The 72,089-nt window shown below is 42.0% G+C and overlaps 1 non-coding gene and 1 pseudogene across 1 annotated transcript; both read left to right on the top strand.

Moving 5' to 3' along the window:
• Positions 1 to 8,528: 8,528 nt before the first annotated feature.
• LOC145399880 (5S ribosomal RNA) lies at positions 8,529 to 8,647 on the top strand (annotated as a pseudogene).
• Positions 8,648 to 33,495: 24,848 nt separating this feature from the next.
• Positions 33,496 to 33,614, top strand: LOC145399945 (5S ribosomal RNA). The gene has a single exon (XR_013897390.1). It is a non-coding gene; the product is annotated as a 5S ribosomal RNA (ribosomal RNA).
• The last annotated feature ends 38,475 nt before the right edge of the window (positions 33,615 to 72,089 follow it).

The raw sequence follows: 72,089 nt of genomic DNA, 5'->3' as shown, positions 1-72,089 counted from the left end.
ACCGTGACCTCCTTTAAGTCCTCCTCCGAAACCTACACCGTGACCTCCTTCTCCTTGGCAGGTCCCCAGCAGAAGGACAGAGCTGACGGCAATTACCAGCAGCTTCTGTGGGAAAATGGAGAGAGATCTGAGACCAGTGAAAATTTAAGGAGTATTATGACATACACACTCCTGAGTACAGCAGTAACAATGACAGTCGGTATGAAACACACCAATTCATCATTTCTGTGGAAGAACAATTATACCCACAATATGGAAACAGTTTTAACTTAGAAGATGCACTCCAATTCAACCGAAACTATTAAATAAGCTACAGTGCATTTTTTGCAAACCTGAGATTTGAAATAGGCTACTCCACCCTTCACCATTCATAACTAATCAAATCCTTCACTCTACAGCTCGAGTTTCAACCTCATTCAAAACCCCATCCATCTATTATCCCACACCCTTGTCTCGCTTCAGCATTGGTCCTGAAACACTCCCTCAGCCATCCACCTGCTATTACACTCGTTTCACAACTTTTATGAAGCTGTTTTTTTTTTTTTTAGTAAACACCATTTTCATATGTGGATATCTTGAGAAATAAGCTGCAAAGAACGAAAAATATCTGCCAGATTAAGACGAATGAGCTTTACAGATGTTTACCATGGTTGATGCTTAAGTTTGGGCAGCTCAGAAGAGAATGTCTATGTTACATGCCCTGCTCCTGATTTTATACGCGCGTTGACTCCTCCCTCTCTCTTCCTCCCCCTCCCGCTTCCCTATTCCCTCTCTCTCTCCTCCCTCTTCCCCCCTGCCCTCTCTCCCCAGTCTATCCAAGCTGACCTGTCCGCCCACCCCCCACCCCATTCTGCAATGACCCAGATTTCTTTCTCTATTTTCAGTCCTTTCATCGACCCGTTTACCTTCGTTCTACAATACTTGACCTTATGTGACCTTTTTTTGTTCTTGTTTTTGCTCTCTCTCTCTCTCTCTCTCTCTCTCTCTCTCTCTCTCTCTCTCTCTCTCTCTCTCCCCGTATGCTTGTATGTGCGTATGTATAAATAGAGAGAGAGAGAGATCTTTTGTACCCTCGAAGATCCAGTTGCATTTTTCCTTTTTTTACTTCTCTCACTTGCTACCTGTCATCCAACTTTTAACTTCTTCCACATCCTCAAAAAAATATTTAAATCTCTTTCCTCTCATTCATTTTCCTGTTTTGTGGAACTATAATAGCTCCCTGTGCCTCTCTCTCTTTTTTCTGCTGTACAACAAAAGCAGCTCTCTCTCTCTCTCTCTCTCTCTCTCTCTCTCTCTCGTGTGTGTGTGTGTGTGTGTGTGTGTGTGTGTGTGTGTGTGTGTGTGTAAATTTTAAAGTCATCTTGGAAGGTTCAAGCGAGGTTGTTGGCCGGATGGCTGAGCTGCGTCAGCGGATGAGTGGAAGTGGCGGGATGGGTTGACAGGTGGGGTGCGTGGAGTGGGTAGGCTGGGCGGGTGTAGAGGAGCAGGAGTGAGGGGGGGGGGGTTGAGAGGGCTGAGTGGTTGAGTGTGGAGGGCGAAGTGGCAGGATAGGGTGGGCCAAGTGGGTGGATTGGCGGGGTGCGTTGGTGAGTGGGAAGAGTGGGGTGGTCGTGTGGATTTGGCCTCTGGGTGGGGTGGATGAGATTAATGAGTTAAAAACTATATAACTGTCGGTCAGAATTTCTAATATTCAAAAGTTTCATTAATATTAGTATTCCTGTTCCGAGATTAAGTACCTAAATTATTAGTATCTGACAATTTCAGATTTTGCCTTATCATCAGCAAATGAGTTACACAGAAATCTCATACATTCTTTTTTTTTTTTTTTTTTTTTTTCCGACTTGGAAGATCGTCTGTTGAACAGCCACTGCTACATTCACCTTGTTCTCTTGACTGGTTTTAATCCACTGTGGGATTAGTTAATTTTTTTAGGAGTTCAGTAAAAGTTTGTACATCACAGATAGAAGACAAAAGCTGTTATATTTTAAAGTCATTATTGCGCTTTTTCGCCCTTGCCCTACAATTACTTAGAAACAGGGATGATGATGATGATGATGATGATGATAATGGTGATGGTGATGATGATTTTAATGAAGAGGTGCAATACTCGCATTTCTCTTAATCTGCGTGCACCTTTGAATTCCAAGCAATTCATAAACAGAGTTGCTAATGTTCTCCTTAACGAGATCTATGGTGAGACTGTTTTCATTTCTTCCTTAATCTTCTTTATTTCTTCCAAGACATTCCTTACTTCGATTAATGTAATCCTGCGAATCGTTGTATGTGCCTGGTAGTTTGTAATAATGAGCTGACACTGCGATCATATGCAAAAAAAAGTTCTCGCTGATCATTTATTTGCTTTCTCTCCGCTAATCTCTCACAGCAAATATTTAGTTTCTTCCTATATTAAGCCTTGGTTTACATGTTTTAATACTCTTGCGGTTCCCTAAAATTCCTTCCAATCTGCTGATGTTAAACTTAGTATGTCGTTATTTCTCTTTTATTGATGGCTGTCGTTAGTTTCATTGCTACTTATCGATCGCTTCTTGTCCTGACAATCATGTTCTTGTTTTTTCTTTCAATTGTTCTTTTGGTTCCTCTTACCTCCTGCTATTAGAGCCGTTTCGTTGACTATTCTCTCCCAGATTTCGGTTGTTTTTCTGTGTTACCTACTTATCAGCTGTAGTCACCCATTCTAAACTTATGAATTAGCTCCGTTGCTAATTTTCTAGAGAAACTCTGAGTCTTTCCATCTGATTGGTTTGTCCATTTTCCTTCGGAACTCTGATATAGCTTGACTCCTCATTCTTTTGAACTTCACTTAATCTGTTCGCCGCAAATACAGTCTTCATTGTAGGCCTGTGTGGTACCCCAGGTAAGACGAAATCCTTGTTATTTAGTTCTTACCAAGTCTATTTCTTAAATTCTTACTAAGAAGGCAATCATCACTCTGAGTTTGTTCTTTTCTTTTTTTATTTACTGACCATTTCCCTCTAGAATTTTGGTGACACATTCTAATTTACCGTACTGTTATCTCATCAACCTTTTTCTTACGTACTGTTGCGCTACATCCTCCCAACACAAACATATACTAGGTTTTGCGTTTTTATTCTTTGGTTTACTGACCTGTTTACTGTGCAGTACATTAGACAAAAACAGTGGTCCTGAACAAACATGCATTTTTTTTTCTTTTTACTGCCGTACCGGAAAATGAAAATAGTTTAGGTATATTTAACTTTATTGTACATGAAAAACTCTTGTCATCCGCGGACGTATATTTCAACGTCCCAGCGGTCGAGAAAATAAAAGTGAAATGATTGTGCACTGCAGTAAAATCTACTCAGCTGTCCCACAGTGGAATGAGGAGAATAATACTGGCACAGAAGGTTTGATTTGGTCTTCCTTATCCGTAAGTACGGCCACGGTGGCCACCAAAGGAACCACCGACGAAGGATCCGCTTCTGAAGGAACCACCATGACCACCGAAGGAACCACCATGGCCGCCGCCAAAGGAACCACCATGGCCACCGAAGGAACCACCACCAAAAGAACCACCACCGAAGGAGCTGTGGCCGAAGGAACCCCCGTTGGAGGACCCGCCACCAAAGCCCCTGCTACCGTAGGAGCTGCCTCCAGAAAACCCTCCTCCTCCTCCGATAAAGCCACCGTGACCCCCAGATGAGAACCCTCCGTGGCCGCCTGAGAATCCTTTACTGCTACCGGAAAATCCTCCATGACCTCTCGAGAAGCCGCCTCCGATGCAAGTCCCCAAAAGGAGGGCAGAGGTAACAGCAATCAGCAAGAGCTTCTGTTGATGGGAAATCAATGACGTAATCACTTAAGGGGAAAAACTGCGAGATCAGGATCACACACACACACACACACACACACATATATATATATATATATATATATATATATATATATATATATATATATATATATATATATATATATAGATAGATAGATAGATAGATAGATAGATAGATAGACAGATATAGATATAGATATATATCTGTTTATTAATCTATCTATCTATCTGTGTCTGTCTATCTACCTATCTCTCTATTTATTTATCTATCTATCTATCTATCTCTGGATATATATATATATATATATATATAAACTACGTGTGTGTGTGTGTGTGTGTGTGTGTGTGTGTGTGTGTGTGTGTGTGTGTGTGTATGTATGTATGAATACGACAAGCATATATTTTCTGAAGAGTGTACTGTTGGAAAGACTGTGATCTTGGTCATATGTCTGTACACTGAACTACTGAAAGTATGAAAAATCCGATTAAACTATGGACTTATCTACACAGTCAGAAAAAGCAAAAATGATCATATTTAATATATTAAGTGCCGTGCCCTCTTTGGCAGTACGATAAAACTGCATTCGCCTCGCATTATACTCTCGATAATTTTCTTTATACCTGATGAAATTTTAGCCATTTTATGCTTCCAGTTTTTCAAGTTTCACCAGTAAAGCCAAGCATGGTGTTGTTACCATGGTTGATGGTAAAGTTGTTGCAGCTGAGGGTAGAGTGTTGTTGTTTCATTCCCGCGTCCCTGGTTATATACCCAGACTAGACCTTCCCTCCCTCACAGCTCCCTCTCCGTCTCCAGCACCTCCCTCTCACCCCTTCTTCTTCCCTTACACCTCCCTTTCCTTCAGTCACACCACTCTTTCCTTCTTACACACCACCCTTTCCTTCACTCACACCACCCTTTCCTTCCCTCAACTTCTCTGTCCCTCCCCAACCGCCCCCCTTCCTTTCTTCCTCCAAACCTCGCCCGCCTCCCGTTCTCATCCCTCCCCCCTCCCCTCCCCTCTCACTCCCTAACCTGTTCACTGACCTTCTCACCTTCGTCTTTTCATCCTCCCGTGTACCCGTCTACCTTCATCCGTCTCAACTTTCCCTTCACCCTCCGCGAATCTCCGCTGTCTCACCCTTATCGCTTCGACCTTGACCATCCCCCCCCCCCAAACACACACTCTCACGCCTATTACCCGGCTCAGCTTCAAACATCGATGATTCGGCAAAATTCACAGCGTTCTCAGTTTTCACATTGCGTTTCCTTGCCTGACTGCATGACAAATTTCTCGGGTGCGTTTGGGTTGTGTGGCATAAATACTGGTTTATTTGTGAACAAATTATTTGGCAAATACGATTTTCTTAAATATGTCTGCTTGCTATGTAGCCTCTTTGTAATATCCCTCAAAAAATAAAATGGCTTGAGGAACATAAATTAAAGTTTATGCCAAAATCGGTAACGAAGAATATAGAGTTACTGAAAGTCGGGTGGTTTGCTTTAAATAAAACTGCTGCATATAATCTAAAAACAAAGGTCAGTTGCAGTGTCTAATGTTCGCTATTTTCTTTACACAGTTTCATATACGTGACATATCTCTTCGGTGTATAGCTTTCTGAATAACATCTTGCTCATTATCAGCTCAGTTAATCACTCTTTCTCTAATTCTCCTTAGTTATCCGCCGTGCTGCTTTCTACTCTGTTACCCAAACATTCTTTTACTACAGATGCAGTTCTGCGTTACTAGCAGTCTCAATCTGGGGAATAGTTAAACAAAACTTGGAAAATTATGAAACATGATAAGAAGTGCGGTTTGGAGCTAGACTGTGTATATTGCCAAAGAAACATAAAAAACAAATTGTACTATGTTGTAAGAGGCCAAAATAGAAAAAAATAATAATATACGTTTTAAAGCAATAACTACAAGCAAAAACTTCGTTCAGCATGTTATTATCATTAGCAATGTGTACCATCCAGTCTTCATGCGGATGGGACGCTTTCCATTCCTGCGGCCCTTCTCTCTAGCATTTGAGTGTATCGTTCAAATTACATGCTATATTCCATCCGCTTCAACTTGATCTAATATTACCAATTCTTCATTCGTAGCTACAGCAAAGAGATGACTAAATAATGAGGTGCATAGGGTGGTGAGAAGTATGACTAAGAATGAGGGTGCTTTTAGTAGATGTTTTTTTTTCTTCATAGGAGAGATTTCACCATCAGAGGGATTAGAGGAATGATTGGTCATCATATACCATTTCGCGTACAGACATCGTTTCTAGGTTCAATATATTCGTTTGGGGAGAGAAAAGAATAAGCTATAAATAGACTTCATCGGTCTGAAGAGGTTAGTGTCTGTAATTCTTTTCGAACAATAGAATATCGAAACTTTGATTGATTGATTGGTTGGTTGGTTGGCTGAGTAACTTATTGATTGATTTGTTGATTGACTGATTTTGTTGGTTGGATGATTGGTTGGTTGGTTGGCTGATTGATTGATTTTTTTCTACAGTCAAATGGTTGAATTCAGCTTTGGAGTGACCTTTGACGTCTGATGGTTAAGAAGCGTGTTCATATACCGCATACTCATCACTGCACCACGAAACCATAAAAAAAAAAAAAAAAAAAAAAAAAAAAAAAATGGTGAGCAAAGGAATGGGTGGGATGTGTTGGCATGTTGCTGGATGGTAGGACTGGGTAAAGAAGGCATACTCTGTGAAATTAGACTTTTGTAGGAATAGGGCGTTTGTGTAGTGAAGGTGTCGATGTCTTGTAAGAGTGAAGGTGCTGGGAGCATAAGAGGTGGGCGTGGCGGACAAAAAAAATGGGTGGGATGAGCTGGACTTATGGTAGGGGGGAAAGGAGGGATGCGGAGGGGCAATGGGAATATCTATCTATCTATAGCCCGACGCGACGCCCTAATCCCGCAAAGGGTGGCCGCAGACAAAACGCCTCCAAGTCGCTCTGTCACCCACCATTTGACTACCCTCCCCCCAACTCACCCCCCCCTCCCTCATATACCTCTCAACTCCATCCCTCCACCTCATACCCTGTGAAAATAAGTGCTGTGGGATTAATAGGTTAAGTGCTGTGTCAAAGTGTTCCCCAGCAAACACACCGAAATAAATTCTTGTTTCTCACATTTGTTGTTGTTGTTGTGAATATTCGCCCCACACTAACAGTGGTGGGGCACGGGCAAGCAAAGAGCCCGTCAGAGGTGAACACAAAAAAGAAACAGACAAAAAAAAAAAAAAAAAAAAAAAAAGGAGAGGTAGAGTCGGCCATGACAGTGTCCCAGGCAAAGGCGGAAGGCAGGTCAAGGGCAATTGCAGACAGGTGGAGCAGGAGGCGGTAAAATTAAGATAGCAGTCTGGTCGCCATGTAGTGGACCATAGCAGCACCATCGGGATCAGCAGCAGTATTGACATGGATACTTGCTTCTCGAGCAGGATAGAGGGCGTTGGAAATGTAAGCCTTACGGATCTCCTGATAGAGCTGCCGGTAGATGAAAAGCAGAGTGTCGTAGTTATCTATCAGATCCGTGAGTGTACTGAGAAGCTCCTCCAAATAAGTATCCGTGCAGGAAGCAAGGTGGTCGGCGGCAGGAAGTGGTGGTAAGAGTGCCGAGAGGCGCCTGGCGACGCCGGAAGCGTCGGCCTTGCGCCTGCCACTCTCTTCTTCTTCTCCGTAGGTGGTGGGGAGGAAGGGGAGCGAGAGACGTCATCAGATGGTGATGGTTGAGGCATCTCTATAACGTCAGCAGCAGATGGAGAAGGCGAGGAGGGGGGATCTTCTACAGCCAGATGGACGGAAGGGACGGATGAAGAGACCAGCTCCTCCTCGGCTCCTGACGATGGGAGGTTAACCTCGACGACAATGTCCCTGAGTTCAAGTTCCATGGCCTGTGACGGTGCCGGGTCGGTGATCAGAAAGTCCGTGGCACTACCAGTCGCCCTGTTGAGTGGGGCATCCAGCTGCAGCCGTTTCCGCGGTGTTGTCCAGGGTGGTAGTGGCTGCTGCCGCCAGGCCTGACGCTCCCGACGAGGGGGGAACATGAACCGCGGGCAAAGCTTCGAGGGATGGCAAGGCGCGGAAGCCCGTTCTCTTCAAAAATTTGAGGTAGGAGAACAGACAGAACCGCCTTGTCACCCCATTAAAAGCTTCAGCCGTCGCCATACACATCACAACGATAGTATTTATCACGCCAGAACCCCCAGGACCCCCAGGCCGGCGTCTCCGGGCCGTGGGGCGCCGCCGTGCATGGGCAGAGCCCTGCACAGCAACACCCCCCCCCCCAAGTCCAGTGATATCCCTAGCCTCGGGACCCTTGGGAGCCTGAAGGAGACGAAATTCCACTGTCTCCTCCTTGCCTGAAAAGCGCCGGAAATGCCGTGAATTTGGTACAGCGATCCCAGAGCTATGGACGAAAGACAACAGCGCCAGTGTCCTTGCGCTTAATGAATCTGTACCATGCCCTCACGTTGAACCAATTCACGGTTTCCTTGATCTTGTCGGCTCCCGGGGGCTCAGTTCTGCTGCTGGGTGCCTCCCTCAACGGGTCGCAGGCACGAACGAGCAGAAGCGCTGGTGATTTCTCGTAGCTCGGGCATAGTGGTGACTGGCCGGGCCAAGCAATGAACGGAGCTGTTCTCTCATTAGCCCAGGAGGAAATAGTCTTCGGTGAACTTTTCAGGACTTGGGAAATATTACCTATTATATTATTGCTATACCACGTTGAGTACACCGCTTCCCGTCCGATCAGCGAAGTTAAGCAACGTTGGGTCTGGTTAGTACTTGGATGGGTGACCGCCTGGGAACACCAGCTGCTGTTGGCATAACGTTCTCCTTACGTGTCAAGTGGGGTTGGTGGAGGATTAGTGCCCCTCCCTGTAAAACAATTAACTCTAAGCCCTGGCCACCCCGATTGGGATACATGGCGTCTGGCAATGAATGAATGAAAAACAAAATATTGTTGCTACTTCCCGAGAGAGAGACAGACAGACAGAGAGAGAGAGAGAGAGAGACTGCGCCGACATCGTTGTCTCTCTTTGCACTGCGTGTTTGTTTAAGCTTTTTTAAATTCTAATTCTTAGCGACTGAGAAGGGAGGTGGAGGTTACAGAATCTGTCTTCCTCAGATATTATACCTATGGTGGTTTTCTGCTAAATGAACCATCTATAGTTAATGGACAAAATCTTCTTTTTCATCCCCTGTATTAGCCCAGATTAAGAAGAAGCGGTTCGTGGCAAGAAGTTGTTTGATAGGCATAATTCTATTTTAGCTGAAAGACTGCGACTCACACTGAAGGGATAGACACTTTAGCCACTTGTTTTAGGAACACCGGTATGTAAACCAATACTGTACGTGTTACTATGTCGCCATAATTTTGCAGTAATATCACTGTCATGGAGCAGGAGGCCTGACTCTTCTTATATAGGTACATTTATAAAAGGTTGACTTGCTCTTTGTAACGATGTCTGAATGACTTCTGCTGTCTTTCCTACTTAAGTGTCCAGGACTATCAAACCTCCATCAGTGAGGTAGATTATGTATCATAATCTACCTCACTGACAATATAATCAGTTCCATTACAACAGTCTGGATGCTGGTGAGGGATGCCTTCGTGCGTCAGCACCGATATAGCCGGGAGGTGGAGATGCCCGATTATACAAAACGTCCCTTAGCTTCCTCCCTATCCACCCAAAACAAGGATAGTGATTTGCAGAAGAGGGCAACTTCAGCTTGCCATCTGCTGGGTTCTTATCCAAATGAGCCTGGGGTTGCAGCTACTACTACTACTACTACTACTATTACTGCAATCTTTCTTACCTACTATAAGCTATCTTACTACCTGTACCACTGCATCACCTCTAGACCACCACTTCATATTATCAAAATACTACTTCTACGCTCCTGTTCAGCCACTCCAATAATCCTTTGCTCCATTTGGACGAAAAAGTTCCGATTTACGATTCTGGTTATAAAAAAATGTACTTCAGAGCTTCAGTGCTTATACACACCATAATTACACCTTAAATTAGGTTGTGTGATAATACATCCATAGGGTTATTATTTTATTGTACTCGATGCCCATTCTGCCTACAGCGAAAATTTTTTGACGTCTCATCAGTCAAGGAGGCAGAGGAAGGAGGTGCACATAGAAGGTAGACACACACATAAAAATACATATACAAAAATAGGCGTAGAATATTAGCACAAAAAGTACACGTATGAAAATACACTGTGGCAAAATCTGTTTTGCTATGCCACAGTGCAGTGAGGTAGGCAACTAGTGACGTCACCAGCCACCAAGAGTCGTAAGGTGCGCTTCACCCGTAGGTCCTCCCTCCGCGGCCACCGAAGGATCCGCCAAAAGATCCACGGTGGCCACCAAAGGATCCGCCACCGAAGGAACCACCATGGCCGCCGAAGGAACCACCATGGCCGCCGAAGGAACCACCATGGCCGCCAAGGGAACCAGCATGGCCACCAAGGGAACCACCACCATGGCCGCCAAAGGAACCACCATGGCCCCCGAAGGATCCACCACCGATGCCCCTGCTGCCATAGGAACCGCCACCATGGCCTCCTGAGATAAAACTACCTCGGCCTCCGCCTGAAAATCCTCCGTGGCCTCCAAATCCTCCGCCTGAAAATCCTCTGTGGCCTCCAAATCCTCCGCCTGAAATTCCTCCGTGGCCTCCTCCATGACCTCCTCCTATGCTGGTCCCCAGAAGAAGGGCGAAAGTAAGGGCAATCATCAGGAGCTTCTGTTGGAGGAAAGAGAGAGGTGTTCTAGATGAGATGCAAAAGGAAGAAGTTAAGGCCAACTATTGTTTATCAGCGCCTACTGTACCTGAAGATTAACACCTTCAGGCTTCACGGACTCAGCTAAATAAAATCGACTGGTGTTAGCCGGAATTGGACACTAGCATTGTTCCGACCATAAAAGAGTGGTACCAGTAACAACACTCAAACTCCAATGGTTCACTACCTGCGAAATAAAATCTTCTGAGGATAATCTAAAAATGCATAGAAGACACGGCCGCAAGACAATGAACTTTACCAAGCACGAAGAAAAATTGAATCAGTCTATATTAATAACTATCACCAGATTTTTTTTTTTTTTTTTAGTTTATTGACCTCGACAAAACTGTGTTTATACCATTGTCCTAACTCATCACCGCTTCACCCAACCGCTTCAAGTCGCCCACTCCACCCCTGTGCTCTTTCATGCAAACTCTTTCACCATAGTCACCAATTCATCCAATCACTAAACTGCTATATGTTGTTATCCACATTATCTTGTTACCTTATATTTCTTTGCCTTCTCCTGAATTTCCTTTTGACATTTTTTGGAAAGTCTTGGTAGGCCCTGGGTTGTATATCCGTGTCTTCAGTTGCTTACTAAGATTATGACGATGTGTTTTTTTAATGCTATACTCGTAACTACTAACTCCAGATGCAGTTATTCAACCTCGCAAATACCAGGTAGCGAGGGGGCTACTTAAGTCTATATATATAATCCCTTATTTCAAAAATCTGAATTAAGATGAATTTAATTGTTTCAGACAGCAAAAGTTAAAAGGGCCATGAGTCTGTAGAGTTTGTACTCAGATACCTAGTTAAAAACACATAGCATAAAAACAATGAAAGGAATGATAAATGTAAGCAATAGCATCGGCTCTGTTTTCTCTCAACACAATTCACCTTTTATTTTCATCTATGTAACGTTGCCCTGGTTGAAACACTCTGTACGTCGTTATTCATAATTACTTGATTGCTTAACGCCTTCACTGGGAGAGGTCTTGAATAAACCAAATAAAATTGCATGGATGTATTTAAAAGAAAATAAATGATGTGATGATGCATAACGTAATGGTGGTAGTTCCCTCTTCACTGCTGAATGGAGTTGTCTCGTGATAGCTCGAATAATATGGAAAAAATCCTCAAGCTGAAGGGATTATATTTCAGACAACTAACTTAAATCATATCACACCAAAAAAATAAGTGAAGAAGGTCAAGATCTGGCATGGTGTACGCTTTTTATTCTATTTAACTACGGTTTCTCGATATCACATTCTTGGTTGTGAATCTTGTTATATTTCTTTGTATCATTTCTATATTTATTTCAAGAGTAATGTTGATCTTACCATGGTTGATGCGAGAGCGTTGGAAGCGGAGGGCAGAATGTTGATGTTTGATGCCCAGCTCTCTTATTTATACTCTGGCTGACCCTTCCCTCCCCCCTCCTCCTCTCTTCTCTTCTTCTCCTCCCTCTCTCTGCTTCTTCCTCCCCACTTTGCCCCCCCCCACCTCGTCTTCCTCTTCCTCCCTCCTGCTTACCTCTTCCAATGTCATTACTTTCCCCCCTCCAATCCCCACCTACCCACCTCCCTTGCCTTCCCTCACTCCCTCTCTCCTTCTTTCACCCCTCTTCCTCCCCCTTCCTTCCTTTCCTATCCAGTGACTTCTCCTCCTTCCTTCAGTTTCCCGTCCTTCTCACTACCTTCATGCCTCTCTCTCTCTCTCTCTCTCTCTCTCTCTCTCTCTCTCTCTCTCTCTCTTTCTCTCTCTCCAACATTGGCTTAATGGATGCCGACTGAGAGCTTTTGTAAATAGTAAACGCAATTACTGGAAAGCTGTCAAACTAGTGGTTTCCTGCAAGGCTCAGTTTTGGGTCCTGTTTCGTTTCTGTAGTTGCATTAATGAGTGATGGCCGTTTCTTTTGCAAAAACCTGAAACTGACTCTCAATACTCTGTTAGTAGAATGGAAGATATATTGCAATCATCTTCATCATCCTTATTGCAACTCACAAAAATGGCATGAGGCAAGACCCAGTAACAATAAAAGAAAAAATGTAATAGTTGTGACTTCCAAACAAAATATATTTAAAACGATATTGTTAAAAATGTTAGGTTGGGCTTTGGTGTGACTTTTTTTGCCTCTCTTTTATCATATTTTCATTTCTTTTTATTATAGTATTCTTGCTACTGCCAGAGAATTATAACCAGCATAAGGGAGGCCTCTCGTAGCGATGGTTTTTATGGAGACTCTTTCTAAGATCATCAGTATAAGACATTTTCCTAAGCCATAGATAATCTTCCAGTGGAAGCAAGCATGAAAAAAATAATGCGTCCTTGTACTAAAAGGGTAACTGGTGAAAAATGCAAAGTGTTCCTCGTTTCAAGTGCGAAAGAAAAAGTGAACTATGCTATAAATAATGAACGACTCGTGAGATAATCAAGGAAAAGATTTAGGTATTACACCACCCAACATTCTGAAATCGAGGCATTAATTTAAAGATGTAGTTAAGAGAGAAATTACTACAGGTTATAGGCGGAGTAAATTTAGAATTCATCTCTGGAAATTTGCTCTCATTGTACCCAAATTTTTCTGTATTATGTCAGGTTCAGTTTTGTTCATCGTATTTTTTTCCGTGAATACAGAGGAGAGTTTCTAATCATCATCATCATCATCATCATCTTCTTCTTCTTCTTCTTCTTCTTCTTCTTCTTCTTCTCCTCCTCCTCCTCCTCCTCCTCCTCCTCCTCCTCCTCCTCCTCCTCCTCCTTTCGGCCATTCTTCAAGACCGCTACCTGTTGACCTTGTCCCTTTAAACACCTTCAAAATCTGAAGAGAAGATAAATCATGACGTGGGTAATGGAAGGACGGGGCATCAAAATGCCATTCAATATTGGCTTGATCTCTGAACAGCCGTGAACAAAAGTAAGTAAATGAATTTGAAGTATGGTCATTGTATCTTCGAGTCAGATAATATCCTCCATAAGCTGAAACTGAACACGAAATTTTCATTGAGAGGCGGAAAAATTAATCGGAATCATTTTAACATTTTTAGGTGCTCTCGGTTTCTCTTGAGCAAATTAATTCTTCTGACTTTAGCTGAAGTAATTTGCAAAATGAGTAATTCGCTGTTGATGCCGGGTTAAGTAATGTGTAATATTTTTCAGCTGCTCGTGCTCTTAACCTTAGCCCAGCCTATTTCCGTGTGCATGTTTTCGTGGGTGTGCGGCCTTGTTTAGATATGCAGATGAGTGTTTGTTTCTGTGCTTGAGTGTGTATGTGTATATGTATGTGCTTATTTGTGGGTATGTGTGGGGGTCTTTTGTGTGTGTGTGTGTGTGTGTGTGTGTGTGTGTGTGTGTGTTACTGTTTATATCGTTTAGTAATATCTACCTTTACTGATTTAAGTGAATTTGTGCTTATATGTTTCTGTGTGTGTGTTGTGTGTGCGTGTGGCATGTGTGTATGTTTATGTCCGCACATATATCTGTGCTCTTATAATTAATGCTTGCATAGACGCAGCTGCATGTCTAAGTGTGTTTGTTTGCTTGCTTGTGTCTGTGTGATTGTGTATGTACTCTTATGTAGTCTGTGTGTGTGTGTGTGTGTGTGTGTGTGTGTGTGTGTGTGTGTGTGTGTGTGTGTGTGTGTGTGTGTGTGTGTGTGTGTGTGTGTGTGTGTGTGTGTGTGTGTGTGTACTGTATAGTTTATTGATTTGTCTGCACGTGTATGTATGTGCGTGCATGTGTGTGTGTGTCGGAGGGGGGGGGGATGTGTTTATCTACTTATGTTTGAGTAACTACTGTACCAATATGAGGTTCAAAACTGAACACCACCAATAATCTTTCGAAGCCAGACACTTGATAAACAGGAATTCTGATTCAAATCAGCAAACCTTCTTAACATTAGGTGTGTATGAGACAGCTTGTTTGTATCATTATCTTACTGAAGCACCTTTCAAGCTCTTCATAGCTAAATAGAGAGAACAGGAAGTAAAAAATGAAAAAAAAAAATCTTATAATAAAATGCTATTGAGACCTTTTTCTAACTGGCTAACATCCAAAAACCAACCTGACGCACCACCTCACCACAAAACAAGGAAATAAAAAGTGCAATTAAAAAAAACACTTTGCATAGTTATAGATCCTCCTCACCTTCCATTCCTTCTCCGTTTACGGAAGTTGCATTGAGAGGCACTGATCATGTGCACAGCTTTTCAGTTTTTATGGAGTGATAGAATAAATGAAGATAAGAACAGGAGGTGGGAAGAAATTAAAGAAAGTAGAAGAGGTGGGAAGAAAATAGATGAAGAGGGAAAAACACCAGAAATTCGTGGGAGTGGCAAACAGTTCGGTAGAAAAACAGAGGAAAAAAAAAAGCACGAGAGGGCTTTTTGTTGTTGTTGTTGTTGTTAGTTTTAGCTAATGACTGACTATTTTGTTTGGTTTAAATGACCCCCTTATATTGGAACAGATAACAAAGACTTATCTCGAAAACAGAACCTTATCGTCTAGAAATTGAAAAATAAAAAAAAATCTCGTAATAGCAGATGGCAATCACGAACACACACATGGTGATACTGACAAGGAAAGCAAATTGTTCCATTACTATTATTATTATTATTATTATTATTATTATTATTATTATTTTATTAATATTACTATTATTATTATCATTATTATTATTATTATTATTATTATTATTATTATTATTATTATTATTATTATTATTATTATTCGTACATAAAGGTACTGTAGTCATGAACGTGCAATCGTGTTCACTTCAGTACGGTACTACAGATGCTGGTGAGTTGAGGCCTATGTTTAATTTAGCTTCCGCGTAACCAGCTTTTAACATCATTTTTAGATACTGTACTGTATACTCGTAAGTGTTGGTGCGGTTGATGCAGCTCAGTATATTAGCGACGTAAAAAAAATTTGTTGGTGCCACATCGACCTCCTACACACCCTCCCTGTTGTACTTTTATGTGAAGGCGATTGCGCAACAGGGTAAAATAATGAGCTGTGATCAGGGTGGGATTGGCTTTTGTAACTACGTCCATCAGGATTAAAGGATGCAAGTCATAAAAGGCTCCGAGACGAAAAAGGCAACGTGAATATTTACACCTTCAACCAACAAGGAAATATCATTGACGGTACTTGGGCAATGACCAAGACTAGAGACATATAAGCAAGAATGCAAGAAGACAAAGAAGAATACAAGAAGACAAGAATACAAACAAGAATACAAGAAGACAAAAATACAAACAAGAATATAAGAAGACAAGAATACAAATAAGAATACAAGAATACAAACAAGAATACAAGAACATGTGCTCGAATAGGAGTGAGTAGCGTTCTCCTCTCGTAAATGTTAACTGAAATACGTAACTGTTGGAAATGAGAAGAAGACTGCTCCTAGGTTTGCCAGGTGCCCTTACATAAAACAGTTCCAGCCACTGAGACCGTGATTAGTGGGTTATGTATTGTTTTGACTTACCATTTCTGAGATCTCTCCATGCCCCATAACCAACTTCATTTTACCTCGTCTCTCACTCCTTACTCTCCTCTCTCGCTCATAAACGCCTTCAGTATCTCTCTCTCTCTCTCTCTCTCTCTCTCTCTCTCTCTCTCTCTCTCTCTCTCTCTCTCACCACCGCGTCATGCCAAGTAATGCGGGGTAAGTCTAAAGTCTTGTTAGCCTTGTAATTTCGGCATGTCCTTCAGAGATTTTTTTTCCTCTCACTTTTCTTCTTCATCTTTTTCTTAGCTTTGTTTGCGATTTTTTAAATATTAGGTAAGTCAAATCTTTCAATTTTTCGCTCTGTTAATGAGCTTTCACGATTTGTTTTTATTTTTGCTTACATTTCAACAACTCGTTCTTCTCTTTAGTTCACTGGTGCATCTCTCATTTTCTAGGCTTTCTTCTGATTAGTAGTAGTAATAGAAGTAGTAGTAGTAGTAGTAGCAGTAGCAATATCAACTACATCATTATTTTTATCTTTCTTCGTCCAAAAATTCACTTTCCTTTCTTCTCTCATCCAAAAGTTTTCTTCCTTGTCTTTTCATTTACTCTCTAACCAGTTTCCTTCATTTCTACATTATTCAGTTTTTTTTTTTTTTTTTCATTCTTCTGCACAAACTCACTGTGTTAAAGTAGTTTATGCTGTGCTGCCATTTCAGTTTCCATTCCCAATCGCGTTTAATGTTTTCTATTTTTCCCCCGTTTATTTATTTATTTTTTACTTATTCTACATTTCCTTTGCTCTCTCTCTCTCTCTCTCTCTCCATTTATATTTCAGACACACACACACACACACACACACACACACACACACACACACACACACACACACACACACACACACACACACACACACACACACACACACACACAATCACTTAATATTCCTGCCATTCACTTCACAATGCCTGTTTATAAAAGGCAATCTCTCTCTCTCTCTCTCTCTCTCTCTCTCTCTCTCTCTCTCTCTCTCTCCGTTTCATCCCACATTAACTCACAAAACAAGTGTCAGATATCGCACTGGCTCCCACCACCTCGTTTTGCTTTCAGCCATTGTATCTTGTCTTTGCCTTGGCCTGAGAGAGAGAAACAGAGAGAGAGACACAGAGAGAGGGGGGGGGATTGCCTTTTATAAATAGGCACTGTGAAGTGAACGAATGGAATTTTAAGAGATTGTGTGTGTGTGTGTGTGTGTGTGTGTGTGTGTGTGCTGTGGCATTTCTTGACAGGGAGTTATAGTCGGCCACGGTTCCGGATGGTACACCTGATGTCGACGTGTAGCTTATACGTGGTAAAAGCGTGTGTGTGTGTGTGTGTGTGTGTGTGTGTGTGTGTGTGTGTGTGTGTGTGTGTGTGTGTGTGTGTTGTAAAGCAGCTGTAATGTTATCCATGGGTGGTTCAGGGCGGTGGCGAGGGAAGGGGAGAGTCAGTGAGGTTAAGAATTTGGACAAAATAGGATTGCGATATTATATTACATTGTGGTTAAGCCCGTGTGATTTTACCAAAGAGAGATTTCCTTATACTGAAGCGACTAACTCCAGTATTAGATTTTAATAATGTATAGGTCTTATATAACCTTAGTAAAATTAAAGAAGTAGAAGGAGGAGGAGGAGGAGGAGGAAGGTAACGATGATGACGATGATGACGATGATGATGATGAATTATTTGCACAGGTATAACGGTCTCATTAAGTAGACAGTACATCTCAGCAAGAACTTCATATGATAAGGACAATGTAATTAGAAACGCTAGGAAGCTCTGACATTTTATTCTTTCCTTTTTTATTTTTTTATTATTTTTTATAAAGACAGACATACTTCATCAGATTTCCTGTACTGTGATAATTTACCTAGAATTCTGATACAAAAAGTAAACTGGAATTGGAATGATGAGTAGGGCATTCCTAGCTTTGAAAAAATGCATAGATCCTTAGAAAATAATAAGTACAGTTTATGTTGATGTGAAGAATAGAAGAGAAGAGATCGTTTGAGCTTTGACATTAAAAACTGATAAGAAATTCTGAAATGACATGATTTTGTTATATAAGTGAGCAAAAAACTTGCATTAGAAATTTTTAGACAGTATTATCTACAAAGAGAGAGAGAGAGAGAGAGAGAGAGAGAGAGAGTGAGAGAGAGAGACTACTGACAATGATACCTTGAATTAACTCTAGGCAAGGGCATCATCAGAGGTAGATTTTTTTGGGGGGGCCTTAATGAGGTAATAGTTACAGTTAGCCTAAGTAATCCTGGGACGCACTCGTCGACTCACAAACAAACGATCAGTTCCCTGTTGTAATGATGGTCTTAACTCTTTTCTCCCTCAGTGGACGCATTGGGTTATAACTCAGGCTATAGCAAGACGATTTTGTTCAGCTGAGAGAAAATCTGCTCAAAAGATTATAAAAGGATGCGATTCACTATAGAATGCTTGAATCTTCCTCAGCTGGGTAAAATAGTTGGGATTTAGCTTGAATGCGATACCCTAGTGCGGCCATGGCAGTGGAAGAATTAATGACCATAACCTCCACCCCCACCAGCAGCGTAAGGAGCAGCAGCAGCATCTTTGAAGATCACGATTCCTGCGGTACCCGAAGGACCTGCCAGGACGTAGTTGTTCTCTGACGTACCACCCACCAACGGTCCGGCAGCCACAGCAGAACCCTTCACGGCAGCTCCTTTGACAGCTCCATGGGCAGGACCGGCTCCATGGGCTACACCAGCTCCGTATGAATCACCATGGGCTACACCAGCTCCGTATGAATCACCATGGGCTACACCAGCTCCGTATGAATCACCATGGGCTACACCAGCTCCGTATGAGTCACCATGGGCTACACCAGCTCCGTATGAATCACCATGGGCAGCACCGTGAGCTATGGCACCGGCGGGGCTACCGTAGGACCCACCCAGACCAATGGAGGAGACGCCGTGGCCAGCGAGTGAGCCGCCATAGCCGCTGCCTGAGACTCCTACCCCACTTCCAAACAATGATCCGTGGGCGTGGAAGTCGCCGAGGTGGACCCCAGTGCCAAGGCCTCCGATGCCACCCCCGTAGCCTCCGCTGAGTTTGCCGCTGCCGAAACCTATGCCGTGGCCTCCGAGGTGTGCCCCTGCAGCAAAACCCTTCGCGCCAACAGCACCGGCATACGAGACTCCACCGGCGAGTTTCCCTGCCCCTATGCTTTTACCGGCAGCCAGACCAACACTTTCGCCAGCCACGCAGGAGACGAGGACAAGGGATGCCCCGAGGGTGGTCAGGAACAACTGCTGCAGGAGAAAGTCAGTGGTTATTTAGTATATTTTGGAAAAGCAGTAACTACAGGCGTTTTGTTGTCACGTGACTAACCTGGACAACTCCCGCAACCTGAAGATTAATTCGTGGTTGCATGAAATTTGATTAGCTTTAGTTATGATGTAGGACTGAGTCTCCTTGGTTGCTCAAGTCGGTTTGCTAGACATGACGAAAGTGGCCACTCTCACGGCTTAAATATCATGTCTCGGTAAAATGAAACTCGATGAACCCTTTGCTCTGAGACAGGACTGAGTCTCCTTGCCTACTGTTCAAATCGACATCCAGTCTGACAACACATGGGCATCAAATGAACTTTTGGGGTTAACGATCTTCGTCAGGTTAGAATAAACGTGTTATACGAGGGATCTCCTGAGCTGGATACAATCGTCTGACAGTATTATGAATATGAGACGTCATCGTGCTGACACGGTTAATGGAGAGTCCTAACCCCATCCCTACGAGGATGTCTCAAAATGATGACAAGAATGTGATGGCAACCAGAATTGTGCGGACATCATCATACCGAAGGAGTTTTGAAAATAACATATAGTAAGAGTCCACCAGATCAAATGTACCGTAAATGATAGAAAAATTAGACCACAGCCTCATTCTAGCAATATGAATCATTAAGAGGGTTATTTTCCTGACACCCGAAACCTGACAGTCGTTTAAAGCACTGTCTTCATCATCACTATCATTACCACTATCATAACTAAGTTTCTCCTGTATTAATGATACCTACAGCTTTTTTTTCTTTTTTTTTAATCTCATTGGGGACATCAGTCAAGGGGAAAAAAGAACCCCGTGAGTAAAAACAAGGATGAAGCTGACTACAAAAATGTATGAAATAGATACATTGCTTCAGTTACATGTAATGAGTTATATCACAGCACAATCAGAGCATAAAGTAAAAAAACAAAAGAAAAATATCAAACCATGCTTCTTCGTAAGTCGAAAGCCCAAGACTGACTTGCTTTCAAACCCGTTCGCCTCTCTTATTTATATATCTCTCACTCCATTCCTTCAATCACTACCACACTTCATAAAAATTCGCTAGTACTCATTACTTTCGGGGCGACAGTGAAGAAACTCGACGAAGGAGGCCAGTAAAATATCGAAAGCGATCAGCAAGCCCGCAGTGCGAGCATTAAAAAATCTTGGTTATGATGGTATTGCGAAAACTCAAGAAATAGTGAAATAGTACGTGTAGAATGCGATGTGGAGGCTGGCTTGGTGGCGGACATAGGGAAAAGTACTTTGACTTCGTCTGGGAAATAGAAAGTGAGATGGAAAAGATGGTTGTGTGGGTGTATGATGCTTTTAATGAGAAGAGGGAAATCAAGGACGAGGTGGAAGGACAAGTTGAGGGAATATAGGGGTATATGTGATATTCCTGGGAAAGAAACTCAGATCCTTACTTGGAAAACAGGAGAAGGGGTTAATGAGTGTCCAGTGACTGCAAGGAGGAGTAGGAGGCCAAGAACAAAGTAGAAGGATAAAGAAGTGAAAATTAGTCGTAGGAAAAAGGGTCAAGCTTATTCTTAAAAGTCATACCTCACAGGATAAATGCTTGGCTTTAGATAGGTCTGCGTCTGCTGTGTTGTGTCTGACTCTGTATTCGTATTCTTCACACTGTTAGACAGAAATACTGATAATGAGGTATTTGGACAGCCAGGCTTACTTCTTATTGATGGGTTAACTTACTGCCAGGTAAATATATAAAATGAATTGTAATTAGGGGCACATTAACTTCTCGCAGACTTCGTTTTTTTTATCGTATTTATTTATTTTTTCTCCTTTTTCCCTTTTTTTCATTTTGATAAACTTAAGTGAGTCCCCGAGGGGAGACTGTTTTTTCATCCAGGCTATACCTAACCTTATCAAAGCTAGAAATCTCTCATGACTTAATTAAAATGTCTAGATGTAGCAAAAATTAAGATGTATAACATGTTATTGAGTGACTGGGTATTATAATATGAATGAGATACTAATTAAGAGAGTGTATGAGTGAAATGAGAAAGATTCAGAAGTATATTTGGAACGTAGTCAATAGACAAAGTGGGAGAATATTATTTTGAGGGAGGGTGGTGTGTCGTGGGCAAAGGAATCATTGCTCAGTAGAGTCGGAAATTCCTGTGCGTATTTCTAGCTCAGCTTCCCCTCTCAAAATGCTGCGTCAGACAACAGATAGACAGATTCAGGTAATGTCGAATTATACATCATCTTTCCGCTAAGTAACCTCATTGTCAAGATTACATATTCCCTCTTCCTTCTCACAGCGACGACCACCGTAAGTGTGTTTTGCATCGAAGAGAACCCCGTAGTGAAGTGGTCAGTGCAGACCACATCTAACGCCTTCAGGTCAGATGTTTCTCTTACGCCGTACAAGATCGTGTGATGGAAGGAAAAACTGAGATATATATTGAAATCAGCGAATTGCAGGCGTTGACATCTGGACCGTATTATCTGTAGAAGATGTTGGTTATAACTACGACATAATCAGTCTTATGTAATATCGTTTATACCGGGGAAGAAGCGAATTATTTTTACTGGGGAAGAAGCTAAGAAATGTTGATGTAAATAATGTATGTGCTTTAAGCTTGATGAGATTTTCGTCATCTTGGAGCTTACTGTATTTTTCATAGCATGGTAAACAGAATAACACACTAGTACAGCTCTCCATCCTTTCCATAACACTTCTTCGTGACTAACACCATATTTGAGTGTTATGTATCTCGCTGCAGCTGGGAAATGAAGTTGGGGTTGTGGCGGTGCTAGGTCAGGTTAAAGTGGATAGAGTATAGATGTATATTTTCTTGTCGTCGCTCGTCATTCGATCTATTTAACTTGATACAGAATCCATCATTTACCTCGGTATTACATTGTCTTTTTCTAGTTAATGCTTAGTAGTAGTAGTAGTAGTAGTATAATCCATCCATCCATCCATCATCCAATCCTATGTTGCCCCATGAGCAGTGTAGGAGCCCGGGGCTAGGCAAGTTGGTCCTGATATTTAAGATGAGAGTGACAGAATTATTATTTATTATTACAGTTATTATTAATATTATTATTATTATTATTATTATTATTATCATCATCATCATCATCATCATCATCATCATCATCATCATCATCATCATCATCATCATCTCATTCTTGCAATCATCAGGAGAGTTTATAAAGTTTAGGAAGGACCTTTAACAGCGGAGAGAGAAATAGAAAGCATCATCTAGTACATAAAATCTCCGCTATGCTGAATGAAATCGTCTACAGATCACAGGAGTACAAAAAAAAAAAAAAAAAAAGCGGCCGTCAACTAATTCAAGGGACTGACGTCTGATCGTGGCATTAACTTTAGAATCTTTTTATTATTATTATTAGTATTAGTATTATATTTTTAGGAGAACAGGAAACGTTTTGTTTTAATCAGGGTGGTTTACGGGAGCCTGAGAGTGTTAATTCACCATGACCTGCTATCTTATCAGCTTCCTGTGCCCCGTCCTTCAGCCATTCCTTATATCTCTATCTATCGCCAGACGCCTTAGTCCCGTATGGAGTAGCCACAAGAGAATCGCCTCCATGTCACCCTATCCCCCATCATCAGGCTGCCCTCTCTCCAACTCACACCTCTCTCTTATATACCCCTCCACCCCACCTCTTCCAACTCATCCTCGACATCCCCCTCTCCGTACAAATCTAGACCCATTTTACAACCAATTTATCACCCGAGGAATATCTGTTATTTTCGTTTTGTCATGCTACCTATTACACGTGCAGGAAATAATGCAGTAAAGGGTATGAACAAATAAAGGAGGAATATCCAAAGGTCATGCGTTGAGCCTGAATTTAAATAGATAGGTTGACAGATAGATAGACAGATAGATAAATAGATAGATAGATAGAGATGGATAGATAGATAGACACATAGATAGTTTCAGGGGTAAAGCTGACAAAGAATAGTAACAGGCAAGAGGGGAAGAAAAAATAGGAGAGAATGGAAAGACAGGAAAGAGAAACTGGACAGAGAGGAAAAGGGAAGCGAAAGGAACGAGTCGGACAGGAAAGGCTATGGACAGGGGGAGGAAAATTGGAGAGGGACAGGAAGGAAGGTGAGAGAAGAGGGAAAGGTGAGATTAAGATTTTTTTTAGACCTAACCCTTTCAGTAGGATGACACTTTTCTTATCCAGTTAATCATACCGTTAGACGATTTCATTAAGCTTCGGAAAGTCCTCTTTTTTAGAAGTGATTAAAAACGATCTTCACTGAACCAAGTAGTACAATGCATAATACTTACAGATAAATTTAATCAACTTAAGAAAGACCTCTCTTATTAAAGGAGCTTAAGTAGCCATGAATGTGATACGTTGTCCATAAACACCAACTTAATATGATACCCTTTTGGGTCTGAAGTACAGGATGGTCCATATATAACGCTCCTCTTCCACTCCGCCAAGCGAATTCTGGTGTGTTGCTGGGGCAGCTCAGTCAACGTTGCCAGTGTCTGCCCTTCATCGTTTTTTAATTTCCCGCCACCCATTCAGACTGTCAAACCTTCACCAGCTGACTGAGCCGTCCAAGCAACACTTAAGATATCACCATGTGAGTTTCTAGTGAGTGCTATTTCAGGACCACTCTATTCTGAAAGCTCTGGGCTCTCTTATCCCATCCTCCTTCACTTTTTCAGCCTTCTGCCATGACTCCTTAATATAGCCAACTCTTCACACAATTTAGCATGCCTGTTTTTTTTTTAGATCAAGCAGTCCATCCACATGCCAACAAATGGAACTGCATGGCTCCACGCGCTGCAACTAGAGCCTACTGTCAGTATTAATATGCTATGGATATTAAAGTCCAATCTAGTGTAATAGTATTAATGGTGGCAGAGAGTGGGATGTTAGGCCAACAAATCAAAGGTAATGTAATCACCTCGTGTTTTAAGAAAATTCAGATCACTATGCTATTCCTTGTAAAAACTGAGACTCGATCTCTTGGTCTTTATAACAGCAGTTCACCACCTAGTCACCAGGTTTCCAGTCAAAACTGCTGAAATAATAAAAAACAATGACTTCATATCTTACAAAGGATGAAAAGGAATGGAACTGATTTAAGTTGTTTATTGTTGACGTCATCAAGTCACACTACCCCCTCTCAACGACCATACCCGCCGCTGGAGACGCTGCCACCGAACCCGCCGCTGCTGCCGCCGAACCCGCCACTGCTGCCGCCGAACCCGTCACTGCCGCTGAACCCACTGCTGCCGCCGAAGGAGCCATAGGGGGAGACAGACAGTGAGCTGGCTTGGGCTGCCGCACTGGCCTGAGCTGAGGTGCTGGCCTGGGCTGCCTTGATGGCACTGAGGGCTGTGGCGGCGCTGCCGAGGCCTGCTCCACCGCTCAGAAGGCTGCTTAGGTCGCTCAGGCTGCTGCTCTGACTGGATGTGGTGGTAGCACCATATATTCCCAGACTCTGTTGAGCAGCTGCAGCTGCAGCAGCAGCAGCTGCGGCAGCAGCAGCAACAGCTTGTTGAGCAGCAGCCTGTTGAGCTGCTGCCTTCTGAGCAGCAGCCTGCTGAGCAGCGGCTTGTTGGGCAGCAGCTTGCTGAGCAGCAGCCTGTGCAGCAGCTTGAGCAGCAGCTTGCTGAGCAGCAGCTTGAGCAGCCGCTTGCTGAGCGGCAGCTTGTGCAGCAGCTCTCTGAGCAGCAGCTTGTGCAGCAGCTCTCTGAGCAGCAGCTTGAGCTGCTACAGCTTGCGCAGCTGCTTGTGAGGCTGCTGCACTAGATGAGTAATCGGAACTGGAGCCGTAAGATCCGCTGAGGCCCCGGGCAGAGGTGGAGTAGCTACCGGAGGAGGCCACAGTTGCCCAGACGGCCACCAGGAGGACAGAAATGCAGCGCTGGTGGGGATGTACGGTCAGTACGGGTCACAAGGCAGGACTCTATACCACTACTCATTAAGCTGCACTACCCATGATGCCCAATTTACAACACGCTGAACAATACTCTACTCTCAAACAATTGTGAAAGGAACTATTCTTGGTGATGCTGTTCGCATGCAGCTGCTCTTGCCATAACGCCAAGGAAAATTTCATTTCAGGAATGAAGGGGTACTACAAAATGCTCTCAATTGATCACAGATAGTATTATATTGATTATAAGATGAGAACCCTTCTAAAATTTTTAAATAATAACTGAGGCAGTATAGTTCTTAATGAAAAGTCCTCAGTCCTTCATTTATGACAAACAAAATAATGTGATTTTTAAACTATATCCCCCATGGAATTACGTTAGCCACATGTAGTTTTCCTAATACACATCAAAAGTTTCTATACTGTCCTACCAGTACACTGCACTTACTTTACTTACTGGTTATTACACTGTGCTTATTACACTCAACAAATCCGTTATGCTTTCTACTTTAGTGTTTATTCATCAACAGCATGGTTATCACATAATGGTTCGCTGTAGGCCAGACCCCCACCAATAGAGAGGGGCAAGCAATACCCTACTATGATGGCATAGGACAGGTTGACAAGCAGGCTGGCATTAACAAGACACACATCAAAGTTTCCCAGATTAGTCCTGACTAGACACTCAAACATCCGACTGAGACTGCGAGAGGTCTCAATGCCAGTATGACCACCAAATTATATACACCTACTCCCTACTTTAAATTAACTCCATTCAGTTCTCTCACGTTTTCTGTCCTCACAGTACTATAGTATTCTTTCATTCTGATACAAGAGCCTGCCTATATTACACATATCAGTACGACACGCTACTGCTACTGCTACTTTTGTTGTAACTGTTATTACTACTCGATACACTATATAAGTCCAACCGGTCTATTAAATACTAAAGACAACCATCTGCCTCTGAGATACTATTTCTTGAAACCATTTAAAGCCACGGACATGCCTATAGAGTGTTTGCACCCCGTAAACTAACGCATCGAAAACAAATGAATCCCTTAAGTGCGGTGACGTTATTTTATTTTTACTGTTATTATTATTATTGTTATTATTATTATTATTATTATTATTTTTATTATTACTAGGCTATTATTATTATTATCATTATTATTTTATCATTATTATTATGATTATTACTATTATTTTTATTTCCTTAATTATTGTTATTATTGCTGTTTTGATGATGTTACTGAGCTTCGAAGAGCCTCAATAACTGTAAGAGGATTAACGTAGGCTGTAACATCCCACGAGGTCGGAAAGCCTCTCTAAATTGAATAAGACAATCTGGACATCACAAACTTACATAAAAAGCTGTCATCGCATTGAAGAGGGTGATGGAAAATACCACCGCTTAAGTTAACATCATCAACATGTTCCCCCACCAGCCACTTACCACCATGTTGCTGGTTGGTATGCAAATGTCGTGTTCAGTTCGAGGACTGGAGATGACTTGCCTACCCATGTTCCGAGCTCATCTTATATACCTCTCAACTTCCTCCTAGTCTGAAGTTTCCGCTGATGTCTCCCCCAGTCACTCATAATTACCAGGGAATATTAAACTTTTATATTATTCGCCAGCGCACTCTCGGCCTAAGCGTCAGTGGGTCGATCGTATTATGCGCCACCTAAACGAAGATTCCCAATTCCCGGAACACTAAAATCTTCAAAATTACAGGGATTTCGATCTACCTCCCAGTCGTTTTCCTTTAGTCTTCGGTCTTTAGTGCCTCTGAATAATATTTTTGTCGCTGATTGTGTTCCTCTTATGATGGAAACTGCAGTAATACCTTCTCGCTTCGAATATTTCATCGCGCATCGTCATCCGAGGTACGATTGGAAAGTTGACAGGCAATTTTTACGAACGCCTTTGATGCACGGTTGGCTCGAGAGATAAAAGTGTGAAAATTGGCGGTAGACTAGAAAGAGTAATGATGAACGTCTGGAGTCACAAGTGCTGATTTCAGGGCTCATTAATCTTGTTTTGGCCCCTTTGGATAGTTGGAAGGATCCGCTTGGCTATCCGGTTTTTTTTTTTTTTTTTTTTTTTTTTTTCTGCGTTGGTACAGTTGGTCTGTTTTCATCTAATGAAATTATACCACTTCCACAACTTTCATAGTAAGCTATGGTTGCATGGAATTTGGTGAACCTTAGTTCTGAGGAAGGAATGAGTCTCTTTGGTCACTAGTTAAATCGATCCTCAAATCTGAGTACACTTAACATTCAGCCGAGCTGCAGGGGGTTAGGGATTCTTGTTAGGTTAAAGTAGACAGTATGATGTGTTGTCATAATTATGCCACCTTAATTTTTTGTGTCCAACCCTGATCAGTGGTTTAAAAGCCCACTTCCTTACACCCAGCAGTCCTCCTACGTGTCACGCACACTCACTGCCACTTAGATTCGCATCAGATCGCTGCTTACCAGTGACATACAAACTCGCACACACAAACATGGTCAATACAGCACTTCCACATCACATGCACATGGCCATCACTATAGACACTTTTTCTTTATTCGTATTCGGCCAGCTTGAGACCGGGTAAATTTTGGGTAGCACTCTTCCTCCAAACAGAGGACCTAGTTGTGGCCCCCGCAAGGACTAACAAAGATTCATTCTGATGAGAGAACTCGGTATAGTCCTTGATCCCGGCCACGCCCAGCGCTGGAGGGGAAGGATGGCTAAACTCTGCAAATTTTCACCTGCTCATGTTTATGTTGGAGAACACGTCGTAACGCTAGGACATGTTCGTTCTCTCATCCTTATATTTTTGCATCGTCTAACTCGCACACCTACCTTTTCATACCACTTGTAACTGTTGTGAAGGGTAACTCGACAGATATGTGTAATTATTGGCGCGTGGGGCCCAAGTGCAAAGTATCGCCATAGGACGAAATATATTGTTTGGCCTTGGCGGGAGACCTGCTGCCGACACAACCCACTGAAATGGTACTCAGAAAGAAATGCAAAAATATATCTACGTTTTACAAGCACAGTAAAACTATACATTTTTGCCAAGTAACCTTCTCTGAGAGGGAAAGAAAGAAGAAGGGATACCAGTACATACTTAGAAATTATGACAGTAAACACGACGTAAAAATAAACGTTTCACAACCTTGGAGCTAAAGCTAGACCTTGTTGTGACATGGCACTTCACGACTGTATGGTGTGAAAGGCCAAATGATTCCATGTGGTCGGGGTTCAGTAAAGGCCTGCGGCGCCAGTCAGTGACGGGTGATAGTTTGACACTATCTCTTTTTCTTCCAGTCGACCATGATACACTCCATACTGTCCTGCAAGCAATATGTTGCTGATTATTTCTATGTTTTTGTATCCGGAAGGGAAAAAATCATTCTCTAAGCAAATAGTAACTGCAACAGAACTAGTAACATTATTGACAGTATTTGCAATAGCTCGGGTGTTGTTGATTATAAGAGTGGTTATAACTTCAGCATCTTCATGAAATTTACTTAGAATTTGATTAACTTATTTATGAAATTCACCATTATATTACATTGCAGTCTACTGGTATAGCAATAAAATTATGGGTAAAGATCATGCCCAATCGATCCCTAAAGACGGGAAGATTTCCCGTCATATTAAGTACCACCATGAGAATAAGCTGATTTCTACCCTTAAATGCTCTGGACTGCAGTTGCCTACTTTCTGGGTCTCTTTATTCAACAAGGGTAATGTTGACTAGGGGTTTTTCTATCAAAAAAAGGCAGCGGAAGAGGAAGTTAGCTCCCCAAAGTTCTGGACTACGACAGCTTAGCCTTTGGGTCCTACACACACACAGGAATAACGAGATATTGAATTTTTATATTGTTTATTGTCCACAAATAGAAACTTCGTGTATTATTTTCCTCATGAGTGAAAAGTGAATGAAGCAGAGCATGTACACTGACTCTAACCAGGAAAAGCCAAAAGCAATAAAGCAAACATATTCATCTCTCCACAAACAAAGATGGCGACAGCAAGAATCCTGAGTTTTGAAAGATCTCGTTTTATTAGACTGATTAAAAATACGTATGTCTCACTCTCTCTCTCTCTCTCTCTCTCTCTCTCTCGAGAGAGAGAGAGAGAGAGAGAGAGAAAGAGTAATAATCCAAGAATCCTGAGTTTTTAAGTATTTTGTTACATTTGACTGATTACAAAAAAAAGGAAAATAAAAGACCGTATTGAAAGACTTCTCATACATCACTACTTTATTTTTTTATATACATACACAGGTTGAAGTAGTAGTAAAGTTTTCCTGGGCAAAAGAAAAAAAATGGGTTCCGTGTCGGAGGCCGCTAACGAGGCATCTATGAATTAAAGAATGACCAACGGTATTACTTTCCGTAGCCATAGCCGCCATAACCACCGCCACCGAAGCCACCACCGCCAAAGCCACCTCCACCATATCCACCACCGCCAAAGCCACCTCCGCCGAAGCCACCGCCGCCATAGCCACCGCCGCCATAGCCACCGCCACCATGACCGCCGCCACTAGTGACAACTCTGGTGCTGTAAGTGACACGTTTTGGGCCATAGGAGACGCTGACTCCATAGCCACCACCACCACCTCCGTAGCCGCCACCACCACCTCCAAAGCCACCTCCACCATAACCACCGCCTCCGCCGTATCCTCCACCATAACCACCGCCTCCGCCGTATCCTCCACCACCGCCGTATCCTCCACCACCGAAGCCACCTCCACCGAAACCGCCTCCTCCATAGCCGCCGCCAGGAGCGGCGTTGCAGGAGGCCACCAGGACGGCGGCGCTCAGTGCGGTCACCAGCAGTTTCTGTGAGGGACGAGAAGGACGAGACCATTAAACCAAAATATAACAAAATATAAAGCTCACAGTCGGACTCGCGGTGGCACCATCGTAAGACCTTTTTTCTTATTGATATAGTATGCCTTCCACACTGTTATATTGCATTCTATGGTATGTATATATTTTTATTAGCAACATTATTTGCTTTAGTAACGTGCAAAAGGATAATGAGACATGATATGAAAAGCAGAACCCATAGAAAGAGGTGCTTTAAAAAATTGTTTGGTGATAGCAAGAATATAGGAACAACTACTTCATCGGACTGAAAAGGTAAAGTCCTATATATCTCAAAGTGGTCTTTGTGTAGTCTGAAAGGCTAGAGAAATAAAAACTAAGTTTTGCCCTGCGTTTCCCTCCCACCCATTCTGTCCTGTCAAACATATCTTGGACTCCTTTAGCTTGTTGTTGTTGTGACTCCTGGATAATGTGGAAGTGAACCCAGTGGACTGTGGGACACCGATCACATCCAAAGAGATTTTGTTGAAGATATGCTGAAGGATTGTCGGTGCTTTGGAACTGCAATTGCATGAGAAGAATAAGTCTGTTGTGATGTGGGAGGCTAGATTACAGTGAGGGCATAGTGGATTGCTTGTGGGCTGTGTTTTGTGTTCATACAGAAACAAGTGAGTGTTCTTTGGTGTGGGGAGCTGCATGACACTGAGGGCATAGTAGATTGTTTATGTGTTGTAATGTGCAGGTATTGAAGCAAGTGTGTGTGTTGTGGTATAGGGAGGTGCATTACAGCGAGGCAAAATGGATTGTTTGTGATTTTTTTTTTTTTTTTTTTTTTTTTTTTTTGTCAGTAGTGCTGTAGTAACCTAGGAGGGAACTTACCATGTTCTCGAGGACCAGAAGCAAGCTTATCCTGTCGCTGTGAGGGAGTCCCAGGCTTATATACACCACCCAATCCTCCTCGGTCTGCTGTCTCTCGAGGTCAGCCTCATAATTTTCATCCCGCCATGGTGGAAACCGTACATTTTACCAGTCATGAAGGTCAGGCAGCACCGGTAGGAGTCAGTGCTACTGACACATTATGCGTGAACTTGCTGTGTTCCAAAATATAAATAAATATTGTGTGGTAAAAGCGGCTTTCTGTTATACTCGTTGCTTTAATCTTTAATGTCGTTCACTTGGATACGACATTTAATATCTGAATTTTTTCCCATTCCCTATGTATGAGAGAAAGTGAGAGTCAACGAAAGAATGTGGGTTTAAGAGTGACTGTATGAGTGAGAGATTTTGCGAGTGTTTGCTACAGTGTATGCTACTGAAAGTGAATGTGAGATTGAGAGTGTGGTGAAGTTAGTGAGAGAATGTGGTATTTTATGCGTAAGTGTGAGTCGGTGAGACTATGAGTGACTGAGAGCAGAAGCGAGTGAGAGACAGTATGAAAGTGGGTGAAAGTAAGCGAAAGAGCAAGTGAGTACATGAATAATTGAGAAAAAGAAAAATTAGCATCGAAATAAAATCATTTCAGAAAAGTATGAGAAGTTTATTTAAAAAGTAGTTCAAGTGACATCATCCCAGCAACCTTTAAATTCAGCTATGAGACTTTCTTACGATTTTTTCTAATAATTTTTTGTTGGGGTCAGGTAAACGGTCGTATGTGGGTTGGTGCGTGGGTAAGTGAGGAACGACAGGAGGGCAAGGAGGCGGGATCCATTTTTGACTGACTCTCGTGCTTTCTGCTTCTGTTTGCTAGGTAACGCTCATCTTAGTCTGTCCTGTTGTGTATAGGGAGATTGGCAGATATATTCCAATCTTCCAGCACGATGCTGAGGGGAGGAAGAAGCACATAGTAGAAAATTATGCAACACTTCTTACCTCGTTCGCAAGACTGAACAAAAAACAAGTGACCCAGTGTGCCGAAAAACGGATCTCCACTGATGTATTCACACACACACACACACACACACACACACACACACACACACACACACACACACACACACACACACACACACAGATAGATAGGTAGATAGATAGATAGTTAATACACCGGTATATATTGTTGGAGTCAAGATGTCTGCAGTTTTTGGATCAGGCCTCCCTTCACCTTAACCCTAAGTTGTATTTTCATTTACATAAGAGACTCTTCAGCAACTTTTCTTTGTGGCTATATTTACATACTGCTTAATATTCTCTTATATTATATTCAGTGGCAGATATGTGCACCCATCATCCACTCACTTGATTTAGCGCTACCTTCAAGTGGCTGCACTGAGTGACAAGCCAAATGGTTTCCCTTGACTTGGAGGTAACGAGTTTAAGCACACCAGTCGGATGTGGCCAATGAGGGTTTAATTAGAGGAATGGTTGAAGGATATTGCTCGCATAGTGCCACTCAGGGAACCACAGATCAGCCTTGCCTAAAACGATGGATCCAAGTAAACTTACCACTTGACCCTCACGCTTTTAGTGGGGCAAAAAGAACTCTATAATAGCCAAAAATAACTATAATTAGTTGTATTTGTCTAAGAGTGATATACAGTAGTTTGTATACTTTCAATCAAAGGGAATACCAACGCTCCGCAGACAGAAATAAACTGGTTTGGAAAAGGAGCAAGAGAGCCTCTTAGCTAAGTAAAGTCTTGGCCCAGGTGCACAGTAGGTTTCAAAAGTACTTTCACCTTCTCTGCCTGTCTCATCGCTGGAGTCACAGATGCTTAAATAAGACGTAGTGGATAAAGATGCCTGTTATCACCCTCAGATTGACGATAACATGCACTTCACATCTATGGCGTCTGTGAATCCAGCGAGGAAAAAAGGTAAGAGAAGAGAACTTTTTTTTTCTTTTTTTTTTTTTTAGCTGATTGCACACTTCTCCACCTCCAGCCCCCATGACCTGCTTCAAAGCTCAAGCCAGCGCCAGACATGAACTTTGTTTTTAATACCAGCCGCATTGTTTGGTAGCTTTTGTGGTTCGTAATACCTCTCCCTTGGTGATTTATTTTGTATATTGCACCTTAATATCCTTGCATGTGCTTCGACATCTTTCTAATAAATACAAAGTTTCCATCAGTGGCATAAAAAAATTGTTTAACTATAATGGACAAAATAAACCACTTAAGAGGTGGTATTGCTAAACATCCCAAGTGAACGAAAACAATATTATATTGTTTGAACGAGAGAAACCAAATTTTGATGACTAGGATTTAAAAAATAATAAATAAATTAGACCCAAATGTGATGGACTCTTGGCATAGAAAAATTGCTGTTTGATCACTTACCATATTGTTGCTATTTTCGGTGCGTTAGAATTATTGAGTAGTTGATCTATCGACCATACCACGTTGAGTACACCGCTTCCTGTCCGATCAGCGAAGTTAAGCAACGTTGGGTCTGGTTAGTACTTGGATGGGTGACCGCCTGGGAACACCAGATGCTGTTGGCATCCCTACGTGTCAAGTGGGGTTGGTGGAGGATTAGTGCCCCTCCCTGTAAAACAATTAACTCTAAGCCCTTGGCCACCCCGTCTGGGATACATGGCGTCTGGCAATGAATGAATGCTCTATCGACATTGGTTTTATTATGCTTGTGTTATTTCATTTTTTTTTTTCATTGTATTTGGTAAAGTTGTTCCTTTTTTCGGCATGATTAAGCGTTCATATACATTAGCTTACCTGTGTGTGTGTGTGTGTGTGTGTGTGTGTGTGTAAAAAAGCTATGATAATGCTTCAGGTAGCGTTGCACACCGTAAGGCAGGATGACGGAGCATGTAGGAAGTCCTTGTTCCTTGGCCACACCCTGTCTCAGGTCAGAAGGTGATACAGACTCCACTCATTTTTCTTTATGTCATATCCATATAATCTGAAGCTGAAACATTTATCATCTTCAAATAAGATTAACATTGCAGTATAGATAAGATATAATTTTGTTTGGATTAACTGACCCACAATCCTCTCAGTCCATTTACAAGGGAACAATTAATAATAATAATAATAATAATAATAATAATAATAATAATAATGATAATAATAATAATAACTTTAATAAAGATCTTCTGAAGACCAGTCAAGATAGGTTTCGCTAGAGTAACCTGGCCCTCGCAAGGTTATGACTATGTGCACTGGCGAAACTCATATGTCTGGTCGTATGTCTTTATATACAAAGTCTTTTCTCTGCTCTTTGGGACCTAAGCAATATGACTGTGTACTTCAAGACTAATTCTGAAAAAGAGAATATTTTTGCAGACAACTTCTCCACTGAAAAAGCTCCTTTCACGCAACCATAGCAAAGAAATGATACTGATGAAATACCAGCTTCTGTACGTCATTCGTTGTAGTTAGCTTATCGTCCGAGCAAGAGGGCAAACCTTACTTTATGACTACGATAACAAAGTACTTGGATTATTTTATATTTAACCTTCTCATGGCCAGGACAAATGTAGCACAGCATTCCAGTCCCTGTTGTACGGTTTTCTTTGCCTGAGATTGCCACAGAAGACTAGGAGTGTTAATATTGGTAACATTTGACCCTTTCATGGTGGGAACAACTCGTCTACACTACCAGCTAATGACACAAATTTATGCAGCTTAGAGGGAGTCATGGATACTTGAGAGTATTGATTATATCATCTTTAATGGAAAATTGATTAAGAATGAACGAGTGTATGAAAACCTGCCAATTATCTGTTTATAAGAAAGTATAAGAAAAGAGAGCCAAAAATTAATTGGTCACCTTAGTTCGAGATACTTTGACACAATGTGTTTATATTACTGAAAATCTGAGGTAAAGGAAAAGAGATCGAATAAGATTGTTTCTATGTTAACTAGATGTGTATGCAAAAAACTAATAATACCAGGTAACATTTACACTAGACATTAAGAAAAAGGTGAAATTGTGAGTACGTTTAAGTACTTGGGTAGTGTGATGAGTGAGGATGTAAGTTTGGAGGGTGAAGTGCTTAAAAGGGTACAACAAAGAAGAAAGGTTGCTGGTTCCTTGAGAGCAGTCATAAGAAACTGGGAAGTGAGCATCGAAGTGAAAAAGTTACTACATGACAGTATAGTGATACCATCTCTAACGTATGGAAGTGAAGCTTGGACGTTGTTGCAGGGTCACAAGTCAAGAGTGAGAGCAGTGGAAATGAGTTATCTGAGAGGAGCCTGTGGAGTCACATGGAGAGACAGACTGAAAAATGAGGATGTGAAGGAGCCTTGTGGTGTGGATGTGGATGTGATAGGAAGCGTTAGGAGAAACACACTGAGGTGGTTTGGCCATGTGGAGAGGATGGAGAGTGAGATACTGACGAGGAGAGTGTATGTGAGTGAGGTGGAGGGGGAGAGAGGGAGGAGGAAGCCAAGGATGATATGGAGGGATAGAGTGGGGAGGTATATGAGAGAGGGGGTGTGAGTTGTGAGCAGGACAGTGAAATGGCAGGGGGCAGGGCGACGTGGAGGCGGTTTGTCTGTGGCCACCCCGTATAGAATTAAGGACTCTGGCAATAGATAGATAGAAATTGTGCCAACAGACGGGTGCTGCGTACTCTCTAGTAGATGCTCGCAGGTTGCTGATCATAGTTATTCCGATTTGCACGCCAGCCACTTTCTCGTTTAAATGCCGCTTTTAGGCTGCTGTATACCGAATGACAAGCAAATTGGCTTCCGAAAACCTAGAAAACCATTTAATACGTTGGGTGGTAACCATTTCATGTGCCAAAAATTGATGCCTAGTGGTCTAATAGGCTACGGCCCTTCAGTACAATGTGGGCCATCCAGGGGTGGCTGTATTTATAAGGTATGAAGTACCGCTCAGGTTCGAGCAACTGACCACTCTCACCTTAAATGTCAGGACTGAGGCGCTTACCTCTGGGTCCCTACGTTCCTTCTGGGACAATAAAATATTTAGCAATAGCTGTAATATATACGACAGATACATTACATAGGACATTCTCTCTCTCTCTCTCTCTCTCTCTCTCTCTCTCTCTCTCTCTCTCTCTCTCTCTCTCTCTCTCTCTCTCTCTCTCTCTCTCTCTCTCTCTCTCTCTCTCTCTCGAATCAGTATTGATTCTAAAAATCAAAGATGATACCTGTAACCTCTCTTCACCTCTTCGAAATAAGAAAATCCAGTCATATACATTGCATACACTTAATATAATGTTATATAGCACGTTCGTTTTTGTATAATGTGCAGTGTTACCTTAACCATGGTTGTGAAGATTTTACGACCATAATAATTGCAGTACATTTTCCTTCCTACAGTTAAGGCATGTTTCCAGGCTTTTACTTATTACCTCCCCTAACGAAGTTCAAGGAAATGATTTATTCACCCTTGTCTGCCCGTTTATTTGTCTCTTTGTATACAAGATACAGTTTCCCAAAAAGTTGTTAACCGATTTCACTGGGTAGTGAATACACGATTCGGATGCAGTAAGTCAGACTTTACTGACTTTGGTGGAAGGGTGTGTTGTCTGAAACTGTGTAACAGGGCAGACGAGGACCGTACAGTTAAGTGACCTTGTGAGACTGGAAAAGTATTCGTCTACTAGGGAAGAGGAATTACAGCAGAAAATAAACATTTAACGTTGGCAGGGGTATGCGCTTATTGAGTGCTTTCTAGTTTTTTCATTTATCTATTTATTTTCTCTAATTATATTTTCATTTACTTGTTTTTATCTCTTTTACTCATACTTTCGTGCAGATATTGATTGATTCATGTAAGTAGTGAGTTAGTTCTTTTAATTACCTACAAGTTCTGTAGGCCTACACAGAGACTGCTCGTCATGGACATAATGAAAATACATAATGAAAAGTGATGAAGCCGAGGGAATTCTGAAATGCACAAATCAAAAGAAGAAGGAAATGTGGACCGTGGAGGGAGAAATCAGTCTAGCTGAGATGGAGTGGGCAATGTTATTAAAAACATCTACCAGTAATAAGCTTTAATGGTCCTGCGAGGAAATAGTGCAGAATTACTCTATTTCAGAGTACTGTATTAGATATTCTCACGAAATATATAACTGTATCATGTTCACATACACTCTCACCTGCGGCCACCTCTCGTTTGCTGTTACCTGACCTTCATGACTGGTAAGAATACATGGTTTCCACGGAGACAGGATTAAAATATGAACTCGACCTCGGAAGACAAGGGAGCAAGGAGGAGGGATGGTGTGTATATAAGCCTGGGACACCCTCGCTGCTACAGGCTAGTCTTGCACCTGGACCTCCTCGACAGCATGGTAAGTCTTCTGGAACATCTAGTCCTCTGCAGCTTTACGGGCTGGAGAACACCAAGATGTAGTTTTATACAGTAGCAGACAGTGACATAGCTCCACTTTTTAGTTCAGTAATTATGAAATTTTTGCCTATGTCGTTGTTCACTGCTCGCTGTCAAATTTTGTATAATTTTGAAGCGTGTCATTACTTATCGTATGTCCACAACTATAAAATGGAATTTCTGTGAAACTTACACGGACTGAGTTGGATTTTTGTTATACTCTTGTGATTATGACCTCGGTGCATGCAGAAGACACGCCTCCAATTTATGGCCCCGATATGAGTGGCTGCTGGAGCTGCCCAGTTATACAAATGTCCCTCAGTCCCCTCCATATCCCCCAAAAGGATGACTGTGTATCACGGAAGAAGTGCAGCTTCAGTCTGTAGTTCACTGGGCTCCTATACAGATGGTCCAGGAGTTACATACTACAACCATTATGACCACACCATTCTTGACCCCTTGCAGAGGCTGCTGGTGACAGCTCTGAGCGCCGCCGTCCTGGTGGTCTCCTGCAGCGCCGCTCCTGGTGGCGGCTATGGAGGCGGCGGTTTCGGCGGTGGCGGTGGTGGAGGATACGGCGGAGGTGGTGGCTATGGTGGAGGTGGCTTCGGAGGTGGTGGTGGCGGCTATGGAGGTGGTGGCGGGGGCTATGGAGGTGGTGGTTTCGGAGGCGGTGGTGGTGGCGGCCATGGAGTCAGCGTCTCCTACGGCCCACGATATGTCACCTACAGCAGCAGAGTTGTCACTAGTGGCGGCGGTCATGGTGGTGGTGGCTATGGCGGCGGTGGCTATGGCGGTGGTGGCTTCGGCGGTGGTGGATATGGCGGAGGTGGCTTTGGCGGTGGCGGCGGCTATGGCGGCGGCTATGGCAAGTGATTCACGTAAGGTTTTTTCCGGTTGGTCGTTGCATCATTAAGACCTCGGACATGAAACTTTTGTTTTCACTCAAGACCCTTTACTATTCTCTACTGGAACCTGTGTAAATATGAACATATGAACAAATATAGTGCAGTAATTAAATGGGTATCTTTCATTTCACGTATTAACCATAAAAATTTAATTACTTTTTACTGTCAAGAACTCATTTCTCGTTGCAGTTAGCTCATCATTGTACAGTATAATACAAACGTATTAGCTTGAATGAACGTAACTAGCCTACTACTTTATTGTATGGGCATCTTACATCTGCCAAGGATTTTTTTTTTTAAGGAAAGAAGTTCAGCAGATTATTTCACAACACTGAAGCAAAGCTGCGCTGTTGCAAAGTAAGTGGAGGCTAACCTGACAGCGACAGCAGTCAAATGGCTGTTAAACATGGTCACTGTCAAGGTATAAATACCTGTATTAAAGCATTAATCCCTTGAATCGGTATATTACAAGAACTGTTCACTTTTAATGTGTCACCGTGTTCTTTAGACCTGAAGGTTTACTTTCTCTTCTTACTGGGAGAAGAGAATGTGCAGTATGTTGTGGTGAAATACATAAACATTATGGTATCGAAAACTAGCATTAAGGAACCTGACAGTGTGTGAGGTTAAGTGATGACAATCGATGCTTCTCAGTGTGTGAGCTGATTTATCATACCTCGTCAGTAATAATTTATATTCAGATATATATAATCTTTTAAGTTATCACAGCTGAGAAATAGTTTGCAAAAAGGATAAGCTAGCTACCATTCAAATACCTCTGGGCAAAAGAGTGATTAACCGAATGAGCATTACCAGAACACATATGTTTCTTTAGAGATCTGGAAGTAATTATGGATTCAACTGCTGTCATGTGATATTCGGAGACCATTTAAGGACAAAAAAAGAGGGGGGGGGGGCTGTCGTAAAAATGGTAATAGCTTACTATTATATTTATTCACAACGTCATGCGGTGTGATCTTACTCTTTATTAGCAGGGGTACCCGGCGTTGGACGGGTAATACTCTACGATCGTGCATATCGGCATTGCCTGGGACCCTGGATGGCCTCTTCCCCTGTAGGAGAAGACCCCCGGGGTCCCATTTTGCCCGATGAACCAATGTTCCTCCTTGGGCCCATTTCCCCAGGGATATATTTCCCATGGACCTGTTTCTACCCTGGACCTATTTTCCTACAACCCACCCTCTCTTCCCACCCCGCCAATCCGTCCATTCATCCTGCTCATTGTTGCTAATAATGGTAATTATGGTTTCAGAAGTAAAATGCTCTGCGGCAATCAGCTACCATATTTCCATCATGTTAACATGCTTATTAAAACTTCCCACATGGCTGTGGGAGGTCTTCTTGTTTTTATCAATATTGTTATTATTATTATTATTATTATTATTATTATTATTATTATTATTATAATTATTATTATTATTATTATTATTGTTGTTGTTGTTGTTGTTATTATTGTTGTTGTTTTTGTTGTTATTATTATCTATCTATTATCATTTGCCAGACGCCTTTATCCCGTAAGGGTTGGCCACAAACAAATCGCCTCCATGTCCAATTATTTTAAAATTTCGATATTTCAAAGGCTATTTGGCCTAAGGCCTTAAGATTTGGTCAGCTTAGTCGGACTGCTGTCCGCTTTTTTTTTTTTTTTTTTTTTTTTTGGCTAAATATGTGGCAATCCGTCAACCAGATCTCCGGATATTATCCGAGACACAGAAAAGTGAGTCAGTTACGCTATCTCAAGAACTGCTGAAGCTACAAAGCTGAAATTTTACTTCAATATAGCTTTTAGGTGGACAAAGTGCGAAAAGGAGTATGGATCCAATCAGTTGATCATTCTCGGAGATCACCTGGGGTCAAAAACTGGTACTTTTCCGGGTATTCCGGATATCACCTAATTTTCCATGAAGGATTAAAGTTAGAGCCACCAAACTTTGTGGATTTATAGACTGTGTTGACCTAAGGTGACATGCACAAGATCAGTGACCTTGACCTCAAGGTCCCTTTATAGTTCGACTTCTTATAGCCAGTGGCTGTGGGAAGTTTTTCCTTGTCGAAATTGTCCTTATACAGTTTTACGGTGTTCTGGTTTCTAATTAGTTCTAGTCATAATCATCAGGGGCGCCACATTAGGAACTGTACTGAACACATCTACATTCGTAATAACAGTAACACCTGATACAGCAGGTTAGAGAGTCATATATACAGCCCCTCGATTTCCATAGAAGACAGTCAGACAGACAAACTTTTTTTTTTTTTTATACGGATTTTTAGAACTGAATGTAATATTTTTATTGCTGTTATTATTATTACTTTTGTATAAAAATCAACAATAAATACTAGAAACAAGAAGACATGCGTTTATAAAAATAGGGATGATATATATAATTACAGTACCTTCTGGAAATATCTCGTGTTGAGGGGACGGGTTAATGAAGTGGTTTAAGGTACTGACATTTTGGCTCGGTCGTGAAAGTATTAAGCCATGCAATCAAATGACGGAAAAATAGTAATAAAAGACAGCCACACTGAACATGAAAAGCTTATAGTAACTAAAATATTACGCATGATAGACTTAGGTGATGCTATCTGAGGCAACCTCTCTCCTCACGAGAATTCATCAGTTGAGCGCAAAAGAGGGCAATTTAAATACCATCCTATACATAAAGTATAAAATAAAACAGGTTACTGATCTTACACGTCCATCCCCTATCATGACAACCGCCATGAAAAAAAGAGCCAGGAGGAATATTCACAAACGAAACTTGCGGCTTGTGCCCTGGCGTAGACTAAAGATTTTTTTTTTAAGTTCAGTAAATGGGAAGAGTCAATAAAGATCCACTGTCTCTCGTTTTTCCTGCAGTAATCAAATCTTACTTACATAAATTCTTAGTTAGGTAAGTTTGTGTATCCCACCTTACAGTAAGAGAGGAGATCAATTTTACATAAGGCTTTTAGCGAACTAAGGTATATTTTGAAAATGAGAAAGATGTGTAATGTAAAAGAGAGAAAGTCACTGCTATAATAATTTCGCAATTTGTCCTAAAACACGATAATGTTAGATTGTGACGATTATGTAAGCACACTGTTCTATGCAATACATTAATAGTTTTTTAATAATTAAGTTTTTCGAGGTCACTAAGAACAGTGTTTTAAGATTTTTTTTCCACTAGCCACTCACTCTTTTCATGGGCACGTATAATCTTTTTTTTTTTTTACTCCAGCATACCCCCAGATAATTTAATCAGCCGTGAATGAATATAAGAGCTTGACGGTGTTAATACAGGTGCCGGCTTAACCCTTTCATGCTCGAGATTATAGCATCCTGTGTCATCTAACAACAGAGGATTGCATTCACCTGGAAGTAAGTCACAGGAGCCTGAAAGAGTTATGCTTATGTCCCTTAAGACAGTTTGTTATGATTTTTTTTTTCGACTGAAGTATACTTTACATTACTCAGCTGAAGTTCAAAAATATGAAATGCTGATCAGACAAGAGACAGGGCATCTTAAGTCAGGGCTTCTGCAGTTAAGTCTTTCACTACAATAATGATTTATCTAGCTTACTCTACAATACATCGATTATATTACGACCATTATTTCCAGCTTAGGTTTATCTTCGTGAACAGATGGTTTTAAAAAAAATCTTCATTAGCCTCTTCACTACGCTTACGATTTTTCTGTTATTCTGGCTGCTACGACATAATTTTACTCAGGCAAAGAGAGACCCATCGTAGTGAAGGAGATAAAGCCGTCAGAAGAAGAACCCTCCTAAGTCTTTCCTGTCCGTTGTCAATATCTAGTATGGTCGGGGGGTATCATCGTCTGAGTGGTGACATGTGAAAGTGTGTGGCACGTAAGATGACTGCTGAGCCTCAAGAACGGGCTATCAAGTTTAAGTCCAGGGTTGGAGGGAAAAAATCATATAAATAAATAAATAGATAAATAATAACCACTTCTACCTGAGCTATTGTAACCACTGATAACTGTGATCTAAGAGTCACAAAAAGACTTAAGATTAATTCCCCGTCATAACAAAAATGTGGCTCTGCAGGATGAACAAGAAACATGAGGTGATTCACTACTCCCCTTTCCTTGTCTTTTTCCATGTCTTATACTTCATCATTCTTTGGTTATGAATAAAGTCTTGTGCCGTCAGGAGACATAGCAAGGGCCACATGAGACAATGAAAACTTTAACTGCCTCCTCTACCAGTTCCTTAACGGCTATCAGTACCTCTATAACCAGCACTACTAGCACCACGACAACCTACGCCATCACCTTTGTAGACGCCACCAACCACTACCACTGTAATCTGCTGGTATGGACATAGGTGTGGCAGTGGGAGTAGGAAATGAATAAATGATGCAGGACAGACATTGATAACACCTGACTGAACCGTCCATGCAACACACGAGAAGTCAGGCAGAGTGGAAGAGAAGTGAACTTCCCTAAAATTTTGTTGTAAAAATGTTACATACTTAATAGGATGAGTCAAAGGCCAAGTTGTGATTATTTATTATATATTTGTTAGTCTATACACAGATATATGAGGAATTAGCTGGGCGTCTTCAGAAACAGTGAAAATTTAATAACTATAGCCACCACCGCCATAGGCACCACCACCACCACCGCCATAGCCACTACCACCACCGCTGCCAAATCCACCACCGCCATAGCCACCACCACCACCATAGCCACCACCACCACCACTGCCAAATCCACCACCGCCATAGCCACCACCACCACCACTGCCAAATCCACCGCCGCCATAGCCACCACCACCACCACCGCCAAATCCACCACCGCCATAGCCACTACCACCACCACTGCCAAATCCACCACCGACATAGCCACCACCACCGCCACTGCCAAATCCACCACCGCCATAGCCACCACCACCACCACTGCCAAATCCACCACCACCATAGCCCCCTCCACCAATGATAATTCCACTGGCACTAAAGCCGGCTTTACCACTGACAAATCCACCAGTACTATAGGTGCCTGCACCATGGTGAGATCCACCACCACCATAGCCGCCACCACCACTGACTAATCCACCACCACCATAGCCGCCTCCACCATTGTCAGATCCATTATCATCATAGCCGCCGCCGCCGACAGATGTAGTTGTGTAAGAGACAGTGTTTCCACCTCCATATCCACCAGGGTCACCGCCAAAGCCACCGCTACCGTAACCACCGCCACCGTAGCCTTCACCACCACTTTCGAAGTCGTCGCCTCCATATCCGCCAGCGCCGCCGCCACCTTTCACAACGTACGTGACGACGTTGCCACCGCGACCGCCACCATAGTTGCCTCCACCGCCACCATACCCGCCACCGCCGCCGCGACCACCACCATAGCTGCCTCCACCGCCACCATACCCGCCGCCGCCGCTGCGACTACCACCATAGCTGCCTCCCCCGCCACTAAATCCACCACCACCATAGCCGCCGCCACCAGAAGCAGCAGTGGCGGCCACCAAGAGGGCGAGGCTGAGTAAAGTCCCCAGCAGCGTCTGTGGGAAAGAATCAATACAGCTTGTAGCAATACCCTTTTCACTCTAACTTGTCCCTTAACTGCTACTTCTCTCCATCGTTAAGCTGGGCTGAAACAATAAACTGACACTAGAATATGATGCTAGTCACGAAGAAATGTCATGGATGGGACGTAGAGTCATAGCATTGACTCTTGCTGCCGCTGCCACTCATCTACGTGAAAAAAAAAAAAAATGAAGAGAGATGCATATTTGTGCCTGACTAAAGTAAAAAGTATAACACCCAGGAAACACATTATATCCCCTGTTATCTATTACCAGTTATTCAGAAGTGTTATTACTCAGCACTCATTCCATTAACAGATTATTATCCCGTGTTTATACCATCAAGTCATTATATCTCATGCTGCTCTTGCCAATACTCATTCTATTAATAGTTTATCATCATTATTAAAGTGTTCAAGGTGACACGTTTTTCCAGCGTCATTCACTGAGTCCTCGAAGTTTTTTTTTTTTTTTTTTTAGATTTCTAATGCTATAAACAGTTTACACCAAGGTTGAACAAGTCAAAGGGTTTCTGGTAATATCGTAGTTCCTTTGGTGAAGTGGGTGACAAAACATCGACAAACGAATGTTAATTTCATAGAGAGATTTTTAAAGTATGCTGAGATCACCAAGGGACAAGTAGCAAACCATACTTAGTGAGCAAATGAAAGAGACAGAAAACATATGAGGGGTTGGCATCAATAGACCTGCTGAACAGGGATCCTACAGTTAATCAGTGGTTAATAAAGAGGAGAGCTGGAACTGGCCCTTTTTCCTACAGAGGATAATGAATCACACCAAACGCTTTCACCCATACCAACCCCTATCGTGCCACACCACCCCAGCACCCACGCCCGCTGAGCTAAGTGACTGACCATGTTTGTGAGGACCAGAGGGGAGATTAGCCTGTCACAAAGAGGCTGCCAGGCTTTTATACTCCTCCCGTTTTCCTCTCGTTGTTTGGCTGTCACAAGGTCTTCCCCAATACTGCCTCTTGTCCTTGGTGAGTAAGTGTGGAATTATGTGGCGTCAAGAGAGAGAGTGCTATGTTGACTGATGCACGAAGTTACCATACAGTGTGGAATATATACTTTACGCCTGCAGTACATTATAGAGCATCTGTCCCTCCTTCCTGTTCCTCAGCATCCGTTCCTTCTTCCTGTTCCGTTGTTTCCTCCCTTTCGCTTATTATCTGTTTTAAGTTTCCTTTATGCCGCCATTTGGATCTGCTCTATGTTTCCTCTTATTTTAATTTTAATTCATTCTAACAAGAAGGATATAGGTCAACATAATGTTATATCTTGCCATGGCCTAAATTAATGTCTCTAAAGAAGACTTGTTTCACTTATTCGAGGAATTGCTCTTGTTCATTTAAGTCATCTTTCATATTCTTGATCTTTTACTACATGCCTTTTCTTCCTTTAGTCATCTGCTTTCCATATTTGTTACATTATCCTTCATGTTGTATGCATTTCATTCCTACCCTTATTTATGATAAATTTTATATCCATTGCTGTCAGCCCTAACTTTCTTCTTTCTCTTCATTTTACTCTCCTTCTCTGACAAGTGGATTCAGTGCAGATCAAAAGATAACAGTAACCCTAGTTGATATTCCTGTGTTGTACTCGAGTTCAGAGTGCGGGAATAACATTGTTGAATATAAATACGTTTTTTTTTTTTTATCTGACTTAGTATTCAAGTATTATAAGCTTAGAGAAACGACAGGCCTTATGTCTTTAAGGATATGATGACTTATTCGCCTGTTTACTTGAGAGATGAATTGATATCAAGAGAAAGGAAGTCAGGTAACAGTAACTGCGTCGGGAGTTACAGTGAGAAGTGTTACATATTTACCTTCCATCCCTCTATGCAGTCATGTAATCTGGTTATTATACAGTCAGCTACTTTTTGGTCTCCATTAGTCTCAACTTTCCCTTTGCTTTCTTTTTTCTAGAGTGTTTTGCCACCTTTCTTCAAATAATTTGTTTCCCATCCATCGGGTTACCTTCTCTCTGTTTGGTTCTGTTTTTCCCTCTTTTCCTTTATGTTCTTACTTATCATATTTTGCTACTTTCCACCTTAGGCCAGAACACGAAAAACCATTAGCATATCACAATATTGGGGATTGAGAGCAGTGTTTAAGTAAATAAATGTAAATAAATGTAAAAGTGTATGGGATCATCAAGCAGCGCGTGAGTGGTCAAAAGAGCTAAGGAAACTGTATTCCTAGTCCCTCTCCTAAACTTCTAATGCAAGAAAGAAGGAACCAAAGGCCAGGAGCCCGCAACCGTTCCTTCCAAGGAAAAACAAAAACAATACAGAAGAGAGCCGAATTCAAGATCCGTTCATTTTGAGATGCCTGGACACACTGCGTTTGAAAGACTGGAGACCATAGGAAGTAGGAAATACAGACAGAGGGAGACAGTTCCAGACTTGACCTGTTGCATAAATGAAGGACTGGGAGTAACGGTTAACCCTTGCATTAGAGAGTTGGACAGAAAAGGGATGAGAGTTTGTTGCTAGACGGGTGCTACTCACCCGTCGTAGAGGTGAAGGGATGCAAGCAGACAATTCAAAGGAGCAGTGAACAACATACAAAATTCATGAAAAGCTTTATCATTGAGGTTTTGAATGCACAGTCATGAGCAAAAGTTCACCCACACTTCTTTCCCGGCTCTGGGATGAAAGGTGTTACATGAACTAAAATTTGTAGGACAGCATTAAGAAGCACACATCAAAAGCATATGAGAATGAAGAACACTGCCGTTTGGGGAGAAGTGAGAAATATGGAATGCAGAACACAGTGCTAATCGATTTTAGGTGCAGTAAGTTAAGCCAAAGATTAGCATACCAGATGAAATACACATGATTGAGATGCTGCCAAATGTAGGGGAAGTCCAAGTGGCACTACTTTTTAGTTCCTGCGCTTTTATGCACTTACGTACACCCGAGGAAAGTTCCGCGCTATACACTCCCGCACCACTTCGATATAATAAATGTGAGACAAGTGGTATCGAAGCAGTAGTTAACATTCACCTATCTGGTAACTGTTAGAAGGATGGGGAAAGAAGAGGGAGGGGTAGGAACTATCAGCTCCCACAGCCTTCCTCCTCCCTTAACCTCTCCCCTCCCACACAGTGGTACCAGGCATTTGAGTGTCTGGCTACTGCTGCACTAGTGGTTGTCTCACACACAAAGGTCCAAACTGGCAGACAGGAGTATGAGGCGGAACTTACCTCGGTGCACATATATTGGTCTCGGCGTGTGAACAAAGTAACTGTCGCAGTCACCTTGTGTGTGTGTGTGTGTGTGTGTGTGTGTGTGTGTGTGTGTGTGTGTGTGTGTGTGTGTGTGTGTGTGTGTGTGTGTGTGTGTGTGTGTGTGTGTTTGCGCGCGCGCGCACACACACAAGTAGAATCCAGATTGAGTTATTTCATACTCACTATCGGTCATTTACTACAACTTGTGACAAGCAATGATTATATGTTATTATTTACAATTCTTTCTTATTATTATTTATAATTCTTTCTTATTTTATTGTGGTAGATGGGGGCGCTCACCATCCACTCACTCGTTGTAGTGCTGCTCTCGGGTGTCTGCCCTTTCCTCTCCTCCATCCTCATTTCCTTCCATCCTCTTCTGTCTTTGTTTCCTTCATTCTTTCCTCATCCTTCTGCCAATGGGTGACTTTACACTCCCTCTTGTCTTTTTTCCTTCATTATTTCCTCTTCCTTTTGCCTGTGGGTGACTCTACCCTGAGTGACAAGCCAAATGGTTTCCTGTACACCAGGAAACCATTTAAACGCTGGGTGGTAACCATATAACCAAATTTTGGCGCCTGGTGGTTTAGTGGGTAATTAAGGCACTCCAGTCGGATTGACCCAGTGAAGGTTTATGTCCAAGGGATGGTTGGGGTTTATTGCTCACGTAATGCCACTCAGGGATGAGTGAGGCTGGTCACTCAGCTTAAATGTCAGGACCAACTTTCCTAGCCTTGGGCTCCTACGCTTCTCATGGGGCAGTGTAGGATTGAATGATGAATGATGAATGAATGAACTTTCTTATTTTGGTTTTGTATATATATATATATATATATATATATATATATAAAGGGTCAGCCTATGGAAGATATTAACCTTCGAGATTGCGCTATTGTCTGACTGTACTTGTTTTGACAGTATGGTTTTATTGGTCTGTTATGATCACTTTTCTTTTTTAGACGCACCCTGCATTAAAACAGACATCTGACTAAATCTCTCTCTCTCTCTCTCTCTCTCTCTCTCTCTCTCCACACACACACACACACACACACACACACACACAGTATCCTTTCTAAACTCCTGCTGACTTGTTCGCGTGACATGTAGACCTTGAACACTTCCTATCCAACACTTTCCCCTTCTGTCCCTAGGGAGGCAATGACCCTCGATGTCACCCTCCAATGAGTAGATGCTTTAATTAATCAACCTGTAGCATTTTAATCTCATGCCTGACATCCGCACAGCGACTGGTATCCATTGTGTATCTCCATCCTATCATATACATACATCGTCGCCTGATCAGACGCAGATATTCAGCACCTTCATCAACGCCACATATACTGTTGACCTCTTCTGTCTTTGTGCCCTGTGGTGTAGCTTATGTCCCAAAATTTCCTCTGCTGGTAAGCCCACCCTCAAGTACGTAAGGCATTTCCCTTCTTCCAAATCTTTCCCAGTTAATCGTAGCCCCACGTGTGTGTACTGTCACTTCTACATCTCATAACCTTCATGTTTCTCACATTCTTTCTCAGGTACCTCTTCTCACACCTCCTGTAAACACACATATTAGCTGCTGAATATTTCATCTCTTCCATCCCCACATACTTACTGTTGTTAACAACTCGCATACTCCCTAGTCTCCTCTTTTCCATGCGTCACTTATCCACTTCAGTATTCATTTTCTGCCATATTCCTGTCCCCTTGAATAGTTTAATTCAAATTGTACGAGGCCTCTAGTGGAGAAATTATTATCAGAGATCAGTTTTATCCAGCGGCAAGACATCCTTCTGAATCTAATCAATGACGTTCTTATACGAGCGAAACTTGTATAATATTATCCTTCATACAAAAATGATTTAATGAGCCCCTTTTTTCCATTCCCTAATTTGTGCCTTCTTCACTAGACAAACCCTAGACAGACTGAATAGATATGGAGAAATTATTTATCCTTGACGCAAAAGAATTTTCCTGACTTGAAGGGATTATTCAAAGATTGTGGTTTTGATAACTGGTTTTTATTAGCAAATCTAGACACACGTTCACGACAGACCAACCGGACTTCGGTGAACATTTGAATCTAACGACCGTAGCCACCACCGTAACGTCCACCACCACCAAAGCCGCCACCGCCAAAACCACCGCCACCACCTCCTTTCAGAATGATTGTGGTGACTCGGCCCCCACCATAACCTCCTCCACCGCCACCAAAGCCACCGCCACCGCCACCATAGCCTCCACCGCCACCTCCGGAGCCACCGCCACCATATCCTCCATTTCCGCCACCGCCTCTCACAGCGTATGTGACAACGCTGCCACCACCACCGCCAATGCCGCCACCACCGCCACCAAATCCACCACCACCGTAGCCGCCGCCACCACCACTACCAAGTCCACCGCCACCACCACCAAATACACCGCCATAAACAGCAGTTGTAGCCACCATTAGGGCGAGGTCGAGTGTAGTAGCCAGCATCTTCTGTGGAAAGAAATAATAATGTTCAGGAAACGTATGTGCTCTAATAACGTGCATTATATGGAATGAAATAATAATGCTTAGAAAACATATGTGCTCGATTTATGTGCATTATATGGAAAGAAATAATAATGCTCAGGAAACATATTTGCTCTAATTATGTGCATTATAAAGTTGCATTAAATTTGTAAGCTATCCCAACAAAACTCGTTAAATCGTTTTTATCTGGAACTCTTCTTTAAAGCTATTAATAATTTAGATTACTCTTACGAAAACAATTGTTTCCTTAATCTCAGTTCTTCTAGTAATCCATATCATACTAACTCCATCAGTTTGTATCTCATGTTCGATCTCATCTGGGGTTTGTGAGTAGAGACATAGCTTTATACTTGGTGGCAAAGCTGTTTCACCATTATCTTTACCATAACTACTACTGACGTTATGAGCAATGCCATTACCATTACTATCGTAACTACCAGTGTCATCTTTCATTACTATCACTACTTACTATCAGGAACACCACTGTCACCTCCAGTGTTATTAAACTCACCGCTATCATCATATACATCACAATTACCCCCTACCATTTCCAGACAGAATGATGAGAAACTGCTGTGAATGAAGTGTTAAGGCAAATTTGCATATTTCTTCAGTCTCGTCCACTAGGTGCGTCTAAAGTTTTGTTTTTAGAAATTCAGACGAGGATCGCAGAAAAAGGAAGAAAGAAAGAAAGAAAGAGTTGTGAACGTTTGATATAGGGAATATCCCATTTTTCCTTAAGACTGGCGTTATTAACTGAAAAATGTTTGCGTCATGAAACTGAGTAAAAGCTAAAGTAACACGATGGCGGCCCAAAGAAGTTACAACGAGGGAGGAAATGAGAAACACCAGTCATCAGAAATAAGTGAAAATAAATGAAGGTTAACACAGTTTTTTTCTTCAGTGGACATTGACCGGTTAATGATGATGATCATGATGATTAATTAAACTAAATAATTACTCCTGCACAATTCCCGCCTCTCCACACCACCCCAACAAACCCACCCGCTCTGCCAGTGGACTGACCATGTTGGTGAGGACCACAAGAAAAACTATCCTGTAGCAGTGAGGCTGCACCAGACTTATATATCTCACACCTCCTCCTTCCTTCCTTGCTCGGCTATCATGAAGTCCGCATCAATTTTGCCTTAGTCACTGGTGAGCTTAAGACTGTAATCATGCACAGTCACGAAACAATATTGCTGTGAAGTATAGGCTACACTGGATTATAATGCATTTCTGAATATAGCATTCCCCTTTGCATTCAGATTCTAGAGCACCCGTCCTTCCGTCCTGGTACACATCATCTATTCCTCTTCCTTATTTGTTCTTTTTTTTTTCTTTTTTCTTTTTTTTTCTTTTTTTTTTTGTGTGTGTGTGGCCCTGGGCTTACCAAGACATGAATCCTGTGAACTTCAGGCTGAAGCTGCCTTCTTCTTGCAGTCTAGCGTAATTGCCATATTCCTGCAGTCAACCATCCTTCCTCGGATGATTGGCAGCGGGTTGAGGGACGTTTGTATAATTGGACAACATCCCTGCCCAGTTATGTCAGTGCTACAGCAGGAAGATGACCCTCTTCAGTACTTGTTCTTTCTTTGCATCTGCTGTTCACTTAAATATCACATCCTGAGGTCTTCACCATCCTTTTATTTGGTTAATAATGTCTTTGTAATGTTTTTGGTTAACTCTTTGACTCCAAGGAATCTCCTTTTGTTGAATACAGTCGTGTTGGGTTAGCTGGGCTATAAAGAGCAAGTTTTCCTTCCCCAGTTCTCGTTGGTACCAGTTCTTTTTCTTCCAGTTATTCTCTTTATTTAATTTTTTATTTCGCAAGAAGCCTTCAGTCTCTGAGTAGGCACAAGGGGAGCGTTCAGAAAATATCGGTGTACTTATTTCTGGTGCATAAAACATTAAAGAATTATTATTTTTGCAGTACACTTGTATTACGTTTCGATCTATTTACCGCACTTGGTCACCGAACTGTCGGCTTGCTTACAGAAAGAAGATAGTTATGTTGTCCGAAACTTAAAAATGATACCTCCGTTTAACACGAACATAAAGTATTATTGGCCTTGTCATCTTCAATTTCCGAAATTGTTAATAGCTGTTGTTCTGCCGATTCCTGTAAGTAAGGTAGGCAAGGCAAACGAACACCAAATGTGTGTTAGGTGACGTAAGGCTCAAGCTTTGTAAAACTAAACCTAATAACAATACATTACGATAAACCGTGAAGAGTTTGATGCTGTGAAGAGTATGTATGAGGGTACTAAGGCTGCAGTGAGTGTGAATAGTGAACTGAGTTTTTCTATTTGAAGGTTGGGTTGAAACTGGGATGTGTTATATCTCCATGGTTGTTCAGTCTGTATATGGATAGGGTTATAAAAGAGATACAAGGTAGGGCAGTGGATGTTGGAGTGGCCCTAATGAGAGTGTGCAGTGTTGGGAAACTCCCTGTACTGTTGTTTACAGATGATACTGTGTTGTTAAGTGAAGACGAAGGGAAGCTGCAAGGCTTGGTAGATGAGTTTGGGAGAGTGTATAAGAAACGGAATCTAAAGGTGAATGTAGGTAAGAGTAAAGTTATGGTCTTTGAGAGAGGTGAAGTCAGTGAATGTACAGTGAGGTTGGATGATGAGGAAATGGAAAATGTGAGTGCGTTTAAGTACTTTGATAATGTGATGAGTGAGGATGAAAGTTTGGAGGGTGAAGTGCTTGAATAGGTACAACAAGGAAGAAAGGTTCCTGGTTCCTTGAAGGCAGTGATAAGAAACAGGGAAGTGAGCATGGAAGTGAAAAAGTTACTACATGACAATATTGTGATACCAACTCTAACGCATGGTAGTGAAGCTTGGACGTTGTTGGAGGGTCACAAGTCAAGAGTGAGAGCTGTGGAAATTAGTTATTTGAGAGGAGGATGTGGAATCACATGGACAGAGAGACTGACAAATGAGGATGTCAAGGAGCCTTGTGGTGTGGATGTGGATGTGATAGGAAGCGTTAGGAGAAACACACTGGCCATGTGGAGAGGATGGAGAGTGAGATACTGACGAGGAGAGTGTATGTGAGTGAGGTGGAGGGGGAGAGGGGGAGGGGGAGGCCAAGGATGAGATGGAGGGATGGAGTGGAGAGGTATATGAGAGAGGGGGGGGTGACTTGGGAGCAGGGCAGTGAAATGGTGGGGGACAGGGTGACGTGGAGGCGATTTGTTTCTGGCCACCCCGTATAAGGGATTAAGGCGTCTGGCAAGAGATAGATAGATAGATAGATAAACCGTCTTAGACTCCTAGAAGTGACCAACACAGACTTGGGTGGGTAGAAACTCCTAAGGATGTATCTCCAGTTTGCTCTTGCGATGACTAATGTGACCTCAGTGGCGATAAAAACCTTCTTTTATTATGCATAACATTATTTATGTGATTTTCTTCAGCCTTATCTGTTCATGAACACTACTACCCAAGGTACTTTTCAATTATGCATAACCAAAAATGTGATACTAATACGCATGAAATTTATGTATAAACTTCATCCTGTTTGTGGTAATTTTTGGTTATTAATAGAATAGTGCCTAGGCCGTTCCAGATTAATTAGGATACTTAATGTTATTCAAAATGACGAAAAATACTGATAAATTACATGCGATGCTCTCTCCAGTTCTGTTCCTTTTGGGAAACTGCTGAGTCATTTTTAAATTTACCATCTACTTCAATAACAGTTGGCAAGTCCATTGGTCCAACAGATCTTCTGCTGTTCCTTTGAGTAGAGGACATCAATACTACTATAACCCCGAGAAAGAGGAAGGGAGGGAGGGAGGGAGGGAGGGAAGGATTGGAAGACGGGTTGGCAGGTTGACCTCCTAAGAAGTTTGTGGGTGAAGGAAAGGGTGGGGGATGAGAGGGCAGGTGTGGTAGATGGAGGCCACGGTGTCCGCTCTTAGGCAGGACAAGGTCATTATGATGGGAATGGTGAGGGAGCTCCTTCAGCGGGTGGAGGATGTCTATCGCCGGATGAGGCTGCGGGACAGGTCAAGAACTGACTCAGAGTGCCATATCGAGACCTTCACCCCGTACCAACAATCTGCCCGTACACACTGATACGATCCGGTCTCTATATTCTGTATTCTCAGCAGTCAAGGAAACATCCTACCAACTTTTCCAGTTTATTTCTGCGTTCAGTACAAAATTGTTCTGCCTTATGTTATCATTGCATAAGGTCAGTATTAAAAAGACTTAAGTATCATAGGAGAGCATAATTATAAAGGTGCAGCATGCAAAATAACCGCTAAGGAACAGGTGCTAAAAAATCTCCTAAGCTCACGAGAATTCTGACCTACGACCTCACACTGAATGAGGATGACTCGGAGCCATTCGTCCTGAACAAGTAGAAAGCACTAAAAGTGATTTCACCATTGTTGTGTACACTCACCACTCAAGTGACAGTGTTCAGGCAATACAGCAGAGTTGCCACATAAGTTGAGTGGTTGTGACAGTGAAGAGTATAAAGGATAATGTCGGACACTTGGTGACCAAGTCACTATATCAACACCAAGACCACCACCAAAACACAATATAACTGGCACTGCACAACCACCACCACGTCACACAACAACCACACCCACTACTACACCACTCAGCCACCATCACATCACATAAGAACCACACTCAAAACCACGCCTTCAAACCACCATAACACCACACTGCCACCACACCACCACATTACCAAATCACCATAGCACTACACAGCCACTACACTACCAAACCTCCACCACACCACAACACCAGCCTACCGCCACACAACGGTTACCACAATCATAGGCCATAACACTCACTGGGTTAACCTCAGTTTATTACTTTGAGAACTAGTATAAAGACAGTGCAAAATAGTATATACAGTACTGAGGACCTTTATCAATGCTACAGGTATTAACGACGTCACTGATATGGTGTCAGACTTGGTGAAACGGAACATAGTTTGATATGCAATAACATCAGTAGTAATAGCACACATTCAGTAACTATAATATTTCCATGCTGATTTTCACTTATTTTCTTGATTTTAATGACGAGTGAACTGCGGTTTGATCCAGTTTTCCAGTTTTCTGTAGTGATAGTTATATTGTTTTCGTTTTCCCTTTCCTACGTCTATAAGTTATCCACTCCATTCATCGTAGAGGGACTCGGTCTCGAAACAATAATGATGATGATGATGAGGATGACCATTACCACATTCATCATCAGCCACTCAGTGCAAGAAGGATCGTTAAAGCATGAGTCCAATTTGTTAACTGTTTTCTGATTACTATCTCTTCAATTTCTTCATCTGTATCTAGCAGTGGTGGCGAAGGAAGATGTGAAAAATAATACAAGCCTTTTATAACACAAATCAATTTCATCTGCAGCAAAGGTCTCGGAGGAAGTGACAATCATTGACCCAGCTGACTTCCAGCGTTGACAATGACAGTCATTAATCAGCTGGTTGCTACAAACGAACTCTCCTCTATGTTCACGCTGAAATACTTCCTCATATCATTATGTTGAGAGGTCGCCAATTATAACACACACACACACACACACACACACACACACACACACACACACACACAAACTTAGTAGTATGTAATTTATATCCTGTGCAGTGATATATATAAATGATTTCTCTGTACTTCAAACTTGTCATGAAAAATGTGTTCAGGAAAGATGAATTATTAATATCTGTATGCTAAATAGTCATAACTCAATATATATATATATATATATATATATATATATATATATATATATATATATATATATATATATATATATATATATATATATATATGATTCACTGATATTGGCAACTATTCATAAATCGAAGGGGTGATTCAGAGGAGGTAGGTTTGATCAATATTTAATATATGTTAGTCTGTACACAGCTTCTAAAAGAGCCATTAAGGCTTCTTGGGCAACAATGAAACTCAGCGACCGTAGCCGCCTCCATAACCGCCGCCGCCACCGCCACCGCCGCCACCAGAGCCACCACCTCCAAAGCCACCTCCCCCACCTCCTTTAATAATGACTGTGGTGACACGACCGCCACCTCCGCCTCCACCTCCACCACCACCAGAGCCCCCGCCACCGTAGCCTCCACCACCGCCGCCAAAGCCACCGCCACCATAGCCTCCACCTCCCCCTCCGAAGCCACCGCCACCGCCTCCATATCCTCCTCCTCCACCACCACCGCCTCTCACAATGTACGTGACGACCCTGCCACCACCACCGCCATAGCCGCCACCACCGCCACCCCCGCCAAATCCACCGCCACCGTAGCCGCCGCCGCCACCACCACCAAGTCCACCGCCACCACCACCAAAGATACCACCATAAACAGCAGTGGTAGCCACCATTAGGGCGAGGCCGAGTGTAGTAGCCAGCATCTTCTGTGGAAAGAAATAATAACGCTTAAGAAGCATATGTGCTCTAATTATATGCATTAAATGGAAAGAAATAATTATGCACAGGAAACATATGTGCTCTAATTATATGCAATATATTGAAAGAAATGACAGTGCTTAGGAAACATATTTGTTCTAATTATGTGCATAATATGGAAAGAAATAATAATGCTTAGAAAACACATATGCTCTAATTATTTGCATTATAAAGTTGCATTAAATTTGTAAACGATCCCAACAAAACTCGTTAAATCGTTTTTATCTGGAACTCTTGTTTAAAACTATTAATAATTTAGATTACTCTTACGAAAACTATTGTTTCCTTAATATCAGTTCTTCTAGTAATCCATATCATACTAACTCCATCAATTTGTATCTCATATTCGATCAGATCTGGCGTTTGTGAGTAGAGACATAGCTTTATAGTTGTGGCAAAGATGTTTCACCATTATCTTTACCATAACTACTACTGACGTCATGAACAATGCCATTACCATTACTATCGTAACTACCAGTGTCATCTTTCATAACTATCATTACTTACTATCAGGAGCACCACTATCACCTCCAGTGTTATGACACTTTTCGCTATCATCATGTACATCACAAATACCCCTACCATTTCCAGACAGAATGATGAGAAGCTGCTGAGAATGAAGTGTTAAGACAAACTTGCATATTTCTTCAGTCTCGTCCACTAGGTGCGTGTAAAGTATTGTTTTTTTGGAAATTCAAATGAGGATGACAGAAAAAAAAAAAAAAGATAAAAGAAAGAAAAAAAGAATTTTGAACGTTTGATATAGGGAATCCCCCATTTTTTCCCTAAGACTGGCGTTATGAACTAAAAATGTTTCCATCATGAAACTGAGTAAGGCTAAAGTAACAGGATGGCGGCCCAAACAAGATACAACGAGGGAGGAAGTGGGAAACACCAGTCACCAGCAATAAGTGAAAATAAATGAAGGTTAACGCAGTTTTTTTTTCTTCAGTGGACATTGACCGGTTAATGATGATGATCATGATGATTTATTAAGCTAAATAATTACTCCTGCACAATTCCCACCCTGCCACACCACCCCAACACCCACACCCGCTCAGCCAATGGACTGACCATGTTGGTGAGGACCACAAGAAAAACTAGCCTGTAGCAGTGAGGCTGCACCAGACTTATATACTTCACACCTTCCTTCCTTGCTCGGCTGTCATGACGTCAGCATAAATTTTACCTTAGTCACTGGTGAGCTTATGAGTGTAATCATGCACAGTCACGAAACAGTATTGCGGTGAAGTATAGGCTACATTGGATTATAATGCATTTCTGAGTACAGCATTCCGCTTTGCCTACAGATTCTACTGTAGAGCACCCGTCCTTCCGCCCTAGTCCACATCATCTATTCCTCCTCCCTGTTTGTGTGTGTCTTTGGCCCCGGGCTTACCAAGACATGAATCCTGTGAACTTCAAGCTGAAGCTGCCCTTTTCCTGCAGTTTAGCGCAATTGCCATATTCCTACAGTCAACGATCCTTCCTCGGAAGGTTGTCAGCGGGTTGAGGGACGTTTGTATAATGGGACAACATCCCTGCCCAGTTATATCAGTGCCACAGCAGGAAGATGCCCCTCTTCAGTACTTGTTCTTTCTTTGCATCTGCTGTTCACTTAAATAATATCACTTATCCTGAGGTCATCACCATCCTTTTCTCTGGTTAATAATGTCATGGTTATGTTTTTGGTTAACTATTTGATTGCAAGGAACTTCCCATTGCTGAATACAGTCGTGTTGGGTTAGCTGGGCTATAAAGAGCAAGTTTTCCTTCCCCAGTTCTCGTTGGTACCAGTCTGTTTCTTCTGGTTATGCTGTTATTGATTTTTTATTTCGCAAGAGGCCTCTAGTCTGTGAGTAGCTACAAGGGGAGCAATCAGAAATATCGATGTACTTTCACTAAATCAAACTTTACTGATCTACCATGGGACCCGCCGACATGTCATGGAGATACCTCCGCTAATACCACTACACCAGTCCTGTATGAGACAGCCCTAGCATGTATTCATTGTGGACGGTGGGTGTTGGCGCCGAAGTGGTAACATGTAGAGGTGAATTGCATGAAGGAGGACTACCGGGCCTTGGTAGCAGGCTGTGAAGCGTATGCCCAGAGTCGGAAACATGAAAAAAAAAAAAAAATTGTGTCCGGTGCATAAAATATTAATGATTTATTATTTTTCCATTACATGTATATTATGTTTTGATCTATTTCCCGAGTTTCGTCCTGTTTCTTCTGGTTTCTCTCCTACTTATTTACATTTTATTTAGCAAGGGACCTTTAGTCTCTAGATAGTCCCAAGGGGAGCAGTCAAAAAATATCGGTGTACTTGTTTCCGGTGCATAAAACATTAAAGAAATATTATTTCTGCCTTATATTTATATTACGTTTCGATCTATTTTAGGCATTTCGTCACTAAACAGTCAGCTTGGTTACCGAAGGAAGATAGCTATGTTACACGAAACATAAAATGAGACTTTCGTTTTGCACGGACATAAAGTATTATTGGCCTTGTCATCTTCAACGTCTGAAATTATTGATAACTGTTGTTCTGCCGATTCCTGTATGCAAGCTAGACAGGCAAAGGAACAACAATGTGTGTTACAGGTGACGTTTTGCCCAAGATTTCTGAAACCGAACCTAAAAATAGCATATTATGATAAACTGTCTTAGACTCCTTTAAATGACCAACACAGACTTGGGTGGGTGGAATCTCCTAGGGAAGTATCTCCTGTTTGCGTCTGGGATGACTAACATGATCTCAGTGACAATGTGAAACTTTCTGTTAATATGCATGACATTTTTTATGTTGTTTTCTTCAGTGTTATATATTCATGGACACCACCACCCAAGTTATTTTTAAATGATGCATAACCAAGAATGCGATACTAATACGCATGAAATTTATGTATAATCTTTTCATACCCTTTGAGGTAATTTTTGGTTATTAATAAAATGGTGACTAGGGTGTTCGAGATTAATTACCATATTTAATCATTATGGAAAGTGACGTAAAATGCTGAGAAGTTACATTCAGTACTCTCTACAGTTCCACATCTTTTGGGAAAGTGCTGAGTAGTTTTTAATTTTACCGTCTACTTCCGTACCTTAACAGTTTGGCAAGTCTATTGGTCCAACAGGGCTTCTGCTGTTGCCTGGTGTACAGTAGAGGACATCACTACCACTATAACCCCGAGGAAGAGAAAGGGAGAGAGAGAAGGAAGTTGGAAGACAGGTTGGCTGGTGTACCTCCTAAGAAGTTTGTGGGTGAAGGAAAGGATGAGGGTGAGATGTGGTGGGGAATGAGAGATCAGGTGTGGTAGATGGAGGCCACGGTGTCCGCTCTTAGGCAGGGCAAGGCCATTATGATGGGAGTTGTGAGGGAGCTCCTTCAGCGAGTGGAGGACGTCCATCGCCGGGTGAGGCTGCGGGACAGGTCAAGGTCTGATTCAGAGTGCCATGTCGCTACCTTCACTCCGTACCGACAATCTGCCCATACACACTGATACAACCCGGTCTGTCCATAATGTATTCTCAGCAGTCAAGGAAACACCCTAGCAACTTCTTCTTTCCAGTTTATTTCTGCATTCAATGCAAGATTGTTCTACCTTATGTTATCATTGTATAAGGTCAGTATTAAAAAGACGTAAATATCATAGGAGAGAATAATTATAAAGGTGCAGCATGCAAAATAACCGCTAAGGAACAGGTCCTAAAAAATCTCCTAAGCTCACGAGAATTCTGACCTACGACCTCACACTGAATGAGGATGACTCGGAGCCATTCGTCCTTAACAAGGTGAAAACACTAAACGTGATCTCACAGTTCTTGTGTACACTCACCACTCAAGTGACAGTGTTCAGGCAATACGGCAGAGTTACCACGTAATTTGAGTGATGCTGAAAGTGAAGAGTAAAAAGGATTATGTCGGGCACTTGGTCCCCAAGTCACTGTATCAACACCAAGACTACCACCACCAGACCATATAACTACCACAACACAACCACCACCACGTCACACAACATCCATACCCACTACTACACCACTCAGGCATCATTACATCACATAAGTACCACACTCACCACCACACCATCCAACCACCACAGCACCACACTGCCACCACACCACCACATCACCTAACCACCATAACACTACACAGCCACCACACTACCAAACCTCCACCACACCACAACACCAGCCTACCGCCACACAACGGTTACCACAAACATAGGCCACAACACTCACTGGGTTAACCTCAATTTATTACTTTGAGAACTAGTATAAAGACAGTGCAAAATAGTATATACAGTACTGAGGACCTTTATCAATGCTACAGGTGTTGACGACGTCACTGATATGGTGTTAGACTTGGTGAAACGGAACATTGTTTGATATACAAAAACATCTGTAGTAATAGCACACATTCAGTAACTATAATAACTCCATGCTGATTTTAACTATTTTTTTTTTTCTATAACGAGTGAACTGAGGTTTGATCCAGTTTACGTGGGCTATCTAGTGATAGTTATATTGTTTTCGTTTTCCCTTTCCTACGTCCATAAGTTACCCACTCCATTCATCGCAGAGGGACTCGGTCTAGAAACAATAATGATGATGATGATGATGAGGATGACCATTACCACATTCATCATCAGCCACTCAGTACAAGAAGGATCGTTAAAGCATGAGTCCAATTTGTTAACTGTTTTTTGATTACTACCTCTTGAATTTCTTCATCTGTATCTAGCAGTGATGGCGAAGGAAGATGTGAAATATAATACAAGCCTTTTTTAACACAAATCAATTTCATCTGCAGCAAAGGTCTCGGAGGAAGTGACAATCATTGACCCAGATGACTTCCAGCGTTGAAAATGACAGTCATTAATCAGCTGGTTGCTACAAACGAACTCTCCTCTACGTTCACGCTGAAATACTTCCTCATATCATTATGTTGAGAGGTCGCTAGTTATAACACACACACACACACACACACACACACACACACACACACAAACTTAGTAGTATGTAATTTATATCCTGTGCAGCGATATATATAAATGATTTCTCTGTACTTCAAACTTGTCATGAAATGTGTTCAGGAAAGATGAATTATTACTATCTGTATGCTAAATTGTCATAACTCAATATGTGTATTGTTTATATATATATATATATATATATATATATATATATATATATATATATATATATATATATATATATATATATATATATGATTCACTGATATTGGCAACTATTCATAAATCGAAGGGGTGATTCAGAGGAGGTAGGTTTGATCAATATTTAATATATGTTAGTCTGTACACAGCTTCTAAAAGAGCCATTAAGGCTTCTTGGGCAACAATGAAACTCAGCGACCGTAGCCGCCTCCATAACCGCCGCCGCCACCGCCACCGCCACCGCCACCGCTGCCGCCAAAGCCACCACCTCCAAAGCCACCGCCCCCACCTCCTTTAATAATGACTGTGGTGACACGACCGCCACCTCCGCCTCCACCTTCACCACCACCAGAGCCCCCACCACCGTAGCCTCCACCACCGCCGCCAAAGCCACCGCCACCATGGCCTCCACCTCCACCTCCGAAGCCACCGCCACCGCCTCCATATCCTCCTCCTCCACCACCACCGCCTCTCACAATGTACGTGACGATCCTACCACCACCACCGCCATTGCCGCCACCACCGCAAACCCCCCCAGATCCACCGCCACCGTAGCCGCCGCCGCCACCACCACCAAGTCCACCGCCACCACCACCAAATATACCACCATAAACAGCAGTGGTAGCCACCATTAGGGCGAGGCCTAGTGTAGTAGCCAGCATCTTCTGTGGAAAGAAATAATAACGCTTAAGAAGCATATGTGCTCTAATTATATGCATTAAATGGAAAGAAATACTTATGCACAGGAAACACATGTGCTCTAATTATATACAATATATGGAAGGAAATGACAGTGTTTAGGAAACATACTTGTTCTAATTATGTGCATAATATGGAAAGAAATAATAATGCTTAGAAAACATATACTCTAATTATGTGCATTATAAAGTTGCATTAAATTTGTAAGCGATCCCAACAAAACTCGTTAAATCGTTTTTATCTGGAACTCTTGTTTCAAACTATTAATAATTTAGATTACTCTTACGAAAATTATTGTTTCCTTAATATCAGTTCTTCTAGTAACCCATATCATACTAACTCCATCAATTTGTATCTCATATTCGATCTCATCTGGCGTTTGTGAGTAGACACATAGCTTTATAGTTCGTGGCAAAGATGTTTCACCATTATCTTTACCATAACTACTACTGACGTCATGAACAATGCCAAAACCATTACTGTGGTAACTACCAGTGTCATCTTTCATAACTATCGCTACGTACTACTGTATCAGGAGCACCACTGTCACCTCCAGTGTTATTTCGCTCACCGCTATCATCATATACATCACAAATACCCCTACCATTTCCAGACAGAATGATGAGAAGCTGCTGAGAATGAAGTGTTAAGACAAACTTGCATATTTCTTCAGTCTCGTCCACTGGGTGCGTGTAAAGTATTGTTTTTTTGGAAATTCAAATGAGGATGACAGAAAAAAAAAAAAAAGATAAAAGAAAGAAAGAATTTTGAACGTTTGATATAGGGAATTCCCCATTTTTTCCCTAAGACTGGCGTTATGAACTAAAAATATTTCCATCATGAAACTGAGTAAAAGCTAAAGAAACAGTATGGCAGCCCAAACAAGATACAACGAGGGAGGAAGTGGGAAACACCAGTCACCAGCAATAAGTGAAAATAAATGAAGGTCAACACAGTTTTTTTCTTCAGTGGACATTCACCGGTTAATGATGATGATCATGATGATTAATTAAACTAAATAATTATTCCCGCACAATTCCCACCCTGCCACACCACCTCAACACCCACACCCGCTCAGCCAATAGACTGACCATGTTGGTGAGGACCACAAGAAAAACTAGCCTGTAGCAGTGAGGCTGCACCAGACTTATATACTTCACACCTTCTTCCTTCCTTGCTCGGCTGTCATGACGTCAGCATAAGTTTTACCTTAGTCACTTGCGAGCTTATGAGTGTAATCATGCAGTCACGAAACAGTATTGCGGTGAAGTATAGGCTACATTGGATTATAATGCATTTCTGAGTCCAGCATTCCCCTTTGCCTACAGATTCTAGAGCACCCGTCCTTCCGCCCTGGTCCACATAATCTATTCTTCCTCCCTGTTTGTTTGTTTGTTTATTTGTTTGTTTGTTTATTTGTGTGTGTGTGTGTGTGTGTGTGTGTGTGTGTGTGTGTGTCTGTGTCTGTGTGTGTGTGTGTGTGTGTGTGTGTGTGTGTGTGTGTTTGTCTGTGTGTCCCCGGGCTTACCAAGACATGAATCCTGTGAACTTCAAGCTGAAGCTGCCCTTTTCCTGCAGTTTAGGGCAATTGCCATATTCCTGCAGTCATCCATCCTTCCTCGGAAGATTGGCAGCGGGTTGAGGGACGTTTGTATAACGGCACAACATCCCTGCCCAGTTATGTCAGTGCCACAGCAGGAAGATGCCCCTCTTCAGTACTTGATCTTTCTTTGCATCTGCTGTTCACTTAAATAACATCACTTATCCTGAGGTCATCACCATCCTTTTCTCTGGTTAATAATGTCATGGTTATGTTTTTGGTTAACTCTTTGATTGCAAGGAACTTCCCCTTGTTGAATACAGTCGTGTTGGGTTACCTGGGCTATAAAGAGCAAGTTTTCCTTCCCCAGTTCTCGTTGGTACCAGCCTGTTTCTTCTGGTTATTCTGTTATTGATTTTTTATTTCGCAAGAGGCCTCTAGTCTGTGAGTAGCTACAAGGGGAGCAATCAGAAATATCGATGTACTTTCACTAAATCAAAATTTACTGATCTACCATGGGACCCGCCGACATGTCATGGAGATACCCCCGCTAATACCACTACACCAGTCCTGTATGAGACAGCCCTAGCATGTATTCAATGTGGACGGTGGGTGTTGGCGCCGAAGTGGTAACATGTAGAGGTGAATGGCATGAAGGAGAACTACCGGGCCTTGGTAGCAGGCTGTGATGCGTATGCCCAGAGTCGGAAACATGAAAAAAAAAAAAAATTGTGTCCGGAGCATAAAATATTAATGATTTATTATTTATCCATTACATGTATATTATGTTTTGATCTATTTCCCGAGTTTCGTCCTGTTTCTTCTGGTTTCTCTCCTACTTATTTACATTTGATTTAGCAAGGGACCTTTAGTCTCTAGGTAGTCCCAAGGGGAGCAGTCAAAAAATATCGGTGTACTTGTTTCCAATGCATAAAACATTAAAGAAATATTATTTCTGCCGTATATTTATATTACGTTCCGATCTGTTTTAGGCATTTCGTCACTAAACAGTCAGCTTTGTTACCGAAGGAAGATAGCTATGTTACCCGAAACATAAAATGAGACTTTCGTTTTGCACGGACATAAAGTATTATTGGCCTTGTCATCTTCAACGTCTGAAATTATTGATAACTGTTGTTCTGCCGATTCCTGTATGCAAGCTAGACAGGCAAAGGAACAACAATGTGTGTTACAGGTGACGTTTTGCCCAAGATTTCTGAAACCGAACCTAAAAATAGCATATTATGATAAACTGTCTTAGACTCCTTTAAATGACCAACACAGACTTGGGTGGGTGGAATCTCCTAGGGAAGTATCTCCTGTTTGCGTCTGGGATGACTAACATGATCTCAGTGACAATGTGAAACTTTCTGTTAATATGCATGACATTTTTTATGTTGTTTTCTTCAGTGTTATATATTCATGGACACCACCACCCAAGTTATTTTTAAATGATGCATAACCAAGAATGCGATACTAATACGCATGAAATTTATGTATAATCTTTTCATACCCTTTGAGGTAATTTTTGGTTATTAATAAAATGGTGACTAGGGTGTTCGAGATTAATTACCATATTTAATCATTATGGAAAATGACGTAAAATGCTGAGAAGTTACATTCAGTACTCTCTACAGTTCCACATCTTTTGGGAAAGTGCTGAGTAGTTTTTAATTTTACCGTCTACTTCCGTACCTTAACAGTTTGGCAAGTCTATTGGTCCAACAGGGCTTCTGCTGTTGCCTGGTGTACAGTAGAGGACATCACTACCACTATAACCCCGAGGAAGAGAAAGGGAGAGAGAGAAGGAAGTTGGAAGACAGGTTGGCTGGTTAACCTCCTAAGAAGTTTGTGGGTGAAGGAAAGGATGAGGGTGAGATGTGGTGGGGAATGAGAGATCAGGTGTGGTAGATGGAGGCCACGGTGTCCGCTCTTAGGCAGGGCAAGGCCATTATGATGGGAGTTGTGAGGGAGCTCCTTCAGCGAGTGGAGGACGTCCATCGCCGGGTGAGGCTGCGGGACATGTCAAGGTCTGATTCAGAGTGCCATGTCGCTACCTTCACTCCGTACCGACAATCTGCCCATACACACTGATACAACCCGGTCTGTCCATAATGTATTCTCAGCAGTCAAGGAAACACCCTAGCAACTTCTTCTTTCCAGTTTATTTCTGCATTCAATGCAAGATTGTTCTACCTTATGTTATCATTGTATAAGGTCAGTATTAAAAAGACGTAAATATCATAGGAGAGAATAATTATAAAGGTGCAGCATGCAAAATAACCGCTAAGGAACAGGTCCTAAAAAATCTCCTAAGCTCACGAGAATTCTGACCTACGACCTCACACTGAATGAGGATGACTCGGAGCCATTCGTCCTTAACAAGGTGAAAACACTAAACGTGATCTCACAGTTCTTGTGTACACTCACCACTCAAGTGACAGTGTTCAGGCAATACGGCAGAGTTACCACGTAATTTGAGTGATGCTGAAAGTGAAGAGTAAAAAGGATTATGTCGGGCACTTGGTCCCCAAGTTACTGTATCAACACCAAGACTACCACCACCAGACCATATAACTACCACAACACAACCACCACCACGTCACACAACATCCATATCCACTACTACACCACTCAGGCATCATTACATCACATAAGTACCACACTCACCACCACACCATCCAACCACCACAGCACCACACTGCCACCACACCACCACATCACCTAACCACCATAACATTACACAGCCACCACACTACCAAACCTCCACCACACCACAACACCAGCCTATCGCCACACAACGGTTACCACAAACATAGGCCACAACACTCACTGGGTTAACCTCAATTTATTACTTTGAGAACTAGTATAAAGACAGTGCAAAATAGTATATACAGTACTGAGGACCTTTATCAATGCTACAGGTGTTGACGACGTCACTGATATGGTGTTAGACTTGGTGAAACGGAACATTGTTTGATATACAAAAACATCTGTAGTAATAGCACACATTCAGTAACTATAATAACTCCATGCTGATTTTAACTATTTTTTTTTTTCTATAACGAGTGAACTGAGGTTTGATCCAGTTTACGTGGGCTATCTAGTGATAGTTATATTGTTTTCGTTTTCCCTTTCCTACGTCCATAAGTTACCCACTCCATTCATCGCAGAGGGACTCGGTCTAGAAACAATAATGATGATGATGATGATGAGGATGACCATTACCACATTCATCATCAGCCACTCAGTACAAGAAGGATCGTTAAAGCATGAGTCCAATTTGTTAACTGTTTTTTGATTACTACCTCTTGAATTTCTTCATCTGTATCTAGCAGTGATGGCGAAGGAAGATGTGAAATATAATACAAGCCTTTTAACACAAATCAATTTCATCTGCAGCAAAGGTCTCGGAGGAAGTGACAATCATTGACCCAGATGACTTCCAGCGTTGAAAATGACAGTCATTAATCAGCTGGTTGCTACAAACGAACTCTCCTCTACGTTCACGCTGAAATACTTCCTCATATCATTATGTTGAGAGGTCGCTAGTTATAACACACACACACACACACACACACACACACACACACACACAAACTTAGTAGTATGTAATTTATATCCTGTGCAGCGATATATATAAATGATTTCTCTGTACTTCAAACTTGTCATGAAATGTGTTAAGGAAAGATGAATTATTACTATCTGTATGCTAAATTGTCATAACTCAATATGTGTATTGTTTATATATATATATATATATATATATATATATATATATATATATATATATATATATATATATATATATATATATATATATATATATATATATATGATTCACTGATATTGGCAACTATTCATAAATCGAAGGGGTGATTCAGAGGAGGTAGGTTTGATCAATATTTAATATATGTTAGTCTGTACACAGCTTCTAAAAGAGCCATTAAGGCTTCTTGGGCAACAATGAAACTCAGCGACCGTAGCCGCCTCCATAACCGCCGCCGCCACCGCCACCGCCACCGCCACCGCTGCCGCCAAAGCCACCACCTCCAAAGCCACCGCCCCCACCTCCTTTAATAATGACTGTGGTGACACGACCGCCACCTCCGCCTCCACCTTCACCACCACCAGAGCCCCCACCACCGTAGCCTCCACCACCGCCGCCAAAGCCACCGCCACCATGGCCTCCACCTCCACCTCCGAAGCCACCGCCATCGCCTCCATATCCTCCTCCTCCACCACCACCGCCTCTCACAATGTACGTGACGATCCTACCACCACCACCGCCATTGCCGCCACCACCGCCACCCCCGCCAGATCCACCGCCACCGTAGCCGCCGCCGCCACCACCACCAAGTCCACCGCCACCACCACCAAATATACCACCATAAACAGCAGTGGTAGCCACCATTAGGGCGAGGCCTAGTGTAGTAGCCAGCATCTTCTGTGGAAAGAAATAATAACGCTTAAGAAGCATATGTGCTCTAATTATATGCATTAAATGGAAAGAAATACTTATGCACAGGAAACACATGTGCTCTAATTATATACAATATATGGAAGGAAATGACAGTGCTTAGGAAACATACTTGTTCTAATTATGTGCATAATATGGAAAGAAATAATAATGCTTAGAAAACATATACTCTAATTATGTGCATTATAAAGTTGCATTAAATTTGTAAGCGATCCCAACAAAACTCGTTAAATCGTTTTTATCTGGAACTCTTGTTTCAAACTATTAATAATTTAGATTACTCTTACGAAAACTATTGTTTCCTTAATATCAGTTCTTCTAGTAACCCATATCATACTAACTCCATCAATTTGTATCTCATATTCGATCTCATCTGGCGTTTGTGAGTAGACACATAGCTTTATAGTTCGTGGCAAAGATGTTTCACCATTATCTTTACCATAACTACTACTGACGTCATGAACAATGCCAAAACCATTACTGTGGTAACTACCAGTGTCATCTTTCATAACTATCGCTACGTACTACTGTATCAGGAGCACCACTGTCACCTCCAGTGTTATTTCGCTCACCGCTATCATCATATACATCACAAATACCCCTACCATTTCCAGACAGAATGATGAGAAGCTGCTGAGAATGAAGTGTTAAGACAAACTTGCATATTTCTTCAGTCTCGTCCACTGGGTGCGTGTAAAGTATTGTTTTTTTGGAAATTCAAATGAGGATGACAGAAAAAAAAAAAAAAAAAGATAAAAGAAAGAAAGAATTTTGAACGTTTGATATAGGGAATTCCCCATTTTTTCCCTAAGACTGGCGTTATGAACTAAAAATATTTCCATCATGAAACTGAGTAAAAGCTAAAGAAACAGTATGGCAGCCCAAACAAGATACAACGAGGGAGGAAGTGGGAAACACCAGTCACCAGCAATAAGTGAAAATAAATGAAGGTCAACACAGTTTTTTTCTTCAGTGGACATTCACCGGTTAATGATGATGATCATGATGATTAATTAAACTAAATAATTATTCCCGCACAATTCCCACCCTGCCACACCACCTCAACACCCACACCCGCTCAGCCAATAGACTGACCATGTTGGTGAGGACCACAAGAAAAACTAGCCTGTAGCAGTGAGGCTGCACCAGACTTATATACTTCACACCTTCTTCCTTCCTTGCTCGGCTGTCATGACGTCAGCATAAGTTTTACCTTAGTCACTTGCGAGCTTATGAGTGTAATCATGCAGTCACGAAACAGTATTGCGGTGAAGTATAGGCTACATTGGATTATAATGCATTTCTGAGTCCAGCATTCCCCTTTGCCTACAGATTCTAGAGCACCCGTCCTTCCGCCCTGGTCCACATAATCTATTCTTCCTCCCTGTTTGTTTGTTTGTTTATTTGTTTGTTTGTTTATTTGTGTGTGTGTGTGTGTGTGTGTGTGTGTGTGTGTGTGTGTGTGTGTGTGTCTGTGTGTGTGTGTGTGTGTGTGTGTGTGTGTGTGTGTTTGTCTGTGTGTCCCCGGGCTTACCAAGACATGAATCCTGTGAACTTCAAGCTGAAGCTGCCCTTTTCCTGCAGTTTAGGGCAATTGCCATATCCCTGCAGTCATCCATCCTTCCTCGGAAGATTGGCAGCGGGTTGAGGGACGTTTGTATAACGGCACAACATCCCTGCCCAGTTATGTCAGTGCCACAGCAGGAAGATGCCCCTCTTCAGTACTTGATCTTTCTTTGCATCTGCTGTTCACTTAAATAACATCACTTATCCTGAGGTCATCACCATCCTTTTCTCTGGTTAATAATGTCATGGTTATGTTTTTGGTTAACTCTTTGATTGCAAGGAACTTCCCCTTGTTGAATACAGTCGTGTTGGGTTACCTGGGCTATAAAGAGCAAGTTTTCCTTCCCCAGTTCTCGTTGGTACCAGCCTGTTTCTTCTGGTTATTCTGTTATTGATTTTTTATTTCGCAAGAGGCCTCTAGTCTGTGAGTAGCTACAAGGGGAGCAATCAGAAATATCGATGTACTTTCACTAAATCAAAATTTACTGATCTACCATGGGACCCGCCGACATGTCATGGAGATACCCCCGCTAATACCACTACACCAGTCCTGTATGAGACAGCCCTAGCATGTATTCAATGTGGACGGTGGGTGTTGGCGCCGAAGTGGTAACATGTAGAGGTGAATGGCATGAAGGAGAACTACCGGGCCTTGGTAGCAGGCTGTGATGCGTATGCCCAGAGTCGGAAACATGAAAAAAAAAAAAAAAATTGTGTCCGGAGCATAAAATATTAATGATTTATTATTTATCCATTACATGTATATTATGTTTTGATCTATTTCCCGAGTTTCGTCCTGTTTCTTCTGGTTTCTCTCCTACTTATTTACATTTGATTTAGCAAGGGACCTTTAGTCTCTAGGTAGTCCCAAGGGGAGCAGTCAAAAAATATCGGTGTACTTGTTTCCAATGCATAAAACATTAAAGAAATATTATTTCTGCCGTATATTTATATTACGTTCCGATCTGTTTTAGGCATTTCGTCACTAAACAGTCAGCTTTGTTACCGAAGGAAGATAGCTATGTTACCCGAAACATAAAATGAGACTTTCGTTTTGCACGGACATAAAGTATTATTGGCCTTGTCATCTTCAACGTCTGAAATTATTGATAACTGTTGTTCTGCCGATTCCTGTATGCAAGCTAGACAGGCAAAGGAACAACAATGTGTGTTACAGGTGACGTTTTGCCCAAGATTTCTGAAACCGAACCTAAAAATAGCATATTATGATAAACTGTCTTAGACTCCTTTAAATGACCAACACAGACTTGGGTGGGTGGAATCTCCTAGGGAAGTATCTCCTGTTTGCGTCTGGGATGACTAACATGATCTCAGTGACAATGTGAAACTTTCTGTTAATATGCATGACATTTTTTATGTTGTTTTCTTCAGTGTTATATATTCATGGACACCACCACCCAAGTTATTTTTAAATGATGCATAACCAAGAATGCGATACTAATACGCATGAAATTTATGTATAATCTTTTCATACCCTTTGAGGTAATTTTTGGTTATTAATAAAATGGTGACTAGGGTGTTCGAGATTAATTACCATATTTAATCATTATGGAAAATGACGTAAAATGCTGAGAAGTTACATTCAGTACTCTCTACAGTTCCACATCTTTTGGGAAAGTGCTGAGTAGTTTTTAATTTTACCGTCTACTTCCGTACCTTAACAGTTTGGCAAGTCTATTGGTCCAACAGGGCTTCTGCTGTTGCCTGGTGTACAGTAGAGGACATCACTACCACTATAACCCCGAGGAAGAGAAAGGGAGAGAGAGAAGGAAGTTGGAAGACAGGTTGGCTGGTTAACCTCCTAAGAAGTTTGTGGGTGAAGGAAAGGATGAGGGTGAGATGTGGTGGGGAATGAGAGATCAGGTGTGGTAGATGGAGGCCACGGTGTCCGCTCTTAGGCAGGGCAAGGCCATTATGATGGGAGTTGTGAGGGAGCTCCTTCAGCGAGTGGAGGACGTCCATCGCCGGGTGAGGCTGCGGGACATGTCAAGGTCTGATTCAGAGTGCCATGTCGCTACCTTCACTCCGTACCGACAATCTGCCCATACACACTGATACAACCCGGTCTGTCCATAATGTATTCTCAGCAGTCAAGGAAACACCCTAGCAACTTCTTCTTTCCAGTTTATTTCTGCATTCAATGCAAGATTGTTCTACCTTATGTTATCATTGTATAAGGTCAGTATTAAAAAGACGTAAATATCATAGGAGAGAATAATTATAAAGGTGCAGCATGCAAAATAACCGCTAAGGAACAGGTCCTAAAAAATCTCCTAAGCTCACGAGAATTCTGACCTACGACCTCACACTGAATGAGGATGACTCGGAGCCATTCGTCCTTAACAAGGTGAAAACACTAAACGTGATCTCACAGTTCTTGTGTACACTCACCACTCAAGTGACAGTGTTCAGGCAATACGGCAGAGTTACCACGTAATTTGAGTGATGCT

Source organism: Coenobita brevimanus, chromosome 50, assembly GCF_032717465.1.
Source record: "Coenobita brevimanus isolate Jiangsu-jjx chromosome 50, ASM3271746v2, whole genome shotgun sequence".
NCBI lineage: Eukaryota > Metazoa > Arthropoda > Malacostraca > Decapoda > Coenobitidae > Coenobita > Coenobita brevimanus.
The sequence above is the reverse complement of the archived record's forward strand: the minus strand, read 5'-3'. Positions and strand labels throughout refer to the sequence as shown.